The sequence below is a fragment of the Cucumis melo genome, chromosome 2 (assembly GCF_025177605.1).
Source record: "Cucumis melo cultivar AY chromosome 2, USDA_Cmelo_AY_1.0, whole genome shotgun sequence".
Lineage (NCBI taxonomy): Eukaryota > Viridiplantae > Streptophyta > Magnoliopsida > Cucurbitales > Cucurbitaceae > Cucumis > Cucumis melo.
This window is the reverse complement of record NC_066858.1, coordinates 15,228,689-15,298,414: the sequence shown is the minus strand read 5'-3', so window position 1 is coordinate 15,298,414 and position 69,726 is coordinate 15,228,689. Positions and strand designations below refer to the sequence as shown.

General features: G+C 31.8%; 3 protein-coding genes and 1 long non-coding RNA gene across 6 annotated transcripts; 3 read left to right on the top strand and 1 right to left on the bottom strand.

The window, feature by feature from the left end:
- The first annotated feature begins 19,204 nt into the window (after positions 1 to 19,204).
- LOC103487437 (methyl-CpG-binding domain-containing protein 11-like) lies at positions 19,205 to 21,461 on the top strand. Of its 2 annotated transcripts, none has more exons than XM_008445758.3 (3): positions 19,205 to 19,506; positions 19,586 to 19,672; positions 20,564 to 21,461. In XM_008445758.3, the coding sequence occupies exons 2-3, from the start codon at positions 19,589 to 19,591 to the stop codon at positions 21,131 to 21,133; spliced, it is 654 nt and encodes a 217-aa protein (XP_008443980.1). In that variant the 5' UTR covers positions 19,205 to 19,506; positions 19,586 to 19,588; the 3' UTR covers positions 21,134 to 21,461. The 2 variants fall into 2 exon arrangements, with proteins under 2 accessions (XP_008443980.1, XP_008443981.1); XM_008445759.3 differs by having other exon boundaries at positions 19,253 to 19,502.
- Positions 21,462 to 22,768: 1,307 nt separating this feature from the next.
- Positions 22,769 to 35,291, top strand: LOC103487435 (glucan endo-1,3-beta-glucosidase 14-like). 2 transcript variants are annotated; one of them, XM_017044317.2, is made up of 6 exons: positions 29,010 to 29,451; positions 30,697 to 33,273; positions 33,358 to 33,451; positions 33,526 to 34,238; positions 34,324 to 34,520; positions 35,127 to 35,291. In XM_017044317.2, the coding sequence occupies exons 2-4, from the start codon at positions 30,707 to 30,709 to the stop codon at positions 34,228 to 34,230; spliced, it is 3,366 nt and encodes a 1,121-aa protein (XP_016899806.2). In that variant the 5' UTR covers positions 29,010 to 29,451; positions 30,697 to 30,706; the 3' UTR covers positions 34,231 to 34,238; positions 34,324 to 34,520; positions 35,127 to 35,291. The 2 variants fall into 2 exon arrangements, with proteins under 2 accessions (XP_050937576.1, XP_016899806.2); XM_051081619.1 differs by lacking the exons at positions 30,697 to 33,273; positions 33,358 to 33,451; positions 33,526 to 34,238; positions 34,324 to 34,520 and adding exons at positions 22,769 to 23,376; positions 24,066 to 25,105; positions 27,017 to 28,352 and having other exon boundaries at positions 28,506 to 29,451.
- Positions 35,292 to 43,373: 8,082 nt separating this feature from the next.
- LOC127148238 (uncharacterized) lies at positions 43,374 to 43,882 on the bottom strand. The gene is made up of 2 exons (XR_007819089.1): positions 43,680 to 43,882; positions 43,374 to 43,572 (listed from the first exon to the last, which is right to left on the bottom strand). It is a non-coding gene; the product is annotated as an uncharacterized LOC127148238 (long non-coding RNA).
- An 8,250-nt stretch (positions 43,883 to 52,132) lies between these two features.
- LOC103487434 (umecyanin-like) lies at positions 52,133 to 53,428 on the top strand. Its single transcript, XM_008445755.2, has 2 exons — positions 52,133 to 52,358; positions 52,910 to 53,428. The coding sequence occupies exons 1-2, from the start codon at positions 52,184 to 52,186 to the stop codon at positions 53,305 to 53,307; spliced, it is 573 nt and encodes a 190-aa protein (XP_008443977.1). The 5' UTR covers positions 52,133 to 52,183; the 3' UTR covers positions 53,308 to 53,428.
- The last annotated feature ends 16,298 nt before the right edge of the window (positions 53,429 to 69,726 follow it).

Genomic DNA, 69,726 nt, shown 5'->3' with positions numbered 1-69,726 from the left:
GAATGTTTTGAAAACTAATGAAAAATAGTTTTTACTAGAAAAAAATAATTAAGCATAAACTTTAAATTCATAAAACCAAGTTAAATGAGTAGAATAGAGTATCAAGAATATGTCATTTTAGTTAAAATATTCAAGTGCATCTACGAGTATCTCTCATATCCAAGGGTTAATGAGTAAAATAGATTTAGAGCTTTTGATACTATAGCTTTAAATTTAAACGCTTTTCATTAACTATCGTACTTTATTGGGTTGTTTGACCTTCTCTCTAAACCTTTTTGTTTTTCTACCAACTTTATGTATTATTTTCTTATCATTAATGAAATGGGAATGATGATGGTGTTAAGAAAGTGTCCATCTAGTGGAGATGCTTAGATGCATCTAAAGTATCTTTTTAAAAAAACAGTAAAAAAAAAAAAAAAAAAAAAAAAAAAGACAAGAGATAAGGTATATATAACAACATATTTACTCAAGGAGGAGGATGGTCTTCAATCCAAACACTTGAAACTGGACTTCCATGCATGACAAGCCTCATATACAGTGAGCAACATAACTTCTATTATGTAAAACTAGCTAAATATTGAATCCACGAGCTTGGCCCTTGTCTCTAGTAATTTGAAATGTTATGACGAAATGCTTCAATCCTGATGGGTAATTTTCAGACATTCAATCAGTCTGTTCCACCCAAAAGAAATAGGCCACTACTTTACTGTGACTATAATTTCAACGGGTTTCACACATAATCATAAAACTTTAGAGCTTTTCACATCGAAATCATAGGCTCACAAAAGAGATTTCGGTAAAATGGGTCTATGGACCACCATTCACAAGTTAAATATGTACCACAGTTGATTCAATAAGAGTTGCTTCCTGAGGTTTCATCGATCAGAGCTTCCATATCATCTAGATTGTGAGTGAGTTTGTTGAATCTCTAAATTGTCAGACTAAGGATTGTTGTTTTATTTGGTGAATATATGTTATAAAGTTCCATGGATGTACCTAATAAAAAGAAGTAAATTGAATTTCAATTATTGTACGTTATTACTAATCATTTTTCTTTTTCTAGATTAAAAAATATAATGTAACAAAACATATTAATTTAATTTGTTGGGATATAATTAAATCAAGCAATTAACAACTTTTACTGTGTAACCGAGTGGTGAGGGTATGACTTAGGGTACGTAAGGGAAGAACTGAATCTCCAATTTCAATTCTCAATTTAATGCTTTCCCAAACTGTTCTATTTACTGTTTAATGTGTAACATCAAATTCATATCCAACCATATATTTATAATTCACAATATTAATTCTCACTGCCAACTTCTCTTTTATATGACATCATAATACAGAATTTGAGGTTTCATTGACTTGAAGGAAATTGAGAGAGTGTCGTATTTCCACCATTTTTATGAGTTCGACATTGACTCAGAACGTTCGTATAAGAAGTAAATCGACATCCTCATTTAAAAAGCATCAAACATATAAAATAAATAAATGAGACTATATATTTAATTTATTTGAGTTGGCTGAATTGTTTATTTTATAATTTTTTTTTTTGTTTCTTTTTTACATTTTATCAATATTTTTATTGACATTTTTTAAAAATTAAAATCTCTTCGTTTTTGTCGAAATTGACATTCTTCGAATGCGGGTTACACAAATTGTTAGTTTTTCTTTCCTATTTTTCCTGGACAACACATGGAGCAGAGAAATAGACCTATATAAAATGTACCTGAAGAAGATACTTCTTTTTGCTTGGAAGATACATTTTTATTCGTTAGGTTTTCAGTCGAAGTTAATTTTAAAATTAATTTGAAGACGGATTTAAAAATAATGAAACTTAATTAATTATAGTTTAGGCAATTCATTTAAAATACTAAAACTTACAAAAATTGAGTGAAAAATTAAGGTAAAACGTGAATTTTAAAACACATGAACTAAATAAAAATAAAACTCAAAAGAGTTGTGACAATGGATTAAATAGAAATTAAAAGTCGAATTTCACGTTTTCATGTTTGTGTTTAACTAGTTGTAGAATTTCTAAATTGAATTTTAATTTTGAACTATTTGTAGTTACCCTGAGGGGTTACTTGACAATAAATTATTATTAATTTATTTTAGGAACACGTTTACGTTTATGTTAAAAAAAATAATTATTGTTTTGGAATATTATGATATAATTTATTTTTTTAATAATAAACTATAGGTCAGAATCAGTTAGAATTCGAAACTTTGGTCTCTGTGGTTGGCGGAAAGAGTTAAAATCTAGGTCTCATGGTTTATAATTTTAGAATCTATCTCATATAGTTGGATAGAAGTTTCATAATAAGTAGTTTTTATGTATTGTATGAACTATTTAAGAGAATTTAACAAATTACAGAGACTATAATGGGAATGTTAAGGGGTGTTCGCCTAGTGGGAATACTTGGGTGCATCTACTAACCCGATTCGTATCTTTTTCAAAAAAACATATGAAGTTCAATCAAACCATAGGAACTCAATTCTAATTTTTAAAATCATATGAACTAACCTTTAAACTTTATCCAAATCATAAGGACCAAATTTGGAATTTAATCTAATTTAATTAGGAAAATTATTGTAAAAATTTCAGATTATATCAACTTTGAGTATTTATCATTGGTAGAACACTAAATTTAATTTTTGTCATATTTTATAAACATTTTGATATTCATTTTGCTATATTTAAAAATAACCTTTTAATTTATAATACATTTTCTAATACATATTTAGATTTTAAATAATCAAATTGAATTTATAACCTGACCTACGATATCTTTAAATATTATTATTTTTCTTTATTCAATATATTTTTCTACATTTTAAATTTCTTTTTTAGTGGTTCGAAGGACTTGTTTACATCCATATCCATCTGTACGAAGGAATATGAAACTCTCATATTATTCTATTATTAGAAGAATGACATTTTGGTGCCTCTCTTCCGCATAGTGGGAATCCTGAAATTTCTTTCACTTTATTTGATTTTAGTAAAAAGAGGTTTTCGCCTGCACTGATCGATCAACAGATCTTTCATCTGCCACTAGGCTGTCTCAATGAACAAGGTTCAAATAATATTGAATTATGCTTTCTCGCTAACTCACGAGCAAAGTCGCCTTTTTCTGCATCTTAATAAATGGATCTAATAGAATTGTCTTTAGCCAACTTGGCTAATTATATTTTCTTTAGAATTTATATTGTTTGGATAACAGAATCCGAAAATTGTTTTCAAAAATAGAATTCGAGTTGTCTACCCAAACATAATATATTAATTTCTTGAATTAAGTGTAAACCTAGAGGGATCATAATCCTCCCAAATTAAAAGACTTGATAGAGCATATCTTTTTACAACTCACCCAATCAACCATATATTTTATCACATGACACACTGTATTGTTCTAAATATGTGTTTTTCTACCTAAAATTTAGTATAACCTTTATCACACAAAGCTTTGTTTGAATTCAATGTTGAAGGAGCACATCTAATTTCTATAGAAATAATATAGTTAAAGAATATAATTGAGTTCCCAAACTATTTATTTAGTTATTACTATCATTATTTTTGGAGTTGAACAACAATGTATCAGAAAAAATGTGAAGACATCTAATCTCTCTTGATCCAAGACAGATACCTACACACACACACACACACATATATATATGTCATAATTAAGTGAAAAAAATGTATGACATACTTGAAAATGAAGTATCTTGATATGTCTTAATTGTCAAGTATTATTGTTATAAGATCATCAAATAGATTTAAAGCAGCTTTTCCAAGTGGATTGATGCTATTGAAACATAATTAAATGGACAACATAAACCACTCATTTAGGGATGTGAGTGATGGAAGTGGTGGGATCGATATATATAATCATGTACATATTTGCCACACACATTGAGAATATTCAAATGCCAAATTTGTTTAATTTTTTTTTAAAAAATTTCAACATAATAAATCTAGTATTTATTATCAATATATGTGAGAGGAATGTGTCAAATTAATTTAATTATTACCAATATATCAAATTTAAAAGTGCTTTCAATTGGGGTTGGATTATTAAATTAAAGTCCAAAGACAAAATATATTTTGTGAAAACTCAAGCATATATTTGGATGTTAATGGGAGAAGAAAGTCCATACATAGGGTAGGAGAGGAAAATGATAAAAAAGAAATACATCCACAAGCAATTAAAACAAGGGTTGGACTTGATTGAAGAAGACAAACAAAATTATTTGTCCAAACAAAAGAAATACAAACCAAAAGAGAGAGAGAGATAAGAGAGTTGATGAGTCCCTCGATCAAGGCTTTTGCCAATTTGAGGTAGGCCCATTTACATTCTACAAATGTCTCCTCCAATCAATACTAAAATTCTGTCTACATCTAACAATAATCTTTCTTTCCAAATTTAGTTTTCTTTTTAACACTCATCAATCAAACCATTGAGAAACATATAATTATATGTTTTGATCCACTAGAAATATTCGAACCGGGTACGTCTCAAGATGTATGTATGTATGTATGTATGTAAATAAAAAGTTTGATTATGAGAAAAGAAAGAAAATGAAAAGGTTAAGTCTTACATTATTAATTCCATTTGGAAGGTAAAGAGTTATGGTTTGGAAGGAGATGAGAATGGGGAGTTGGGGACCATAACCCCTTTTAAATACCTTACCACCAGCTATATATATATTAATGTTATCTATATCTCTCATTCAATATGATCTTCAAATATCATTTTTATATGTTACATATTTTAACCTACGACTTAAATTAAGGAACATATTAATTGATATTTCTGGAAAGGTTATAAAAAAAAATTCATAAAGTTTTTAGATTAATAAATAAATATATTAGGCTTTTTTTCATAATTTTATATTCACTTTGGGGACATTTATTGCTTTTGATGCGTTGTAGATTTTCTTTTGAAATAAATGAAATTTCAATCCGACCCTTATAATGTTTTCTTATTACAAATTCTCCCGCTGAATATATGTAAATTAAATATGAAAATACCAATACATGATGTATTGATTTATGGATGAAACTTTAGTATCATGGAAAGAAGAATACACTAATATGATAAAGGTTTTTTCCTTTGAGTTTTAATTCAACTAATTGGAAGAATATTATGTTGTTGATCAAAATGTTTAAATGTTTTGAATTTCTACCCCTGATTTTTTTACTATTTGAAGTCAAATAATAATAATAAATAAATAATATTTGAAGTCAAATAATAATAAATTTTTTTTTTACTAGTTGAAGTCAATTAAGTCAAATGGATGACCACATTTAATGAAACACATTGGATTTTTTTTTTCTCTAACAAGATACGGATAGGTCAGTAGGCGTATCCGATAAAGAAACACATTAGTAAATAACATTTTATATAAGACTAATAATTAAGTTTATAGCAATATTTTTAAAGAACAATAAACATAATAAAATCCGACTATGATAGACTCAAAATATCTATTGAACAAAGAACTCTTGTTAGCAATATAGTCTACTATTGATCATCGCTTCTGATAACTAAATTTAAATTTTGTTATATCTTAAACTTCTTTTGCATTTTGTTATAACTTCTAATATCTCGAGTTTGATTGTTATATTTGAAAAGATCCCAATTTAATTTTTTTAAAAAAAAATTAATAAATTTGAAAGGAGTATTTCCAAATATAGCATAAAACTAAAATATTTACAAAATATAATAAAATTTTATATTCTAACAATGATAAACATTGATAGACTTCTATGAGTATCTATTAATGTATTGATAGACATGTATTAATATTAATTATCAAATTTTGCTATTTTTTTAAAAATATTTTCAGCAGTTTTGTCATTTACAATAATTTTTATGGTTGAAAACTATTTTTATTTTAGTTGCTTTTAATACGAGTTTTTATATATATATAGTCTATACTATATATAAAAGGATTGAAGTGGAGAAATTTTTTAGCTCAATTTTATCCTTTAATTATAATTTTCTTTGTCTTATTTTAGTGCCAATTTTTTCATCACATAATTTTAATGTTTATGGTCATTTTCACATTCAACAAGATAAAAGTTACATTTCCTTGGTTTTTCATTTTCTTATTATAACTTTTCTTAAAATTTTAAAATTTTCTCTCCAATTAATTATGTCATTTAAATTTATCTAAATTCATTCACATTCCTCTCTATCTTTTAATGTTATGTCTCCTAACTATTCACATTCTCTTATCTCATATGAACTCTTCTGTATCTCTTTCAATCTTTCAAATTCTTCCTTTTCAAATCTTTGGACATAAATATCTCACTCTTTTTCTTCACTCATGTTCACGAATCACAACAAAATGTTAGGGGTGAAAAAGAAAAACAAATCAAACAAAATGCTAGGATGAAGAAGAAAAACAAATCAAATTATTTTTTTTGTACACTTTTATTTTTGTTTATTTTGTCTATTTTTTATATAGAAGTATGCTTGTGTATATTCTTTCATTTATAGGTTCCTTTTTAATATACAACAGAAGTTGGAGAAACTTGAATTACCAACTTCGTGGTTGACATGTAGATATGTTTACGCTCTTTATGTTTAAATTATGTAATATTGAGAATCTTTTTTAATGTAACCACGAGAATCTTACTCATGTTTTTTCTTCATTTAATTTTTTATTAAAACTATTATAAATTTTGAGATAATATATTATGATATTTCTAAATTTATTATTCATTTTTCACTCATTAGAATGTGTATATAAAAAGGATATAAATATGAAAATATTGAAATGACTTTTCTAATTTTATAAAGTTAAGTTAAAACTATAATTTTTTCGTATGTGATTTTTACGTGCACGCGTTGTTTACTGTTCTTTACTAGTTCATTTAAAGGAAAGAAGAAATCAATAAACGGAACAATTCACTAAAGCAAACAACCTCCTAAAATTTAGCAACAAAGCATATAAATAGAAAAGAAATAGTAAATAGTTATTAAATAACGAAATTGAAGAGATTAAAGTTTTTGTATAATATAAATCATTAATGTTAGATTTTTTGTTGGTAATAATTAGGAAGAATCCATCTTTATGTGCTATTCATTCATGTGCTCCATGTCTATTCTTGGATAAGAAGTATTAGCACATTAATTAGGCAGCTCAAGCAGCTACCCTATTTCTCTGTTTAAACCCACATGTTCATAATCAATTTCACATTATAAACCTTTTAAATGACCTGTACTTATCATATGAGCAAATCATTCATATTAATCTTTTCTTGCATATATATATGTATATTAATTAGGCAATCTAATTCCCCCACATTAAATTATAGATTAAACATTTAATCATGAGATATTTTTAGTGTATTTGTTAATCATTTTCCATAAAATGTTTTGTTATTGCTTTTTGAAAATTAACTTGACCAGCCAAATTAAAACACCCTCTCTCCATCAACATATACATACCTCCTTTTGTTTGGGGGTTGTTTTTTTCTTTAAGGAAAAAAAAAGTGGGAACTTAGATTTTCTTTGAACTATTTTTAAAAGTGATTTTTAAATAGAAATAAATTGTTTGAAATGACAAAACTACTTATCGATTGGTAGATGTTAGTAATTTATTACTATCTATTATTATCTACCACCTATCTATATAGTAAAATTTTGCTTTTTATTCGTAAAGTTTAAGTCAAGAGTTGAACTTTTCTTAAACAAATTAGTTTGTTCACAAAGAAATTATAAGTTATAGTTACACATAAATAATTGGGTAGAAATTAATACTACTTTATTCCATCTAACTCTCAAAATACTATTGACTAGTTAAAATCATTTTTATTTTAGCTCATGTTTTTTCGAGTTAGAATGATAGATCAAGTTCTTTTAAAAAAATTCAAGTTAATTACCGTTAAACTAAAATTCATTTTTTTAAATATGTACTCTTTTAGTATGGGCAAACATACATTAAATATTTACAAATATGCATGTCATATATACTACCAATTAAAATTTAATTGCAGGCATTATCATAAATATATAGACAACTCCATTATTACACATATCACCCAAGTAATCGAAAAATGTTACAATATCATAGTATAAATACAAATCACTAAGAATTCATGATCACATGTAAGGCTCTAGATCTAGAATTCATATTAAGATTGTTTGAAGAATCTAGGATGACCAAAACATTTTCTTCCATTCTCTCTCGCACCCCTAGCTACTTTATTGCTTATAGTCATAGAGTGAAGAATGTCCTTTCCTATAGACCAACACAAATCAATTTCAACACATTTTGTTTTTACCAATGCTTTTCAAACAATTTTTTTTTTAAATCACTTGATAAAATGATTAGACGTCAATGTCAAACTAGGACACGCCACATATATAACATATCATATATTAACGTAATTACTTTGATTTAGGAAGGAATTCCTTTAGGCAGGTGTCAATATAATTTTAAAAGAGTTAGAAGAACCAAGAAGGGGCGTGGATGGTTGGTCTTAAAAACAAATTGAAAAGTACCTAACATATGTTGAATATACAAGGGAGCAATTAGTAGGGAAACTTGATACTGCTTATCCCTCTCATGGCACCTTCTTCTCTCTTTTGAGCCTTCCTCTCTGAGCTTTTTACCCTTTTTTCTTCCTATGTTGTTCTTCCCTCCATCATATCCACATGCATATGTGTGCAAAGTTTGAAAGCCATGTGTCTAAGTTCATAGCATATATTGTTTAATTATATCATATAAAAACCCTAACTAGATTCTTCTAAAAAAAAAAAAATTACAGCCATACTTTGGATCAAGATATATCCCATCTCTTTTTAGTATAATTTAGAATTAAAACTATGCACTTTTTTTTAAAATATCAATATCATTTTATTTGGTCAATATTATATTTAGATGGCATTTTGTGGGGAGATGGAGGGAAGAAGGACTAAATAATTTCATTCGATGTTGTGTGACCTCTACATTATGATATATATTATTCTTATTAAATATATGGTATATGATCATGTTGGGTTACTTCTCCTTCATCTCTTTTCTCCTCTTGGTTTCATCCCATGTGCTTTTTTCTTTCCTTCTTCTAATGGAGGATGAGAGAGTCGTTTTTATCATACAAGTAAGTGGGTACCGTAGTAAGAGATTTTAACTGCTATATAAAATCTCTTAAGAACCGTTGTATTTTTATAATGGAGTGGAAAATAATTTAGTGTAGGGGAAACACATCTTCTTTATAGACGTCGCCATTGATGTGCCTCAATATATTCAGGAAGTTTTCAATTTCAATGGTTGAATTTAATTTAAAAGAATTTTCTATTATCCGATTGATAATTTTTTCAACTATCATTGATTCTTTTAATGCATTTTTTATCAGAAATCTAAAAATAAAAATTGAAACAAAGATTCAACCAAAACAAAGTTGTATTTAATGTTTTTCACACGGATTTGTTAGTGTGTATACCTCGAAATTAGATTCTAAAATAAACTAAATGTATCAGTAGTACTACATTTATAAACTCTAAACTAATTGTATTTACCAATTAAATCTTAGATTACTAAGCATAAACTATTGTTAATGTGAATATGAAATTATAAAATAATAATAAATTCTTTTTGGTTTATTCATATCTATAATTGGAAATTTTTTCCAATAAATGATATTGACTTCCAGAATATGAAGCAAACTGTGACAATATTCATGACCAATAAAAGTTTGATGCACAGACATTTGGTGAAAATATCGAGACTATCAAACAGTTAAGACATTTCTTTACTCGTCAAATATTTTTTATTTATTTTGAAAAAGATATAACGTAGGTTAGTAGATGCACGAGGATACTTTACTATGTTGACATTATTCTTAATACCCTCGTCATATTTTACTGCTCATTTACTGATGTATCAATAATAATAAGGGTACAAAAACAATCATACAAAGGGTTGAAAAAATAGGTCTAGAGGGAAGGCCAAAGCTAGTGTTGCAACTAATTAAGTTTAGAGATATTAATGAGGGGTTGTATTCTTTGAAAAGTTTGGATCCCTAAGTTCAACATATGTTCTCCCAAAGATTCAAATTATTATTGTTTCAATCCAAATTACTATATTGAGTCAAATGGTTAATTTAACTAAGCACCACAAAAAGCAATTAAGATTAGACTTTTTTCTTGGAGATTACTTACTCTTTTAGAAGCTTTAGGTCGAAAAGGAATATATGTATGCTTTTGTCCTAACCCACACGTCTAACTACATCTACACTAGACAATGTTAGGAACACTTTGAGGGCTCAAAGTTGTCAGGCCTCAGTCAGGATCTGATTTAATTGGTATATATTCATCGACTCTCATGATTAACCTAAATTCTAAAATGTCGTGATGCATGCTTCCATATGCCTTCCCTATAATACGCGTTATGAACTTAGGCTTTTTTATAGACTTTGATTCCTTACTTTGGCAACCAAAACATACACTGCGCCATTAAATATGATATCAAATGAACTAAAAAATTCAACAATTTGCATATATCCATACAAAGAGTAGTGTGGCATTGAATAATAAACTTTTGCATAAACTTTTCTTCTTCTTTTGGTTGTAATTAGTATAATTAGATTAGAAAGGGGTGGTTTGGTGGAGTTTTTGATGGAAGATAATAGTTAGGTTTCTAGATGGTTTTTCACTTTTGTTTATGTGATTTCTCGATATACACACAACAAAAATCACTTTTCTCTCAAACCCCAAAAAGATAAAAATTTAACCAAATATGAAGAAGCATCCACACCAGTACCTACCCCATTACCAAATAACCAAAACTGAAATTAAATTAAATTAAATTACATTAATAGACACCACAAACAAACAATAAATACTAAAATTTCAATGAATTAAAAACATCTTTATTCCTTTAACAATAATAAACGTATATTATATAAATAGTTCCCATAGAAACACTAAAACACAGAGTACTTCCTTTTCTTCCTTTTCTCTGAACTGCAGGAGAAAAATCCCCCTCTCCCTTCTTAAACATCAACTTTCAAGTTTGTAAATTGTCTTTTTCCTCTTCTTTTATTTATTTAATATTGTCAATCTGATTAGCTACTCATAACATAGCCCACATTCAAGTACAGCAGCTTTTCAAAAAAACACACAAGGACCTACCTCTAAACTCTATCTCTAAATCTAAACTCTCTAACCCTATTTCTCTTTGTACTTCAAATTATTATTTTAACATTTTTTAAGGTACTTTGAGTTGATAACTATAAATTATTGTTTATTATTATTAAACAACGCACCATCTTTTCTTTCTGAGTAGCCCACAAATTAAAACAGCTTTTTTTTTTCTTTTCTAGCAATTAATTCTGTCTAATTTTGTAATTATATATATATATATATATATATATTCCTTCTTTTTAGCTATGGGAAGGTCAGGGCAGGTCGGGCAAAGTCATATGACATTCTTTCTCTCTCGCATCTTCTGAGGAATAACTGTTGGAGATCAACATCATTTCATCTCTCTCTTATTTCTCACTCTTTCTCTCTCCTAGATCTTTAAAAACTATATTTTTACATTTTCTAACAAATTCAATCTCTGTTGTAAAACGTAATACTATATGATTAGTTTAATGTAATATTTCTTATACATGTAGATTCATGAAATGATTGAAAATCTAAATGTGTATTTATAAACTATACAAACGATATTATGTAATAGAAATTGACATACCTTCTTTAGATGAAAAGTTTTATGATAAGAATCAAATTCGTTTTAAATTGTGTACTATACGTCCATGACTAGAATGATTATTTATTAAAGTTCATAAGTTAAATAGTTATAAACTCGAAAGTAAAAATCTAAATTACTACTCGCTAGGGTTTAAGAACTAAATATTTACTTTCATGAAAGGTCTTAAGGACTAAAAAAACGTTTTTAACCTATCGATGTGTAATAATAGTTCTTACAAATATAACAATTAAACTCTAGTACAATCGAAAGAATTTGAATATACATCGTAAAATTTAATTCAACTCTCAAAATTTAGTATATAGACCACATATATCACATTTTTTAATACAAATCAAGAGAGATTCAAACCACAAATCTCTTGATCTTTAACACCTACATATGCCAAACGATGAGTTACGTTATAGACTATGATAAGTTCGGTTATAGTTGCAATAACAACTCTAATAGTGGTATCTATTGCAATTATTTATATTGAGTTTTTTTTTTTTTTTAAAAAAAAGATTTCTAAGGCCTAAATGATAGTAGCTGTCTTTATCCAATGCCCGAAGTGTAGGGTTGTAAAGCATTTCTACAACCTGGCCTTCCCTTTTCTTTCAATTTTCTTTCCCTCTTCCCTTTCTCCACAAACTCCTTATTCAAAACCCAAGTCTTTGGAGCTTCTTCTTCCTTTCATATATCTTTTTTTTAATTTACATCTTAGGGTTTATTATATATATATATATATATATATATATATATATATATATATCATACTTAAAGTGTTCTTTATTCCAACTATATACTTAACTTTACTCCTAACCTTATATTGAATAATAATGGAATATGTAAAACCTTCCCTTCTTCATCTTAATAACAAAATATATTTATCAATAATGACTAAAGTAAAATTCCAAAAGAGTATAAGGATTTTGACCACACATGAACACAAATCTCATTGATGTCTCAAAGAGCTTGGTTTTTTAAAGCATTTGGAATTACTTCATCAATACGTCAAGTTTGAAGCACTATCACCAAACAAAAAGGAAAAATTAAAACAGAAAAAAAAAAAAAATCTATCATATAGGAATCAATTTCTTCCCAAACCCAACCACGACCTTACTCTTAATCGCTATATCAAACCAAACCCAAAGATGGCTCTGCCAATTCACCAAAGTATCAAACTTTGCTTTCTTCATCATAAATTCAGCCATCTCCTTCCTTTAACCTAAACTTATCATAGTTTTCCACCATGTTCATCATGTGAAAACTAGACACGTAACGTTCTTCTTTTTTCGTATTCGTCGAGCTTTAAGATATTATGTTAGATTTATTGTCGATTGTGCGTGAGAATTTTTTGTTTTAGGTTATGATCGATATCGTTGATAAATCAAGTGCAGTACTACTGTCTAAGACAAGACGGTATCGGAATTTGTTCCCATCTTGTTGATGTCAATGGAATTGTCAATATCTCAATTCACGTAAGTATATACTATATATATATATATATATATATATATTAAAAGAATAAGAAAATCTATAAATGCAGTTAAAAACAATATGAACCAATACACAAACGACTATATTTTTCTAACACTTAAAATAACAAGTTAGCTTTCAAAAGCATGGGTTGTGTTTATATATTAATAAGAAAACCCAAGCATGTTTATTATTTTATGATGAGTACAACAAGGTTTCACATTGCATGTAAAAGTACAAAGTAAGAATTCGTTCGATGTATATATTTGCAATCACATGTGTGAAGATTCCCATATTTACTATTGGGCCCTCTTAGAGCCCGGTCAAGCCGGCCCATGATCCACAACTAGTGGATCGACTTTATTCAAAATGCGAAGATTAGAAATGCTATTATCCCTAAATTACTTAGAAAAGAAGAAAAGAGAGGAATTCAAATTCATGCATTAATATTTCATCTATGAATTAAACAATTTAATTGTTTCCTTCTATTAATATATTTATTCAATATCTAAAGTAATTTCCAATTGTCAATTCCTTTTCATTCTAAAGAAGTGTTGTGTTTTAGTTGATTCAAGTTCTTAAACTTCAACATAAAAATTTAGAAGTAGTTTTACATGCATATCTATATATACCTATTTTAAACAACCTCTCTATGTCAATTTATTTTTTGATTGCTATAAGAAAAGCAATGAGAATATTAACGGTTCACTTAATTAATTATTTATATGAGATTGAATATATAGCTAAAATAGTATAGTTAAAGTACTGATACATTCATCAAACTTAATAATCATTGGATGGAAACAAAAGAAAATATTTATATCGTTAAAAGTCAACCAAACAAGGTCAAAAAATCAACTTAGGGGTGAGTATGGTGGTCCAAAAAACCGAAACGAACGACCGAAACCGAACGAATCGAGATCGGGTAGGCGAAAAAGTACACTATGCGATCGGGTTTCAGTTCTGGAAATAAAAAAACTGAACTCACAGCGGTCAATTTGATTTTTATGGGCAGTCGGTTTGGGGCAGTTTAGTCGAAAAACCGATCCCGACCGCCCGATGCTCCCCCTAGTTCAACTACATAGCCAAAATACTTGATTGAATGGTCATTGGTTCGAAACATTTTTTTCCTTTGACATAAACCTTCCATTTTTTTAAACTCAAATATTTAATTTGGTTATCTTATTACACAAAATTAGTATTAAAAAAATAATTCTCATTTTAATTTTTCTCACACACAAATATATAAATAGTTTTTAATCTTTAATAAATTATTTTAGAAAGGTTATTTGTTTTCTTTTAGTTTATTAAAATAAATATTTCAATTCTCCTTATTTTCCTATATATTTGGATTTTTTTTATTATTTTTAAATTATTATTACTTACTTTAAGTAATACAAAAATGTGTATATCTAACAATATCACGATTTTTCAATTTTGGAAACAATAGGTTTCCAACATATTAAAAATAATTAATTAGTTTATTAGAAAAACATTAGAAATTTTTCATAAATATAACAATACACTAAAATATTTACCGTCTTGTATAACAAAATCAAAAAGTCCTTGAACTCGGCTATTTTTTAAATATTCTAGGTTTGTCCTTCCTTTCCATCTTTCTTGTATAATTTTTCTTTTCCTTTCTATCATCTTTTTCTCTTTCTTTTTATACAATTTTTTAATATTTTTTCAACACTATTTATTTGGCTAAAGATTTTTTTTTTCAAACTGTTTTTTTTCTTAAAAGAAATTATCGTCTTTCAAATAATCTTAAAAATATGACTACTAAATTTAAACGATCACGTACCAAAAATCTTGAAAAAAAATCGTTTAAATTTAGGTGTGCCAAATTTAAATGATGGTGTACCAAATAAACGATCGTATACCAAAAAATCTGAAAAATTCGTTTATAAAAAAATTTTGAAAAAAAATCGTTTATATTTGGCTAGCCAAATTTAAATGATCTAATATCCAATCTAATGTACCAAATATATTACGCGTTGGGTGTGAATTAATCATGAGTATTTTTCTAGTATTTTCCATTATGGATCTGTGAATTTTTTTCATTTTCAAAATTGTTTTATACGGTATAAATATTTTACCGATTTGTTATATTTTTGAAAAGACAAAAAAAAAAAAAAAAATTATATCCATTGAGCCTTAAATTTTTAATTTATTAAATAATAGAGAATATATTAATTTTAAAAACGTACAATATGACCTATTAGAAAAACTAAATTTATATATATATGATATAACAAATAAATTTGAACATTTTCAAATACATACAATAAGAGACTTATTGCATAAGATGGAACTTGAAATCATAAAACCCTATCAGACACATAATAAAAGAATGAAGGGCTATTGTATACCCATTTTAAAGTTTATGGAGTCCATTGAATAAATTACCAATCTTATATGGAAGGAATAAGAGACTTTATATATAGTCTTGTAAAGCTTTGAACACAATTGCAAAATAGCCGAAGTACAAATAAAGCATTCAATAAGTTGGATCTCAATCACACATTTTCAATCAATATATATTTTGAATGCAATTCTATTAATAACAGATATCATTCTTTAATTTGTCGTCATCTACAACTCATTCTTATTCATATTTCCAACCACGATAATTTTTAAATTCAATTATTATAATTTCAATATTTAATTTCTAACACTAAAATGTTAGAAGCTAACTAAAAACCACCAAAGCTTAAATGATTCTAATCCATATCACTCTTTTAATGAAAATGTGTGATTTCTTATGGGATCTTGCTCCACAGGGATTGAGATTAAATAAAGTAAGATCCACATAGTGATTTTACTTGCAAAACCACGAAATAAATTATGGATAAAACTGCCGGCAGTTCTCTATATAAGTATTCTACCACACAGAGTTAGAGCAACATACTTTCTTTTATAGTAAAGGAAGAACAAGCAACTCTTTGAATGAATATTTTCTATTTTATCTTTTTATTTGGGATAGTTTGATAAACATGAGTCTGCACTTATTTATTGCCCAAAGGAAACTTAGTATATAATGATAATTAAACCCCGAGAATTGATATGAATTTTGTACATCGACAAATATTTTATATGGTGTAATATCTTCTAAGACTTTATATTCATGTTTGTAACATCTCCTAATTTTATATTTTAAATGTGATTATTAAAATAAAAAGAAAAATTTATTGGATATTCTTTGGGCTTGGGATAATTCTAAAGAAAGTGGGTTTAAAAGGTGAGACATGAACTTCATCTGGGCTCTAATCCAAAAGCCCATATGCGAAGCCCATCATTGTAATGCCCCCTTTTCTCTAATCTAAAAGGATATTTACGCAAAATAATTCATTTACAAAAATGATGTACGTTTAGTTTAGTTAGTATAGTCGGGGGTGTTTGGGCGAATGATTGATTTATGAAAGTGTTAGTATTATGATAATCTTAGCATTATAATAGTCATAATGTTATGATAGTATGTATGTTGAGGGAAAGATTATGATAGATGGTGGTATGATAGTATGCGTTTGGAAATGATTATGATAGATAGTGTTATGATAGTATCCGTTTGAAAGAAGAATTATGATTGTAGTATTATGATATTATGTGTTTGAGAGAGGACTGAAGAATGAGTGGAATAGTGAAAAAGAGATAAACGAAGAATTATGATTTCCATAATACTTCCCTCGTTAAGTGGGTTTAACATAACCCACCTCACTTCCCCCATAATCTAGGGGCATAGATTTTTTTTTTTAATTACAAGTTGAGGTAGGAAATTCTAGATGTTAGTTGTTGAAGTAAATTTTTTGTTAGTCATAAACTTTTATTTGTTTCTTTGTCTTTTTTATCTAATAAATTTCTAGGGAATCAATTTGTTTAGTTGAAAATTAGTATCTTAATTTGTGTCTTCAGATTCATCTAGTTTAGCATATGTGGGTTTGGAAGAAAAATTCTATTTTTGAAATATGTTTTTGAATATTGTGATCTAAAAAGGGTGAAATTTTGAAAATAACATTTTTTACTTGTATTTATATTTAATTTTAAATTTTAAAATTTAAAATTGAAAAGTTATATTTACAAAAATAAGAACGTTAAAAATATAGGATTTGATGTCACACATGTCCAATTCAATTTTTGTAAGTAAAATATTTATTATGTAATTTATTCTTATAGTAAATGTAATATTATAAAATAATAGTTATACAATTTTTTTAAACTAAGACTTGTTCATAAATTAATTAGTTATAGTTTGTATTCAACTTACGTTTGAGTGGTAGCTACGCCTACAACTAGTTATATATATAATTTATAAATATAGCATCAAACATTTTCAAAATAATTGTTTTAATTGGAATTCAATTCTTTAAATGGCTCCAAAACACTTGTACAAAAACAAAAATACAATTTTATTCTGAATTTCTTGTTTTCATATTGTTGTTTCTAGATTCACTACAAAAAAAAGAAAAAACATTTGTTGGCACATTGAAGAAGCGTCGACAAAAGAATGGTCATGAGATTACCCTTTCGCCAAAAGTATATGTAAGCATTGAAAGATAATATCAATCTCATGATAATCTCATGACGATGTATAGGAGAAGGATCCTATATGTCAATGCCTTGAGTGATACGTTGGTAGAGACACTGCGTGAAATAAAAAGGTCCAATATTTGTCGACAAATAAAGAGTATGGGTTAATCGAAAGTGCAAGTGCGAATGTTGTAAGTAGGTGCCGGTAGAGGCCATTGGAAGAGAGGTGAATTGCAAACATTTTATATAGGTATCATGAGTTCACTTGATAAAACAAGCCCTAGTTGTGCATGCGAATTAAGCTCACCTCAATTTCCTCTCTTTTCCTTTAATTTCCTTCGCCATCATCATCCCATCTCTTGTCGTCGTTCCTCTTCTCATTTCCTTCTTCTTTTGATGGTTTCCTTCTTCTTCTGCCAATCAACATCTCATCTCCTTCTACTGTTCTTATTTTCATTTCCTTCTCCTCTCGTCAGTTTATTCTCCTTCTGTTGGTTAACATCCCATCTCTACTGTCACGACAAAACAAAGGAGAAAACTACCGATCACGACAAAAGCCACTGTCGTTCGCCTCCTTCCATCCATTTCATGTAAATTTTCACTGCACTTCAATCTCTCAATCTCTCAGAAAATTCACTATCGAAAAAATATACCTAATTGTTGAAGCTGGGACACATACATGGTTTTTCTAAATGATTTCTATATAGAAATGCAGGTTACATAAGAGTTCTCTTGAACATTATTGCCTTTCCTCTCTATGTTTTTTAAATAAAATAATTTTTTTCTTCTATTTTGTTAGGTGAATGCTTTGTTTCCCAAATTCTCTTTTCCTTGATTGAACTCATTTTTTCAAATTTTATTCAACTCATTTTTTCCAACTTTAATTTGTAGATGATGGTATAGATGGTTAGTGTACTCACAGATTTAATTAAACTATTTTATTAACCAATCTGTGTTTTACTATACCATGTCTAAATGATGCTCGTGAAGATGTATATATTAAATACAATTCTCTTGTTCTTCTCATAATTATATATAACCTCAACTTAAATAGGTAAATTGTCAAAAGATAGAGAAATTGATAAAATATTTTTATTTCATAAAAAATCAAATTTATTGAAATTTGTCTTTTAGTGATTTTTTACAGTAAATAGTTTTTTTTTTTCTATTTTTGAAAAATCTTAAAGACATTAATCTTTAACTGTTATAGTTTTCGTTATTCTTTTTTGGTTTATCGTTTTTTTTCTTCTTGTCGATCTATAATACAAAAAATTTTAAGTTTAATCAAAACCAAACATTTATAATTTTGTGATACGATACATTAATTGAACTAAGGGAAGAAGTTACTCAACACAATCGTCAATAAATAAATTTCCTAAAAGAAAAACACAACAAATGAAATTAAAAAAGAATAAAAAGCAATACGACGTCGGCTCAATCCATTTGATTATGAGACACGTGTCACTCAACCATCCTGCCGTCATGCTTCAAAGAACACAACAGAAAATCGAAACCCAAATATACAGCCGCTCTCTCTCTCTCTGTCCTTGTCTCGACGAGCACAGCAAGAGAAAGAAAAAAAATTGGGAACGGTAAAGAAAAATTTGTTGATCCATCCATCGAACACCTTAAATGGGTCCCAAATTCCGACCCCAAATCCTTCTTTTATTTCTCTTTAGGCGCCACAAAGTTCGCTATTTCTCATCAATTATCCACAACAGATAGCTTTTTGTTGAAACTGAGAGACGGCGAGAGCTCTGTCTTTTGCCTCCGCTTTTTCATCCTTAGTGGGTATCTCCCTTTCTCCCCTCTTCTTTTTCGCTGCTTTTTGATGAGCTTCTTGATTCTCATTTGATTTGGGAAGTTGCAGAACATGGCGAGCACACTGGAAAAACAGGGGTCTAAAGAGGATGTTCTGTTCTTGGAATTGCCTGCTCCTCCTGGTTGGAACAAAAAGGTCTCCCCTATTTCTTCTTTTTATCTTACATTTTTGTCTCTCCTTTGAGCTTCCCTTTGCCCATTTGTTGTGCTGTGAATTTTCTGATACTTCTGTGTTAGAATTTGAAGCTTGATTACATTTATATGGAGGTTAGGGCTAATGGGTATCCCTGGAATTAAGCAGAATTTTAGAAGACTTGTGCTTTGGGGCTTAGGGGTTTGGGTTTTTTTTTCTTTTTCTTTATAGATTCTATTGAATCTATCTTTTTGTTTAGTACTCATTAGTCAGTTATCTTTTTGGGTTTGTTGGAAAAAGTTGGTGTTGGTTGTCTCTTTTCTTTATCGTCATTCTTTCTTTTCCTTTTTGGAATGTCTTGAATCTCTTATCCTGTGCTCTGAGTGATCAAACACGAAGTCTCCTTGCCCGGTTATCAAGTTGGGGTTCAGGCTGATGCACTCTAAATTAATAGAGTTGGGGTGCAACGCTTTTAAGATGAAATTGTATTTGTGTTATTTACATTATGATTTTGGTCAAATCGTTTAGGATAGATTGGTATATGAACTCTCCAACTCTAGATGCATCTTTCTAGGAATAAACTGCTCTCTCCTTTCGCTCACAAACATAGCTAATAGCTAACATATTAGTGTATCACATAATTCACTGTGTTGATTATGTTCACGTCTTCTATTTATCTTTGATTGTCAATTTATTAACAATACTCGCCGTTTCTCTTAAATGGTTCTTTCTAGTTGGGAGACCTTATTAGTATTCAACGGTTTGGTTTTTAGGTTAATTTTAGTGAGATTGCCTTGGTAGGGTCAATTGTCAATCAAGATAATTTGATTGATGCTATTGAGTTTTCATTTAGTTGAGATAAAATGAGGTCAAAAAATCTTAGTTTATGTGCAGTTTCTGCCCAAGTTAGATGGAATCACTAAGAAAAATGAAATCATCTTCATAGCTCCTACAGGAGAGGAGATCCATAACAAAAGGCAGCTGGATCAGTATTTGAAATCACACCCAGGTAACCTAGCATCTTCTGAGTTTGATTGGGGTACTGGTGAAACACCTAGAAGATCAGCTAGAATTAGTGAGAAGGCAAAGGCAACTCCCCCCTCACCTCATATTGAACGGCCTAAGAAACGAACACGAAAACAAGCTCTTTTGAAGAAGTTTGAGGATAAAGAGACGGTTGTTGTCCCAGACGGTTTTGAGGAGGCAGGAGTTCATAAGGAAGATGAGACCAATGTCGATAGCGAGGTGAAAGAAATACAAGTGGAGGGAAAGTATGAAAATAGAAAACTAGAAGATGAGAAGCTGAAAGCTGAAACCACCCCCACCCCTGCTGAAATGGCTGAAGAGGGGCGGCAAAGTGATGATGACGAATGCAAGAAGCTTGCTAAAACGAAGCAGGGAAGTGAGGGTTCTGAAGATGCAAGAAAAGAAAATCAAAATTTGGAAGGAACAAAAGGGGAATAGAAGGTTCAACTTCAAAATGATGCTAAGGAATCCATTCCAGAAGAAATAACAACTGAAGTTCAAAGAAACAACCAAGACGAACTTAGTGTGCAGCAAAGAACATGATGAAAAGGTAAAAAAATTGACACAATTGGAAGTGGTGTGATAAGAGTCTGTGAAATTGATTTACATGTCTAGTTTGAACCGTTATCGGATTACCCGATTCATATGCTGAGACATATCTATGTAATTATCATTTATAGGATAGTCATTTGTATCTATCTGTATGTACCATCTTTGTATAAACCTATTAGTGTGCAACAATTTTATTGAAGTTGCTAACCTGAAATCCTCATCTCTCTCTTATCTTGAAGTGTTTTTATTTTCCTTAAAGCACTTCTTAAATTAGCTATCAAAAGTATGAAACATAACAAATGAAACTTTTTTCTCTAGAAAACCAGCCAGATGGCAGTTCAAAATCTTAAGGAATATTTTAAGAAAAGATAAACAAATTTGTTTGAATTAAAAACAATGATGAATGTTTTTCTTTTCTGTTGTTTTATTAATTGAAGGTGGATTAAGTAAGACAAGTTTAAAAAATTCAACAAAACTAATAATTGTTTTGGTCAAATGAATAAATAAAATAAAAAAAAATTTGAAGAAACATATCTTATCACAAACAAACAAGTCAAGGAGACACCTAAAGCTCTGATTAAGGACAACAAATTCATAATCAATTTTAAATATGAGGCTTAATTATTGTAGCTCTGATTAATGACAACAAAGGGGATTAAGGGAAAATGGTTGGCTGCAAATGAAGTTTTCCTTTTTATATTTCTTTTCCTCTTTTTTGAGTAACTTTCATTGACTAAACTAAAAAAAATATACCTTTTTAAGTTCAATTTTACAAACTTTTCTAAATTGCTTCTTTTTATTTCTATCTCTAAATTTAAAAATTATAATTAATAGGTTGTTGAACGTTTTAATTTTATAGGTTGATCTGAACTAAAATCTCTCACCTTTTTTTTTCGCTCGTTTTTCTTTTCTTTTTAGCAACGAAGATACTCCCTCGCCTCTATTTACCTCTAACAATAAAGGATGTTCCTCCTTCCTTTAACGGGTGACAATAGATAAATGGAGTATTTTTTTTCAAATCCCAAGTGAATAAATGTAAAGAGACAAGAGCCAAAAAGTGAGTAAGAACTATAACAAAGAGCTAAAAAGTGAGTAAGAAGTAGAATAAGAGCTAGAAAGTAAACTAAAAAGTAAGGTAGAACCTGCTGAAAAGTGACATAGAACTAAAACTAAATTGAGAAAAGGAAATAGTTTAATAATATTTGAGTGTTACGAAGGAAAAAATAGAAAACTTTATTTTGAAACCTTCCAAAAGAGAAAGAACTTGAGTAGAAAAGTTGGGCAAATTTCATTTTTAGAAAGATTAAGGTTATTGATAAAAAAGTTGACTAGATCAAAATCAATTTGATACAAAATGATTTATTAAACACAAAAATTAAAAGTTGAGATAAATAAAAATATGTCTTTGAATATGCATGAACAGTAATTCAAACCATTCATAGAAGATATTCAGATTTCCATTACAAATATCGCCAATCACCATGGTTGTAGAACCCAAAATTTCAGTACTTGCAGTCAGTAACGTTTATCATTGTTATGCATTGGAAATTTTAAGAGAGCCCAAAGGAAGATCATTCCACCCAAGAACAATTGTAAGTACTGTGCAGCCGTCACCATCCGATGTCAAAATGGAGGCAATCGCCAATGGTAAAGCTCATTCCAAAAGTTCCTAATTGGTCAACAAAGGCCACGGGGAATTATTTTAGCACCCAAAATACACCATTAATGCTCATAATGTCAATTCCATTCTATTCAACGCTCACCAAAGCGGATAGAACAAAAGACTTCACTTATAAACATCAATTAGCTGTGGAGGAAAGAAAGGGAGACATTCCATCACTACCCAGATCCCAAACTTTAAACCCAGAAACCAAAAACCCCATTTGACCTCCATTTTCAACTTCAATCCAAGATAGGTGGGGTGAATCTTTTTGCTTATGGCATGCCTGAGGAGGAGGAAGAAGAAGCGGAGCTTTGCAGTTTTTTAAATCACCCCTAATCGCAATTCTTATTTAAAGAAATTTACTCATTTCTTTAAGTTCTTCTGTTTGTCCCAGTGGAAATGATGATGGGCTCTTGCTTCTTTCAGCACTTGATTCCCTTATTGTTTGTTTTCTCTATTCCTCCTGGTATTTGCTTTTCTTTCCCTTCTCTTTCTGTTTCTTCTTCACCTTGTTTTAGATTGGGATTATGTTATGATCTTCTTTGTATTGACTGGTGGAGCTTATGACTTAACAATAAATATGTCTGAAATATTGATAGAGTAAATTTATCTTACTCTACTAGTTTTTGTTACTTGGTAGTGAGACCTGTCTTTCCAGTATGCTCAATTATGTGAAAAATGATTTTGTAGGAAGTGGATTGTTACATAAAGATGTTAGGATGTCTTCAATGGTTCTTGAGTAATTGATATTATTCATTAAAAAATTCCATCTTGTGATCCTACTTAGTATTTCTAGTTCGTGCCCTTTGGTTTTGATGCTCAAGTTTGCATTGTAGATCGAGTAGTCTTCCATGAGGATAAGAGTGAGAAAGTTCTATAGCTGAGGATTGAAGTGAATTCTACCTTTCCATGTTCATTAGAATTTTCTTCTGAATTTATATTCTCTTGGCCAATTTGATACAATTCTGCATTCTCTGAACGCCTGCTGGCTTGATAGTGATACTTGTTAACCCAACTCAATTCCTTTGGTTGGCTGCACAATATTTCTGTGGATTTACAATTTAATCTTGCATTTTGAAGTTACATTATTGTCTATCGTCTTGACCTATCTTAGAACAGAGTGATTAATGGAAATTATCTCCACCTTTACTGCAGCTTTGTTAACAGTAGAAGCATTCACTGGGACCTATGGAATAAACTATGGAAGAATTGCAAATAACATCCCTTCACCTGATAAAGTAGTTACTCTTCTTAGAGCTGCTAAAATAAAGAATGTTAGGATTTATGATGCCGATCACAGTGTTCTCAAGGCCTTCAGTGGGACTGGGCTAGAGATTGTTATTAGCATTCCAAATGAAAACTTGAAAGATATGAGTGCGAATGAAGATCATGCCATGAACTGGGTTAAACAAAATGTGCAGCCCTTCCTTCCAGACACCCTAATTTGTGGGATTGCTATAGGTAATGAAGTTTTGGGAGGGAGTGACTTTGAGTTATGGACAGTATTGTTGGGTGCAGCCAAAAATGTTTATAATGCTGTAAAGAAACTCGATTTAGATGGTCTAATTCAGATAACTACAGCACATTCCCAAGCCGTCTTTTCTAACTCGTTTCCTCCCTCATCTTGTAAATTCAGAGATAATGTTGCTCAGTATATGAAGCCTCTATTGCAATTCTTCTCACAGATTGGCTCTCCTTTCTGTTTAAACGCATACCCATTTCTAGCCTACATGAGTGACCCTGGAAATATTGATATTAATTATGCTCTTTTTCTATCAACAAAAGGGATTTATGATCCTAAAACTCACCTGCATTATGATAACATGCTTGATGCTCAGATCGATGCAGCTTATGCTGCATTGGAAGATGCTGGATATAAAGATATGGAAGTCATAGTTACAGAAACAGGATGGGCTTCACATGGAGATGACAATGAAAAAGCAGCTACTATAGATAATGCACGGACATACAATTATAACTTGCGGAAACGGCTTGCCAAGAAGAAAGGAACTCCTCTTAGACCAAAAAATGTGGTTAAGGCATATATCTTTGCATTGTTTAATGAGAATTTGAAGTGGGGACCTACTTCTGAGAGAAACTATGGACTTTTCAAACCTGATGGAAGCATTTCATATGATATTGGCTTCCAGGGACTTCAATCTTCATCTGCATGTTCACTACTTTCAACAATTAAGGTATGAAAGTTTGTTTCATTATGAGCCAAAGAGAATTTTCATTCTGCAATGACATTATTCAACATAGACACAGAAGTTTATCTACATTTGGCTTGTTAACAAACTAAACAACACAAACACTTTAGTTTGACTTGCATGTTTGTGTCTGACGCATATCAGACACACTGATATTTGTGTTAGACGTGTACTAGATACTTGTTAAGTTAGTATAATAGATGAGTTGGATGCTAGATGTACAAAGTCAAAATAGAATCATCATTTATTAAACGTGGAACATATACAAAATAGACATATATATGAAAAAATTAATAATTTGATAGCAAAATACATCAAACTAATTTTTATATAGAATGCTTAAACACATTATATGTGCTAATAGACATGTCCTTTCCATGGCCATATCCTAATTTTCTTTCTAAAAAGGACGTGTCAACATTTTCTTGTTGTGTTTTATTTGTATTCGAGCTTCTTAGTTGACAGCTCTCTGACCTGACCTTCTGATTGATTGTCTCTCGTGAAAGATAAATGATTAAAGGCTTTTATGGTTACTGAAGAGGGATTAAGATAATCTACTAAAATTAGTGACTTGATTAGATTGGAATATTTAGATGACGATCTTTCTTTTTTTCTCTCCCTTAGATAATTTCTCGAGTATATATGATTTTCTGTCTCCATTGTGAATGAGGGAAGATAAAAGCATAGAATCTGCATTCGTAACTGGAACCCAACATGTCCTGGAAGTACATTTTGACTTTTTAAAAGTTCATGATATAGAATTATTGGAGGCAAATAACAGGGAAGAAAGAATTATGGCATGTAAGAAATGGGTATTGACCCTTTTGCATATTGTCCGTTGCTTCTTCAATTACTACCATCCACAGTTCAATAATTTCTTTTTGCAGCACAAAAATTATCTCAACAACTAATATGCACATTTGATTGTAACAACGAAATGGTATGAATCTCACTTCACATACGACTTTTATTGTCCCAAATTCAATTCTTATTGGATTTGACATCTTAGCTTTGAAGAGAAGGAGAACCTAATAAACAACAGCGGATTTTTCTGGGAAAAAACATCCCATTGCTACTGCAGGAATAAACAGAAAATTAGTAGATAAGTTCAAATAAAGCAATAAAACTGGGAGGTAAGTGAAAAATTCCAAACCGGAGAAAAAACTCCATACTAGAAAAGTTCCACGATGACAAGAACATTTTATCAAAGCATTATACCACTCACACAAGTAAGCTAGTATACTAAGCTTTGAGTGTTTCAAATTTTGATGATTACAAACCACAGGCATATCTCCTTTTGTGTTTTGAGTCCATCACTTTCTTGAAATTTTCAAATGTGGGACAACTACTCTTCTAATATTTAGTCCAAACCCAATAAATGTTATAGGTGATCCAACTTTGTTGTATTCGAACAGTCTATATTCATCTAAGAAGCACAGATATGGGTACGAGGAATGGATACGACACAGACATGAACACAAAAACACGTCATAAAAATCTGGGGCACCAAGAACACGTATATTAAAAAACAAGTAAAGGGATTGATGCATTTATATGTGTAAAAAAACTTAGCTGATGTGTTTCACAATCAAAAGTCATTCTTATTGCCATTTGTGTGCCTTTTTAGTCTACTCAACAATTATTCTATACATGTCTAACACATTTGTTACACTAATGTGCGTCTAACACGGACAAACTAGCTCCTAAAGTGTCTGTGATTCTTAAATTTTCATACGGTTTTTGTTCTTGAAACTTCTGCATAATTAATATCACCAGAATATTTGATCGGAAATTGAGAATCTCTTGAATTTGGTTTTTTGAGAAAGATGAGTTTCTTTTGAGTAGAATACAAATCTCTGATGTGGTAAATATTCTTGCTTTTGTTCATTTATGCAGGAAAAGGGAGGTAGAGGTTGTTATGAGCATCAAATCTCAGTAGCAATAACATCTGCTTTAACAATGCTTCTATTCTTGCAATGATGGGTTAATATAAGTTTTGCCACTTTGAATTCCCAATCAAATGTCATTGATTGTCCTGGCCTACATTCAAAAGTTTCGCCAAACAGTATAAATTTTTCGGTTCAGGGAATATTCTTGTTTTCATGGATGTACACTAGAAAATTACTGATATATTTTTTTTTAATAAAAGATTAGTCACAATAAAATGTATATTGTGAATTATTAAAGAACAAATGCTATCATTAAACTTTTTATAGAGTATAAAGTTTAAATATATTTCAGCATCCTTCCATTGCTATTTCATGTTTCTCATCATCAACATATCTCTTCTATTTTAGTCTTCATATGTTCAATTTACAAACTCAACTCTATTTCTGCATACCATTTTTGTTTTTTTCTTTTATAAACTAAAAAGTGTTTATTTTATGGTTGATGGCGATTCTTTTTTATTTTCTTTTAAAAATTAACCATGTTAACCTCCCTGTGCTCTCTCAGATAGATGACAACAATTTTTCTTTTAGATTATAAATTTTGGAACCTTCTTGGTTGTGTTTACAAAATTGAGATCATCTCTGTAACTAAATTTTTTGGTAAAAAAACTAACACACATAGGAAAATTCTTCATCTTTGTTTGCTTATTGCTATATAATTTGACACACTTGGCTGGAGTCTTGTCCTTCAACAATCAAGAATACTCCCTCCAAATCTACCTTAACAAACTAAGCCTAATTGAAATCATGTGTGAAAGTTCTTGAATATCCTTAAATCATATCCTACATTATCAACCTCTTGATAATGGTCATCTAAAAAAATTTAGATATATATGTCTATGTACATAAATATATAAAAATGGAGATCACAAATCATATTAATTTTAATGGGCAGGGTTGCATTATCATGATATGTACTGACTTTTGAGGGGAGTTATCCTTTTGTGTTTTTAAATAGCAATCTGTTTTCGAATTTTAAAAAGAAATTTGCAAACACATATCCTTTCTCTTGTTCTCAGAGTCAACACCTACATTGTGTGTGCGTGTGTGTGTATATATATATATAGAATGCATTGAGGCCCTCATGAGCCATATTGTTTACGTTTTTCCAATGAGAATTGGGATAGTTTTTCTGGTGGCAGCGGTGGCGGCGACCACTGTGCTTCATACGGGAGAGGCGTTGGAGATCTTCATCGGAGGTACCAGTGGTTGGCTGCGTCCTAACGACCCCAACTGGTATTCCAATTGGGAGGATCTAAAGTTTACCGTCGGAGATGTCTTAGGTTTGATTTGTCTAACAAGTAGACACAAATAATAAATTCGAGTCTATCATTAGTAAAACATGATATTTTATTATATTTGGATGTATTCTAGCAAAACTTAACGTCGACAAGAAAGAAACTTTAGTTTAATGTTTGATTTTGTTATGGTTGCAGTATTCAACTTCCTGATGGATCACAATGTGGCCGGAGTGACAAAAGAAGGTTACGACAACTGTGACACCAACAATCTCAAATTCATAAACACGACATCTCCATTCTTGTTCACTATCAAGACTCTCGACGATCTCTTTTTCATCTGTACCGTCCCAGGCCACTGCTCCGCCGGTCAGAAAATTGCCATCACTAACATCCAACAATCGTCATCGACACCGAGCTCCCCTGATTCTCCAACTGTTGTTACTGCTCCACCGCCACCAAACTCTGTCGCCAGTATTATGGCCTCCATATTCACTGTTGCCTTCGTGTCCATGGCTGTCATGTTAATAATATATTAATTATAAGTCATGATTGATGTTTGGTATTAATTACATGATTGGCTTAATTAGCGCAAAAAGTTGACGAGGTTCTGTCAACGCCGCTAATTTATCTTTAATATCATTTTGGCGTTTGCTATATTCCATTTGAATCAAATTATTCAACTCTCAAGCCTTAAGAAAAGAATAGGAATAGTGGATGTTTCCAACATTGAGATCATCTCTCTAACTAATTTTTCTGGTAAAATAACCGAAATAACGTGTCGGCATGTAGGTGTATCTCACAGCGTCCTGTTGGTAAAGATATGCAGGAACTCCCGACGGGCGTCCTACATCGTCGGCAGTTCGTGTGCCATTTTAAAATTAGGGTTATATCTCCCGATTTTGCATCCTTAGGTACGCCCGTCGGATTACCCGGGAACTTCCGACACTTGTTTTAGTGCGTCGGAGTTTCCCTTTTAAAACCCACTTCCAAATACATATTTGGAAGAGAACCAAATACAAATCTGGAAGAGAAGAGAGCGAACAGAGAGACGAAGCGACGAGAAGAAAGGAAAAGTGAGTGAGACGCCGCCAGCCCGTGTCACCTCTGCCTCGTTCCACCGTGCCGCCACCGCCTTCTTCCGGTAACTCAAGAAAAGTACAGATTTGGTTGTTTCTTGTAGTGTTGCTTACGTTGGACAAAATTTAGAGGCCAAAAAGTATATTTTGATTGATTTTAGGTTGACACAGAGTTAGATGCTTTTTTGTTGAATGGTGAAACAGCTCAAATGAATTTGAATCTCTAACTTTTGTGGTCAATTAATTGATATTAAAGGGGTAAAAGTAAATTTAAAATTCCTCCCAAGATCAGCCTCCATCTTTTCTAATTTATTTAAGCTAGATTTAAATTTTGTTCTAAAATCTTAATTTGTTCTGTAAAATCGTTTGTGTTGTTCGAAGAAGTTTAACATTTGTTATATGGAGTTTAATAAGTATATATATTTATTACGTAGAGATGTGAAGAAATTGATTTTGTTAAGGTGGAAAATTGCAAGTTAATATAATTCAATAATTAAGACATTATATAAATTAATTGTAGTTGATGAAGTTCAATATGTACTACATATTTGTTGAACGACCCGAAACAAATAACTTAAGGAAAAAAAACAAAGGTAGTAATATATCATAAACTTGATTGATGTATAAAAAGGATTAAAAGTACAAGTATCATTATCTTTCAAACATTAAAATAGAACATTTGAAAGTTGTATGAGCCAAACTTTTGAAGTAGTTTCAAATCTTCGCTTGCATAAATTTATGTGTGTAGAAAATGCTTTTTTTTTTTTTTTTGCCAACTTTATATGGACACTTAGAAATCTTGCTCCAATCCTCCTAATTTGTATGATATGATGATTCTGGTCTATATGTAAAGTTTTACAAAGTCCATAGCTTTGTATAGACACTTAGAAATTTGGTTGAGTGAAGGAGCAGAGAAATTGAAGTGTTTAGATAAAATGTTGGATATGCAAGTTCATGCTTAGATAGAGACTAGAGAGCTTATCCTTTCTTTCTTTCTTCCTTCCTTCCTTCCTTTTTCTTTATTTTTTATTTTTATTTTTTTTTATTTTTATCTTTAATTTTGATTATTGAGAGTACTCCAAGTTTTTCATCAATAACAATACATATAGAATTGCACCAAGTCAAACATTTTAAAATGTATCATACCATACAATATAAGTGATATAAGTATTGGAGGGTTTGTACTATAGGAGCATTTATTAATGAAATACTGATATTTTATGTGTGATAATGATCAAGAGATCCATAGTTTAAATCCTTTACACTCCATTGTTGCTAACTTTCAATAATCAAACTTATTTATCTTTTAGGTCTTTGACGATGAACAAAGATTGGATCAAACTTCAAAATAAATTGTCGGTTGAGTATAGAGAGGGAGTGTCCCAATTTTTAGAGGTTGCAAAGCTTCATGTTAATGATTCTGGACGAACAAGATGTCCATGCAAGAAATGTATGAACTCAATGTGGGAGTCATTAGAGGGTGTGGAGCGACATCTATTAACAGTTGGAATATCCCCCTCGTATGTGAATTGGATATATCATGGAGAGCGAGTCAACTTGCCTAGAGGTTTAGAAAGAGTTGCAACTCATTTACATCATGATGATGAAGGAACTAGCAACCTTTTTGAACAGAATGAAATGTTGGATCTTCTTAATGATTTACAAGTTCCGATTGAAAATGAAGAAGAAACAGAAGAAGCTTTCGAGAATGAAATGCCCTTTGACGATGATCAACAAGATACAACAAGCTTGTTTGAGGATTTAATGAATGAAGCACGCAATGAACTATACCCTGGTTGTTCAAAATTTTCTTCCTTGAACTTTTTAGTTAAATTGATGCGTATCAAAGTTCTCAACGGTTGGAGTAACAAATCCTTTGACATGTTACTAAAAATGTTAAAAGCAGCGTTTCCAGCGGGTACCATTATACCTACTTCATTTTTCGAAGCTAAACGAAAATTGCATGATTTAGGCCTGGGATATGAGTCTATTCATGCGTGTAAGTACGATTGCATATTATATTGGAAGGAATTTGGAGATTTGCAACATTGCCCAATTTGTGGTGAGTCTCGATACAAAGTTAATGATGACAAAAGAAAAAAAATTCCGCACAAGGTATTGCATCACTTTCCATTAATACCGAGATTAAAACGACTGTTTGCATCCGAAGAAGGCGCTTTTGACATGAGATGGCATAAAAATAATCGAGTCGAAACAGATGATGTGCTAAGGCATCCAGCTGATGCAGAGGGTTGGAAGCATTTTGATCGTGAATTTCCTGAATTTGCTTCAGATTCACGGAATGTTCGTTTGGGATTAGCTTCAGGTGGGTTTAATCCGTTTGGGAATATGAGTACCTCCTACAGTATGTGGCCTGTGGTGATAATTCCTTATAATTTACCACCTTGGAAATGCATGAAAGAGTCTAATTTTTTCATGTCTTTGCTCATACCCGGTCCAAGATCTCCTGGTAAGGAAATTGATGTTTACCTACAACCGTTGATTGAGGAATTGAAACAATTATGGACTATTGGTGTGCGTACTTATGATTCTCTTACTGGTGAGTTCTTTCAATTATATGCAACCTTGTTGTGGACCTTTAATGATTTCCCTGCATATGGTGACTTATCCGGGTGGAGTATAAAAGGCTATCGGGCATGCCCCACATGCATGGAAGATAAATCGTCATTCAAGATAAGAGGGAAAATATCTTTCATGGGACACCGTCGTTTTCTTCCAAAAAACCACATTTGGCGTAAAAGTAAGCAACATGATGGAAAGGTAGAGTGTAGGTCTCCTCCAGTTGTAATAAACGGAGATGATATCTTACAACAATTAGATTCATTGAATTTTCCAGTTCTGAGTAAACACCCATTGAAGCAAGATAAAAAAAGAAAGCGAGCTCTCAATTGGACTAAGAGAAGTATCTTTTTTGAACTTCCTTACTGGTCCAGACTACTATTACGTCATAAACTGGATGTAATACATATTGAAAAAAATGTTTGTGACAACTTGGTTGGCACATTGTTGAATATTGAAGAAAAAACGAAAGATACCACAAATGCTCGATTAGACCTACAAGATTTGAAAATAAGAAAGGAATTACACTTAAGAGAAGTCGGTAACAGATTTGTAAAGCCACATGCAACATATACGTTGACTAATAGTGAGCGAATTGCGTTTTGCAAGTTTTTGAAGTCAGTTAAGTTTCCTGATGGATTCATTTCTAATATTTCACAATGTGTGAATGACAACGACGGGAAAATAGCAGGTCTTAAAACACACGATTGTCACGTTTTGCTACATCGACTTCTCCCTATTGGAGTTCGAGCATATCTACCGAAAAATGTGTCTATTGCTGTTACTGAATTGTGTGGATTCTTTCGTGACTTGTGTGCAAAAACGATGCGTATAAGTGATTTGAATCGATTACAATCAGATATCATAGTCATACTTTGTAAATTGGAGAGAATATTTCCACCTGCCTTCTTTGATGTAATAATACACCTTGCCGTTCACCTACCATATGAAACCAAAGTTGTTGGCCCGATTAGTTACAGTTCGATGTATCCCATTGAAAGAAGTTTACGAACGTTAAAACAATTTGTACGGAACAAAGCACGTCCTGAGGGATCTATTGCAGAAGCATATGTGATGAAAGAATTAAAGAATTTTTGTTATCTAAGTGGGATTGAAACACGATTCAATAGAGATGATCGAAATGATGATAACATTATGGATGATGAGGTATTTGGTGAATTTGAAGTGTTTAGGCAAAGCGTACAACCATTAGGGGCGTCAACTTTACGAACTCTATCACCGGAAGAAAAACAACAAGTACATTGGTACATCCTTAACAATTGTAAAGAAATAACAGATTATCGCAAGTACGTATTTCAAACTTTATATTTCACTCACTATTTTAAGTCTTTGTGATTGTCTTCATACAACCTTACAATTATCAACTTTAGGCAACACTTGAGGTTGATACGTCATCAAGCTCAAACCGCTTTAGACTTATATAGAAGACATGAACGAGCATTTCCTGATTGGTTTAGAGCTGAGGTATATATCGTATATAAATTTGAAAATTGATATATCTTATTTGAGGATTTATATTTATGTATATCAAATTTCAGGTTCTACAAATGCGTGAGAGAGAAAACCTTTTTGATGATTTATTCTCAGTTGCAATGGGACCTTCATCTAAGGTTCGCTCTTACAGTGGATGCATTGTTAATGGGGTACGATTTCACACGGTAGAGCATGATTCTCGACGTACTACACAAAACAATGGAGTCATGATAGTCAATAAAAACAGTGGCGATGGAAGTACTGACAATAATTTCTACGGCGTTGTAGATGAAGTGTTGGACTTTCAATATGTGTTTAGACGACGTGTTTGGGCATTCAAGTGTAGATGGTTTGACACAGATAACAAGAAAAGTAATAGGACACGAGTGGAATTAGGATGCAAATCAATCAACACGTCACATTTTTGGTTTGTTGATGAACTATTCATTCTTGCGGACGAGGCACAACAAGTATTTTATCTTGATGACCCAAAATATGGTACCAGTTGGAAAGTTATTCAAATGGTCCAAAATAAACATACATCAGATGTGCTTGAAGTGGAAGATGTTGAAAATGAACAGTTGGATGTTTTGGAAATTGTTGTTGGACATCATGTAGATGAACACATTGAGGATGACACTCTATGTAGAGTTGACGTTGATCCTACAATGGTGGAAAGATCAGTTGTTCAGCATCTTGTTGACAACTTCATAAACGATGATGATGAACAATTATCTCCTCAAAACAGATCAAGCGACGGTGAATCATGACACTTTAGGTTAGTTGACTCGTGACTTGAATGACACTTTTAAGTGAATTTCATAATTTTACATGAGTTAACACTAATACTTCTTTTTTCTTAGATGGCTCTGAATCCACTCGTAAGACACGTGACCACTCTCGAAATATTGAGTTGGAGAAATACACCCACAAACATGAAAAAATTTCAATCTTCATCACACATAGAATGTTAGAGATGCATGCCCGACAAATGGAAGAAATGAAAAAAAAAAAATGATTGAAGAAATGACATGAGCATAAAGAGGACCTTGAACTTAAGGTATGTATAAATTTCTAATTGTTTTTTTTTTTTTAATTTGAGGATAGATAGATTTATTTCAAATGATTGGTTCTGGCTATCTTGCAATTATGGTAACCTTTAGTTAATCCTATCTTTTGTATTCTGATGATTGGTTCTGGCTATCCTGCAATTATAGTAACTTTTAGTTAAACTTAGCTTTTGCATTCGAATGATTGGTTCTCAATATCCTGCAATTATGGTTATCTTTAGTTGGACTTAGTTTTTGCATCCTTAAATGTTGGGTTTTTATGGAGTAAAGTTTGATCATGGAGTAAAGTTTGAGGGAGGCCGGGGGGACTTAAACGGTACTTTGAAGATCTCAATGTCATTGTACCTTATGTGGACATGTCAAAGTTAGTTTTTATGCAAGGAGTAAAAGTATTCTATTGTTTTTTACAAAGAGTCAAAGTTGTTACATTGAGTTCTTATGGGGTAAGTTGATGTTGGAGTGAATTTGTTGAGTTGTTATAAAATGGTTGGTTGATCATGGATGTTAGTTTGATTATTGTTAGAATTTTGGTTGTTGGCACCTTTTTGGTTTATTTGAAGGTTAAACAATGTATTTTATATTCAATGTGATTATAGGTATGGACTTGTTCGAAGATGACGTCTACGATGAGAGATGATGTATTTTTTTATGTATTTATTGTTTGAAACGAACATTGTAAACAAACTTTTTCTTTTTTTAGGAAATATGTTCTAAATTTTGTCAATTGAACTTTGGTATATCAATGTAATTAATTTTGTGAACTTTTTGATTAAGGTTTTTATTCAACTTAGAAATCAAGTCTCCTATTCTTTTGCTGGACATAATTCTATTTGGTGGAAAAAGGTTTGAAATTGTCTCTCCCCTCGAAAATTAAATCTTTTTGTGAAGGGCTTTCATTGGTATTCTTCCTACAAAATTGAATCTTGCGAAGACAAAAATTCAAGTTGAGAGGTGGTGTTTGTGCTATGGGAGTAATGTTGAGTCTATTGTACATGCTCTTTTCTTGTGTAATCGTGCTCTCAAGATGTCAATAAATATCTTACTGTTGATGGGTTGCAGACTGGGGGCAATAGCTTAGGCTTGCGACTTTTCTGTGTGGATGCTGCGATAAGGTTACTGATTTGGACTTCCTCCTCTTTAGGATTTTCTTTTGGGCAATTTGGGATGACTGGGATAAGGATAGTGATTTGATACCTATTGCCCTTGTTGATTGCAAAATTAAATGGATTCTCCATTATATCAAAGAAATTGCTAGGAAAGGGGAAGTCTCAAATTGCTCGATTGGTCAGGTTGTTGTTGTTACTTTGTCGGAGCGAGGGTGGGAGATAAATGGTTTGGCTAGGCTTTGGTGGAGGTTGCTGGAGTATAGGTGCTTTAAAATAAATGTTGATATTGTCTGTTCCCTTTTCAAAGATTGGTCTCAGTATGAGGTTGATTGTAAGAAATCATGATATTGAAAAAACTAACCATAGAAAATGAATATACAACGCAATCATAGTCTAGAATCACACATTTTCACTTTCTTGAATTGCTTTGTTATTTTAATAACACTATATAGGCCAATTAAATTTTTTGGCCACCTAAAATTGATGTGTGTACATAATTATGGATGTGGTGGAAGATGGAGAGAGGGACACAGACACAGGAATTAAACCATATAGGGAGAAATTATTAAATTAATTTAATATTATGATTTTTCTTTTTCAAAAGCTTGTTGTATATATATATATATATATATATATATATATATTTATTATTATATTCTTGTAATTGTTGTTTACCTAATAAATTTATGGTGTACAGTCAACTCATAGAGGTATATTAATTGATCATTTTCTAATTTTCTTAAATTAATAAAAAAAATACTTTTATAATTTATTTTATTCCTTTCATTATTCTCCTTTGATAAATCTTTGTTTGGAGGTGTTTCCTTCTTAACAACTCTTTAAACGAACTCATTAATCTTTTGAAAATAAGAATGAAAATCCACCTTAAAAAAAAAATAAAATGTTTTTAAATTATTCTCTTCCAAGATGTTTGATATGCGAAAAAAAAAATCGAAGAAATAAGCAAGATAGAGATATGAACAACATAATTAGGGAAACATTGAGTTATGAGGAGAGGATTTAAAAGATATTTAGGGAGATTATTAATATTAATTTAATTTGATTATTATTATTATTATTAATATTAATTTAGTTGTTGACAGAAGAAATTAGTGGCCTCAACTAATATATATATATATATATATATATATATATATATATATATATATATAAGGTATATTACTGTATTCTTTTTCTTTTCTTTTATTATTTTCTAAGACAATAAGGGGCTGTTTGGGGTTAGGGTTTGGGCTGTGGGGTTGGGTTAGCCCAACCCTAACCCCCGTTTGGGCCCAAAGTTAAGGAAACCCTAGTGTTAGGGTTTCCTTAACACGATTTCATTTTCCTTCGAACGCCGATAACGCGTTTTCGTGAATCCGGTTTCCTCCTTCAGCGCAATCCGTCTTCGATTCATTCTCAAACCGATTTCATTTCGTCCTTCAGCGCAATCCGTCTTCGATTTTTCGTTGAAATCGATTTCATCTTCTTCTCAACATCAAATTCCTCGAAAAAATTCATCCTCAAACCGATTTCATTTCGTCCTTCAGCGCAATCCGTTTTCGATTTTTCGTTGAAATCGATTTCATCTTCTTCTCAACATCAAAGTCCTCCATATTTTTCCTTTTTCTTTGTTTCTGTAATTTCCCGCATGGAAACCACGAACCGTTTCGTCTTCTACCTCATGTCTTCTAGGGTTTCTGTACATTTTACTAATGTCCGGTCGATTTTTGTTTTCTTCCTTTCATCCTCTAATACACTCGTTCCGAAAGGGTTTCTCCCTCAATTTTTGTATGGTTTCTGTTCGTAATATTTTGTCCGGTCCATTAGGGTTTTTTCCGTGGAAATCCTTTAATCCATTCGATGGTTTCGTCTTCTCCCTCGATTAAACCATTATGCCCTTGCGTTTTCGCGATGAAACCGGATTTCGTGACGCCGAATCTCTCTCTAAATCTCTCTCATCCGTCTCTCTCACTCCGAAAGGGCTTCTGTGTTCGTTGAAGCCGACGAATTCGTTGGCTCCGAACACGATTTCCTTTTTGGAATCGTGGCTTTTGGCTCCTTGAAACCTTCTTGCCGCCGTGGTGTTCTGTATGCTCTCGGGTCCTTCGATTGGCAATAGGACAGATTCTTCACGTACCCATTGGAGCTTGGTAGGGAGGTTTGGAGTTCTCAATCCACTTTTTTTTAAAGCCGATGATGAGTAATATTTTTTGCTGAATTGTTCTCTATTGTTTACCAATTTCTTATGTGTTCTGTATTGTTACCTATGTCTTATGTAATACTCTTACAATTGTTCTCTGTTGTTCTGTATTGTTTACCTCTATTGTTGTAATACTCTTACAATTGTTCTCTGTTGTTCTGTATTGTTTACCTCTATTGTTGTAATACTCTTACAATTGTTCTCTGTTGTTCTGTATTGTTTACCTCTATTGTTGTAATACTCTTACAATTGTTCTCTGTTGTTCTGTATTGTTTACCTCTATTGTTGTAATACTCTTACAATTGTTCTCTGTTGTTCTGTATTGTTTACCTCTATTGTTGTAATACTCTTACAATTGTTCTCTGTTGTTCTGTATTGTTTACCTCTATTGTTGTAATACTCTTACAATTGTTGAGTTCATGATGAGTTGAAATTTCTGTACAATTGTTGTTTTTTGTTTACAATTGTTTTAGTATTAGCTCTCTGTATATGTATTCTTTCTATGGATTTTTAGTCTATGGATTTTTATGCTCTCTATTGTTCTGTATATGGATGTTTAGTATATGGATTCTTTCTATCTATTGTTCTGTATATGCTCTCTGTTGTCTCTTCCATGTATTTTTAGTCTATGGATTTGACTTCACATTTCCTTACTAAATTAATTTCACTCTTCTATTCTATTTAATTGTTCTGTTACAAAATATATTTTAATCTTCTCTGTATTCTTTCTGCCCAGTGTTGTCTCTTCTTCCTTTCTGTCCAGTGTTGTCTCTTCTTCCTTTCTGTCCAGTGTTGTCTCTTCCATGTTTTTGTAGGGTATGCTTCTGTTATAGGTTTTAGTATATAGGCTTTGACTATGCTATGCTTTATGTCAGTTGGTCTTTATATTTTTGTTGACCTCCCTCTAAGTCCTATCAACTTGCCCCATATTTCCCCTATATATTGGCACCTTTCCTCTTTTCATTCACTGCATTCTTCTTCCTCTTTGTATCATCTCTGTGCTTTTAAGTTACATTCTGTAAGTTCTCTTCTTCTTTACTGTTACCATGTGTCTTTTGTACCCTCTATGTGCTTGTAACTTATCACATCTATGTGCTTTTTGCTATATGTTTTCTATACATTTCTGTCCTTTATTTATTTTCCTATAACTATGATGGAATTCCATTCATTTTTTTGGAATGGAATCAAAACTCTGAGGCTACTAAATTAAAATGAATCTTGTTTTTACGGTTTCCCGATTCAATCTTCATTCCGAGTTAAATTTATCGTCCTAAAAAGGTATGTATATTTAATTTTTTTTTCATACGTTTTCTATTGTGTTTTAATTAGAAATAATAATCATATTCTTTTCTTATGTAGGACGTTGCGACGAAGGAGTTCGAAATTATTTGAAGAGGTACTCTTGTAATAGCCGTTTGTAGGCTTTGATAATGTATTTTTTTTTTTCGTTTATTTCCGGTTTTGTATAATTTTATAATAAACATTTTGTATATAGAACATTCGGTTAATTTGTTACATAATGTATCCTTTTAATTTTCTGTTTTTTAACAATTTTTTTTTCTATATAGTAATAAAGTTTGTACAAATGTGTTTGACGCTTTCTAAATTTAGTACACACGTTCCAACGTTTAATCACATTTTTTTTCGTAATTTATTCCAAACCGTTTTAAACATAAATTATAACTTTTATTTTTCTACCAACAAATAATTACAAAGTGTAATAAAAACTATTGTATAAAATTATGTTTTATGCAAAATTAATTTGGATAATTCCTATAAAATTTAAAAAAAAAAAAAAAGAAGCATGAATTTACTTGAAACATTATTATATTTATAGTTTGTCTTAAATTTATTTCAAATTGTACTTTTCAAATTCGAATTTTGTTCTAGTTTGATTTTTAAATTTTGGATTCATTCTATTCGTTTTTTTTTTTTACTAAAAATGATATTTATTAATTAATTTAAATTAGTTACAATGAAATAGTTATTTTGATGGACAATAATATTATAGAGATGGAAAGTGAGAATTTAATGGAAATTCATACTTAAAAATATAGAAGCCTTGAAATCTAATCTCATAGAATAAAAAACTAGAAAAAAAATGGTTATTCTTGATAGTACTTAAGATCAAATTGGAAGTATTCAAATGGTATTTAAGTTAAAAGTTAATTATGATTAGGATGGTTTGTTGTATAGGTGGATTTAGTCAGATGTGGAAAAATAGGAGAAATGGAAAAAGAATAGGTGCATTTGGAGATATTTAATGCTCTAAGTTTGAAAAATGGAGACTCCCATGATAATGAATAGGGGTAGTAATTACAGATTCATATATATATATTAAAGTTAGTATTGACTTTGATGTAAATTGTGTAGTGCAAAATTTCATTTGTATTTTTAAAATACTTATTTTACAACTAAAATAGATTGTAAAAATGGTTGAAATAACCTTCTTTATTGTTTGGATTTCAATTGTTCAAATAATCTAATTTTTTTGTTCTATGTTTATAGTTTTACTAAATAGGGATATTACTAAGTCTACATATTTTTTTACAATATATCGATATTGTACTAATTTTAAATAGTACATCTTTTTAGGGAACTGTACATACATTGTAATGGATGAACAAACACTTATTGGAGTTCTAACTGCATTCACGTTGGCCCAACGTCAGATTTTACTAACGTTGGAGCTATTAATGAACAACAATAAGCGTCTCCCACATACACCGCCCGATACACGCCATAGAATTAGGGAGCTTGCTTACTTTCGCATGATACACGAGTCAGATCTTGTGTGTCGGCAAAGCACGCGGATGGATAGGCGAACATTCGCAATTCTATGCCATTTACTTAGAAATGTCGCTGGTCTTTCTTCAACTGAAATTGTCGATGTTGAGGAAATGGTAGCAATGTTCTTGCACGTCCTCGCTCATGACGTGAAGAACCGCGTCATACAACGAGAATTTGTACGCTCCGGTGAGACAGTATCGCGACATTTCAACATCGTATTGTTGGCTGTTCTTCGACTGTACGAGGAGTTGATAAAAAGACCTGTTCCGGTAACAAGTAACTGCAATGATCAACGTTGGAAGTGTTTCGAGGTGGGCATCCTACAAGTTCACTATAATTGACCTTTAGGTACATCGCAGTTAATTCATTGTGTTCCTTTGAACCTGCAGAACTGCCTTGGCGCGTTAGACGGGACGTACATAAAGGTGAACGTCCCCGCAGGAGATCGGCCTACTTTCAGAACGCGTAAGGGGGAAATTGCCACAAACGTTCTTGGGGTCTGTGACACGAAAGGGGATTTCGTTTATGTCCTCGCCGGTTGGGAAGGATCTGCAGCAGACTCGCGGATCCTACGTGATGCGATTTCACGAGAAAATGGACTACAAGTGCCAAAGGGTATATCATGTTTATAATAAAACACCGTCGCTTCTTACTTACCTATCTAAAGTTCATAAACAAACCATTTAATAACAGGATATTATTATCTGTGCGATGCTGGATATCCAAACGCGGAGGGGTTTCTCGCCCCGTACAGAGGCCAGCGGTACCATTTGCAAGAGTGGCGTGGTGCTGCAAATGCGCCAACAAATGCAAAGGAGTACTTCAACATGAAGCACACCTCCGCAAGGAATGTTATTGAGCGCGCGTTCGGTGTTCTAAAGGGTCGTTGGGCCATTCTTCGTGGAAAGTCGTATTATCCCCTGCAAGTCCAGTGTCGCACCATTCTAGCATGTGCGTTGCTTCACAATTTGATCAACAGGGAAATGACATATTGCGACGACGTTGAGGACGAGGACGAGGGGGACTCCACGTACGCAACGACCACCGCTTCAGAAGACATTCAGTACATTGAGACAACAAACGAGTGGTCTCAGTGGCGCGACAACCTAGCCGCATCGATGTTCACCGATTGGCAGTTCCGTAACGCTTAGCTAAGACATATTTAGATAACAAGTTTTTTATGACTTCGTCGCAATTCTATCGTCTCTAACATGTACTGTAAAAACTAATATGGGCTGTTGCATATGTATTGTACGCGTGCCATAATTTGTATCATGCCTATTTTACTTTGGAGTTTAATGGTGAAATTACTTATGTACTGCATGTATTTTTTCTAATTTCTGATTCTCAGTATGTCAACCTCAAATCGTGCACCGAGACATGTTTGGACGAGGGAGGAGGAGGGGACTCTTGTCGAATGTTTAATGGAGCTAGTGTCAATGGGGGGCTGGAAATCAGATAATGGTACATTTCGCCCAGGATACCTTGCGCAGTTGGTACGCATGATGGCAGAGAAACTACCTGGATGTCAGGTACGAGCAACAACTGTAATTGATTGTAGGATCAAGACACTTAAGCGAACGTTCCAGGCCATTGCCGAAATGCGGGGCCCAGCGTGCAGTGGCTTTGGGTGGAACGATGAAGAGAAATGCATTGTTGCGGAGAAGGAATTATTCGATAATTGGGTTAGGGTATGGAATATAATTTAAACGTCACACAACGTTAACAATTTACATTTAGTAAACAATTTTTAAATTAGTACTCATACGTCATATTTTTTTTCTGCCCGCAGTCGCATCCTGCAGCGAAAGGACTCCTGAACAAACCATTCCCGTATTACGACGAGCTTACATATGTATTTGGTCGGGATAGGGCGACCGGTCGGTTCGCTGAGACATTTGCGGACGTGGGGTCTAACGAGCCAGGTGGCGGATATGACAGATTTGATATGGGGGATGGAAACGAGGACTTCCCGCCCGTGTACAGCCAGGGAGTTGACATCTCGCAGGACGATGTACGTGCATCCCGACCTTCTCGCGCTTCAGATGGTAGGACCGGATCAAGTGGATCGAAGAGGAAGAGGGGAAGTCAGCGAGACTTCGAGCTTGAAGCGATACATGTGGCGCTCGAGCAAACAAACGAGCAACTCAGGGAGATTGCGCAGTGGCCAGCACGCAACCTTGCAAATGACAACCACGTGCGCACGGAATTTTTCCGCATATTGCGTGAGATGCCAGAACTTACGAGTTTGGATAGGGCGTTATTGCAAAGGCATCTTTTGTCTCGTATGGACGACCTCCGGGGTTTCGTACTCATGCCTGAGGATGAAAGGGAGGGCTTCTGTAGAGTCCTCCTACGAGACATAGAGAGATAGTTTCTGTTTGTAGTGACCTGTGTTGCTTATTATTTCGTTACGTATTTTTCTGTATCATGTATTCGATGGTTTATGCATTTTGTATTGTCAAGAACTTCTTTTGTTCATTCCTAATGTTTATTTTAAATGAAAGAAACTAGTCAGAATTTTCGAAAAGCGTTATAACGGCTATTTATATAGGTTTAAAATTGGATGACTTCGCTATCGGCCATTCGAAATATTGAATAATTTTTTTATCTTTATAAGAAATTAATTGTAATAAATTTATCACAATATGTTCAGAAATTAATTTTAATTTGGCCAACTGTATATATTAATTTAATAACATTACACATACAACAAATAAAATAGGAGAATAATACGGATTCGAGGATTTCGTAAAAAAATATGCAATAATTTTTTTATGATATTTACAATTGAATTTAAAAATATTATACAACATAAAAAATTAATTAACCCACCCCATTTAACAATTTTCCCAAATAAAATTTATCACAAAATCCACATAAACCTACCCACTTAACCCTTCCCCCAAACACATTTTATCATAAAATTCCCATAAAACTACCCACCTAACCCTTACCCCAAACACATTTTATCATAAAATCCCCATTAAACTACCCACCTAACCCTTCCCCCAAACACATCTTATCATAAAATCCCCATTAATCCACCCCACCTAACCCTTCCCCCAAACACATTTTATCATAAAATCCCCATTAACTCTTCCCACCTAACCCTTCCCCCAAACACATATTATCATAAAACTACCTTTTTAAACCCTTCCCCCAAACAAGGGTTATGATAAAACTAGGTTTAACTTAACACTAGTTTTATCTTAACACTAACCCTTCCCTAAATCAACCCTTCCCCCAAACGCACCCTAAGTATTTCTTCTATTTTATTTATTTTCAAAGAACTACTTCCAAAAAGGAATGGTTTACGCTTCCTAAATTAATCTTTCTTGTGGTTGGGAGAATTCTCCCTAGACTATCTTTAGCAAAATTTTCTAAACTATCACAAATGAACATAATTGTTTGGGGAATTCGTGGAAATGACAAATATAAGAATGGAAATTAGAAAAATAGCAAACTGTTATTCTTTTTTTTTTTTTTTTTTTATTTATGTTTAAACTAATTGCCTGAAATAGTTTCCCACTTTTTTTTGTCCGAAATTACCCCTCATGAGAACTGCCCAAATTCAAATACAATATATTTAAAGAGATCGAAAAATCAAATAAAATATCACATATCCGATTACAGTGTATTTATGAACACACCCATTCATGATAATTATTAACTAAATCAAAAAATTATTATATTCTTTCAAAGATTCCTAAACATATTCAATTGGTTTCAATATTTCTTAATTATTTCGATTTTTACCTTCAATAATTATATATTCAAACTTTAGCTACTAATGCAATGAATATGTCTTAAAATTTTAATGCATTGAATACTTCCTAAGATAATGATAAAGATGATGCAATAATTAACTATTAACAAAAACATCAAAAAAGTAACAGAAAATCATTTAAAAAATTCAAAATTCAAATCTCAAGTAAAATTCAAATTCAAATTCCAACTATTCCCTAAAATTATGGCAAATATAACGGAAATACTTAAGTTTAGAATCAAATCTCAACACTCCATAAAATCATGCCAAATAAAATGTGATCTATCTTTAATTTTGCCAACCAACCGGAATTAAGGGAAACGAAAATAGAAGATTCACCGGAAGACAATCAACCGGAATGAAGGGGAACAAAAATTTGTACTAAAAGAAGAAGGTGGAAAGTGACGGTGCGGGTGGAAAACAAATATGGGTGGAAAGCCATTTGAAAATTTGAAGAATGTTAGAACCGGAGAAAATTTGAAGAAAATTTTGAGAACTCGGTATTTTTTGTCGATACATGCAGAAAACAGAAGAAAAATCCAAAGGTTGAAGAAGGAACAGAAGCATAAAACGAAACAACTCACCTATACTTTGGGTGGTGCAAACCGATTAAAAAAGGAAGGGCGTGCAGACGGTGGAAAAGCGACGAAAGAGAAACCGACTGTGGAAAAGGTACGGAAGAGAAAGCAACGGTGGAAAAACGGAAGAGAAAGCTACGGTGGAAAAGCGACGATGGAAATGTGTCGGAAAGCCTTTAAAAAACAGAAGAACAAATGCGCCGGAAAGTCTTTACAAAATATGGTTTATTTTTTTTTGGAGGGAAAATTAGAAAATTGAAGGGAGTGCATAGTATGTATTAATTACAGAGTATTTGTGGTTTTTCTTCCTATTGTAGTTAGAAGTCTATATTATAAAGTAGGTACATTTAAGACATAGTTATCTCATTTATTATGTGAAAATTAACTATTTTGCTATTTTAACAATTTAAAAATAAATTTGCCATTTATCTAAAGTAAACCTTAGATTTTGCTATTCTTCTTATCGCCCTTAATTCCTTTATAGAGTTTTCATGTAGGCCTTGGGCTTGATGACCAAGACCTAGGATGACCTGTAAACCTTACCCTTCGGCCTAACCATATGAATTTAAGCCTTATTTAACATTTGGGCTACATTAAGCCTATTTTTGGACTCAATTAGACTTTAGTCCAAATAATAACATTAAATGAAGGGGTAGTTGCAAATATAACAATTATATTTAAAATAATTAAGTATATAGCAATATTTTAAAAAATTGCAAATATAGCAAAATATGTCAAAATCTATTAATAATAGGAGTATATCACTGATAGATCATGTAACAAATGTTAGTTTATCATCGATAAACCATAAGAGTATCAACGATAGAAGTTTATCATTAAAAAACTTTGCTATATTTGCAATTTTTTAAAATTATTGCTACATGCTTAATAATTATTTTAAAATTGCTATCTATTGTTATTACCCTTAATATAATCAAATTTGATCCAATGATTATGATGAAAGCACTTGGCGTTGTTGGGATTAGACAATTCATGTTTTCAATTTCAATTTGAGATACATATCATCTTTTAATTTGTCCGAAATTTAACTAATTAAATTTTATCATTAATTTAAGAAATGACGTGGCAATTTGTGATTGGTAAAAAATTTATCGTTTTTAATCCTTTTTTTTTTCTAGATAATCTAATTAAATGGTCTCAATGTACAAAATTTTCAATGCTAACACATGTTTTGCATTTATAAAATAACATGATATACGATGGTCCTCACATTATAATTATTGAAACCCAACTACCATCTCGACCAAAGAAACTTCTAGGAATTTACATTAAAAATTCTAAAGTCATATAACCACAAATTTAAGTTATTCCAATAAGAAACTTGACTATTCACCATTGATTCAAAGCATGTATAAGTTATTATTAAAAGTCAAATTTGACTATGCATATCTTAAATGGTTATGTATGACTAAATCTTATTGTTAAAATATATACTATATCAACTAAAAAAAGAAAAGATTTAAATCCCACACTCCCACTTCCTTGTAGTTAACTACAAGGCCAAAATTATATATATAAAAAAATATCACTAAAATTTTTTCGTGAAGTCTTCCAAAAATGAATTTAAAAAAATGGTGTTTTGTGTAAAAAAATATCGGATCAGCTTTTAAAAGTTTAAAAAATACTTTTAAACGTAAGAAAGAGTTAAGAAATTAAACATTCTTAGGGGCCGTTTGGAGGAAGGGTTGGGTTATGGGAATTAGGATTATGATAAGATGTGTTTGGGAGAAAAGTTATGAAGGAAGTGTTATGATAACATGTGTTTGGAGGAAGGGTTACGAAGGAAGTGTTATGAAAATGTTGTGATAAAATGTGTTTGAGAGAAAAGGTTATGATAATATTATAATAAGATGTGTTTGGGGGAAGAGTTATGTGTTATGAAATTTGTTTTTTTTTTTTAATATATATATATATATATATATATATATATATATTTAATTCATATTATAAATCCAATACACAAATTTCATATATTAACTTACCAAATTGTCATAGTTTTCGTAGAACAATTTGCCTTAATATCTTTAAATACGACGTTCATTTTTAATCTTTTTCAAGTAATCGTTACGTGCGAATAATTTTTTTTTGTTTTTAAAATTCGTATTCTAAATCCAATACACGAATTTTGTACATTTAATTTACCAAATCCTCCTAATTTTCATAAAACAATTTGCCTTAATTTATTTAACTACAATGTTCATTTTCAACCTTTTTAAGTATACATTACGTTTCAATAAATTGATTTTTATGAATATGACACACACGCAACCCGTAAACATGTAAATAAGTGCAAATAACAATTCGAAATACGAAATATTGAAAACGAAAAATAACAATCAATGCCTTTTACCAGCTATAGTTTTGTTTTCTAGTGAAAATTACAATAAATCTAGTTTTAGGTTTCTCTTCAATTTATTTTAGTCTACTTTTAAAATATTAAATTTAATTTTTATTTTTTTAACGGTGATTTATATACTTTCAAAATATTTATTTCAATCATTTTGCAACAATTATTGGGTAAAAAATTCATGATCCTCTATAACAAAATATTTGTTATGTTAATTTAACCAAGCTTAATTTAATAATCAAAATAACATTATGAAAAATATAGACAAACCACGCCTCTAAATACTAGGATTGTTGAAATTACCACTAATTGTTAATTTAATCAAATAGTCCTTATAATTTTTTAATTGTTGTAATAAATTTATGGTAGTTTGTTAAAATGTTACCATTTTTTTATTGAATTGACTTACGTTAGATATTTAAGCTAATTAACAAAATATATTGAGGTTGAGATTGATATTAAAATTTTAATTTCACAAGAAATTAAAATTTTAATAATGTAATTGTACCAAATTCATAACTTAAAAATAAACTATGATTTTAAAATAAAAAGATTAAAATTAACAAAATTCATAAATATAAAAATTATAAATGAAAAAAAATGGATTAAGGAAGAGTTAAAGAAGAGTTAAGGAAAAGTTGAAGAAAGGTTAAGAAGTGTTGAAGAAGGATTTAGGAAAAGTTGAATAAGGGTTAAGAAGTGTTGAAGAAGAGTTGAGGAAGGGTTAAGGGATTAAAACTAGAGTTACATAACCCTCCCCCAAACGAGGGTTGAATTACATAACCCTAACCCCCATAACTCAACCCTTTCCCCAAACGGCCCCCTAATGTTATATGAGCAGAAACCACTTAATATTGTTCTATCCCCCTGTTCTCCATCTTTTTCTCTCCAGCTCCCTTATGTGATATGCCCTTTTTTCCATTTTTGTTAACCATGTTGACACTTTTTTATCTAAAATAAATGAATAAATACAATTGCATATTTTAATCAAGCCTATATGAACTATGATTAAAATATATATAATAAAAAAATACCAAATGATTTTAGGTTAAAATTCTATGTTGGTCCCTAAACTTTTGAAAGAAGCTTACTTTGGTATTAGCGCAGCGGTTAAAATTCCATTAACTATTGAATGATAATGTGTCTTTTATATTTGAATTATTAGGCTCTAAATCCATCATATTAGTTAAATTCATAAATAATAAAAACATAATCTACGCACTTGAGGACTTGAGTGAAATACATCTAAAATTAAAAATAAATTGGTTTTTTTTTCTCTCCAAAACTTAAATCTTTCATATCCTTCCTTTGGCTCCCAATCCTATATTTATTTATTTATTTTTAAATTAAAATTTTGAAGCAAATAAGAACAACGACATTGAGTAGACTAAAAAACTAAAATAGAACAGACATATCAGTATTAACATCTATGATAAGCTAAAATAAACTAGAAAAATAAAGTAATTACAACAAAGGCATAAAATGAACTCTTAAAACAATAGATAATAGTCACGTAATGAATCACAAATGAAGAAAATAAAAGAAGAAGAGAAAAGAATTGGGAGTAAGAGAAAAAACACTTCAATAAATCGCAAAGTATCCAAAATTTGAAGTACTAAAAAATTTGTATGTGGATGAATCACAACCAGACACATATGAGTTGAGAAAGTGAAGTGGAATGTAATGCGCTAACGATCAAAATAATCTTGAAGTTAAAGTGACTTTTAAATTTTTTTAATACAACGTCAATTTAATATCTAGCCTTTAATTAAAAATTAAAGTCTTAGATTATTAAAAGTGATCATCTTACTTGAGAGTCTAATCACTTTGATATAGAAGTCATCTCATCATTCTATTAAAGAGTTAAACAAAATCTTAACGACATAGATCAAAATATGCTCTTTTAAAAAATTTAGACACTAATTAATACAGTTGTTTTTAAAAGTTCAGGACCAAAATTGAACGAGATAAAAAGTTTAGAAACCAAAATAATATTTTAACCATGATTTAAAATTATTTGACTACTTACAGTAATTTTATTATGTTTCAATGGGAGATTTTGATTTTGAAAGTTTATAAAATTTGATATTTTAACTTAAAGTTTTTATTTTAATTTTGGTTGGTAATAAGAATTGGAAAATTAAAAGAAATAGGAGAGTAGTTAAATGAAAAATTGTTTATTTCCAACTTAAAAATTCAAACAAATTGACCTTAAAAGCATTTTTTTAACCTTATTTTATTTTATTTTTAAAGTCATTCTTATCACGAGAATTTAAGAGTTTTTTTTCTATTTAAATACCGATAAAGGTATTTTTAAAACAAAATTTTTAATTGTTTTCTTCCAAAACTAACGACAATAATATTTTTAAACCTTTCTTAAAGTTTAAAAATAATTTTGAACTTTTAAGTTTGAGTGGTATTTTTATTCAAATTGTAAAGTTCAAAACATTTTTTTTTTATAATTTAGTCTTCATAAAAGGATTATTTTATAATATAGCAAAATGAACTAAATTATTTACTAAAATATTACAAAATATCACAATCTATCTATAATAGACCGTTGTAAATATTTTCAAAGTTTTTGTTATTTAAAATAATTTTCTTAATATAAACTACTTGAGTTTTTTCAAAACTAAGAAATAAAAATAACAAACTATTTACATTCTATAGAACAAAAACAAAATTTATTACATCTAATTTTTCTATAAAAGGTAAATATTTTGTTAAATATTCTATTTTTTATAATTATTTTCCTAATAAAATTTACTTCACATTCCAAAAAATCTAGCTAGCTAAGAACAATAATAGTTTAATATATAGAATATATTCACATGTATTTTTGTAAAATAATTTCAACTAGTCTAGATATATCGTAACTAGAGAAGTCGAACTTCTCATTTTACTTAGTAAACTTAAAATCATCAAAATATACCATAACTTGGAAACGTATTATCTACGATATTAAATATTTATAACCTAAGTTTTCGTTATTAAATGTCTTTGGACGACCAAATATTTTCTTGACGAAGACCTAAAGTTGTCGTTGTCATTTATATATAAATGGTAGCAATCAACCTGATTATTATGTGCATAATTAAATGTTAAATAGTTCTTAAGAGAAAATAATAACTAACATAAATATTGTTGAACATATAAAATGGACACATTGAGACGGCAAGAGAGACTTGTTCAAAAAAAAAAAAAAAAACTATTTATATGTCAATTTATTATTATTATTTATTTATTTTTGAAAAATATAGACTTAGGGTATTTGTTCTTTTATTTTTTTTTAATGAACTACTTATTGTTGTTACAATATATTTAGTAGGATATATATATATATATATATATATATATATATATATATATATATATATATATATATATATATATATATATATATATATGTATATATATATATGTATATGTATAGATATATGTATATGTATATGTATATATATATGTATATGTATATATATATGTATATGTATGTATATATATATGTATATGTATGTATATATATATGTATATGTATGTATATATATATGTATATGTATGTATATATATATGTATGTATGTATATATTAAATGCGAGACATTGATGATCCCGTTAATATATAGATATGAATTTTTTGTTATATCTTCTAAATATTTTAGTTCATTATATTATCGTTGAAAGTAACTCGAAAATAAACACAACTAATCATTGTTATATTGATTAATTAAATTGTGTAGGTATCAAACTATCAACAAGCAAGTATAGTTTAACGGCAATTGCACTAAAAAACTATCAACCATGTTGAGAACTTAAGAAACCTAAATTCATATTTGTTTTAGTATATAGATTATTGGAGGGGAGAGGATTTAAACAACAAACTCTTTGGCTCAACGTAAAGAAACTTTGATCGGCAAATATACATTTGGATTGAACTAAGACTATAACTAGTTTTATTAATAGCTAAAACGAAGATATATACTTTTATTTTATTCGTTATCAAAGAAAATTTCTCGTGTTTGTCTTTTTTTAATTTCAATTGACCAAGTAATTATGAATTATTCTATTTGGGAGTTAGACGAGCTTCATTTTTTATTTTTATTTTTACTATTACTAATATTATTTACTAATAATTTTTTGAAATGAGAGATTTATTTTATTGACTACTGTAGTATGGTCCAACAATCTCATAAATAATGCATGAGAAGCAAATTGAACTTCAGAGCCTTCTCCTTCGCCTTAAAGGATGATGCAGAAGAAGCTTTTCCTATAAAAGTTTTTCCTACTTCTTTTAATTATTCCAACAGAGTATGTATTATATAAATATTGAAAGAGAGAACAACGTACATCCAGTAGCACTCTTGCCATATTTATAACTAAGAAGTAATGAGTTAAGGATATTGTCTACTTTAAGTATACATCATCATTTGTCTTTAATGTGTAACTTTATTTTTAGGTATCACCTAAAAAAATCTTGCATGGTAACGAAGATAATTTTCACATTTATATTTACATGATAATTTCTCTCTTAACTAACGTAAAACTTTGTTTGCACTCCTAAAAAGATATATCTATTCGTACATAAAAATAACTAGAATGGAGACTAATACATATTTAATCATAATTATAATAGCTAGTAGGTTGAATTTCACAAGTATGACTTTTTAATTATAAATGTTTTTTTCTTAAAAAATTGCAATATACGTGTGTTCTCAAGTTTAAAAAAGAAAAGAAAGAATTGTAAACACATCTTTTCTCTTGTTCTCAAACCCAACATTACATTATATATATAGAATCCCTATCAAGGCCCTTAGGAGCTTATATTGTTTACATTTTAAACATAAACAATGAGAAATGTTGGGATAGTTTATGTGGTGGCCCTTGTGGCGATCACCGTGCTTCAAGCAGCGGAGGCGGTGGTGATTCCGGTCGGTGGTGACAGTGGTTGGATACGGCCTCCTAATCCTAACTTCTATTCCTCTTGGGCCGCGGGTTTAAATTTTATCGTCGGAGATATTTTAGGTTTGGTTCCATAATATAGATATACTTACTTTTCTGTTTAATTCTTCGTTTTCATCGCTAAGATGTGTCTAATTCCATTGATACAATAGGCTTGTTATCGACTTTGAAATAAAAAATTCGATTCTATTTGAAAAAAAGTTGACAATGAAAATGAAAAGTCTTCAAGGTTCAACTAATTAGAAATATATCATTTTCATCTTTACTACAATTTTGCTTTTTACCTATATATTTGCGAGGTCTCTGTCACTCACACGTATACTGTAATAAAAAGATACAAAATGTTAGATAATATTAAACTGATTAGTACAACGTACACTCATTTAACAATATAGGCCTTATTATCATTTAAAGGGCTTATTATCATTTAAAGGGTTTATTATATTATACTTGAAGTTTCAAATACTAGAACTAAAACAAATATCCTCAAAGTTTCTTCAAAATAACACTCAAGTAAAAATTGTTTATAATAATTAATTTTGACAGTTAAAAAAATAAAAAATAGTAACTCGAGGTCAAGTTTTGAATTGTTACTGTTTTTGTTTCGGTTGCAGTGTTCAATTTTGCGACGGGAGGTCACGACGTGGCCGGAGTGACAAAAGACGGTTACGACAACTGCAACACAAACAATCCTATATTCTTAAACACCACATCCCCTTTCTCTTTCACCCTCGATAAACTTGAGGATTTCTTTTTCATCTGCACCATCCCCGGCCACTGCTCTGCCGGCCAGAAATTGGCCATCACCAACCTCCAACAATCACCGCCACCTACCTCCCCCAATTCTCCCCCCGTTTCCGGCAACGAGCCACCACCAACTCCTCCTGCCTCCCCTAATTCTCCACCCGTTTCGAGTGAAATGCCACCGCCACCAAACTCAGCCACCAGTATTATGGCCTCTATATTCACTGTTGCCTTCGTCTCCATCGCTGTCAGCTTCATAATATATTAATCACTCATCGTTTTCTTTCTTTGTTTTAGTAATTATTAATGCTTGGCTTATTACATAAAAGTTGACGGGGTTTTGTCAACGGCGCTATTTTCATTATTGTATTGAGATTTTTATTTCTTTTTAATTTTGTTATAGTTTTGCTTTTGGTTTATGTGAAAAATTATTGGATGAGATTGTTAGGTATAAAGTAGGGTGATAGTTCTTACATAATTATTAGATACACGGACGTAAGAAAAAAAAAACTTAAGTACTTTAAACTTGTATTCAATGTTTATTAAAAGGCCATCCTGGTGCATAACATGCAAGTTTCAAGACATCTTTAATTACATTTTAGAAATTATAAAAAAGAATTAATTGGAGTTTTAAAAGATATGTAACAAATATGATCTAAACATAAATTTCAAAATAAAAAATCCAATAATGAAAATAATTTTGTTCCATGAAGAATTTGATTTTTTGTACTGTTTATGATAATATACTCTTTTTTTTTTAATACAAATGGAAGGTAGAGGATTCTAATATGTGACTTATTGATCTCTAATACTTATAAATGGCGGTTAAACTAGGTTCTTGTCGGCTACAATATTGTGTATTAATAAATCATAAAGCTAATCATAGTTAGTATCTATATAAATTTTGGCTCGAACATAACTTATTATTACCTAATTTCTGAACATTTAGTTAACTTTTTATAATAATAATAATAATTTATTTATTTTTCAATTAATTATATAATATATTTTAATTTTAAAAAGTAATCAAGTTTATAACTTAGAACATTATTGTTTACAAATATTTTTCTCCTTTTTAATCCTTTTAAATTTTAAAATTTAAAATTTGAAATCTAGATACATTAAAAACGTGTCTAAGTTATAGAATCGATAACAACTACCACACCCTTTTCCAAGAGATGTGACGACAATAGACCTCTAACCAAGTATGTAATCACCTCTCAAAATTAGAAGAATAAAAAATATAAGACTAGTAAAACTCATAAATATATCTTTATTATCAAAACTTATAATGCTCATTAAACCAATATTATAAAATATATATGTATACCACATTGATAAAAAAATTTCAACCATTTACAATCACTACAACAAGTCGAGCTATTCCTGATGCATAAAAACATCGAAATAGGCTTCAAATATGTTGGGAACTCAACGAAATAGGCTTCAAATATGTTGGGAAACTTATTCCCGACGTGTTACCAATACTGCGTCAAGAGTGTATGTCTCTCGACACGTCTTCATTTCTGACGTTATCAGGATGTCGAAAACATATACCATCCTCGACATCTTTATTTCAGAAGTTATCAGGATGTCGAAAGATATCATCCGTGACGTCGTCTCGATTCTCGACATCTCTGGTGCGTCAGGAAATAGTTTAAATATATATCTTTTTAATTATTTTTTTCGAAATATTCTTTATTCAATTGTAGTATTCGTTTTCAATTCTAATACGATTTATTTAATAGTAAATTACAAAAAATAAACAATAAATTAGTAAACAATTATATAAAATATCAAATTAAAAATCAATTTCGTATGTTTATGGTTTCAAAAGGTACATAATACACCGACTAAAAAAATAGTAAATATTAAAAAAAATACATAGAAATCCAAAAACTACGTACGTCTCTTAACAAGCCGCGTACGCCATTCTATACTGACAGGACCTACAATGATACAAAAGTGCCTAAATTTACACTATAAAAAATCGGGGGTTCCCGACGCACAAAATGGTATCGGAAGACGAAACGTCGGGATAAACTGCTATTCCCAATGTCGTGTTTCATACGTTGGGACACGACAAAAATATTATTTTAATATCATCTTTTCCCCACGTGTCATGAAGAACGTCAGGAAAAAAGAAGCCATTTTCGACAGTTCTCAACGGACGTCGAAAATAGAAATATAGTTCTCGATGAGTTGCACGGGACGTCGGGATAAACTCTAACATTTATTATGTGTAAGAGCAAGATCTTCGTCGTTCCATGCATGGCGTCGGAAAAAGAAATATAGTTCTCAATTGGTTACATGGGACGTGGGGAGAAACTCGAACAATAATTACGTGTCAGAGCAAGATCTCCGACGCTCAATACATGGCATCAGAAAAGATTTACCTACTTCCGAGGCTATTAATGATTCGTCGGGCTGTATCTAACTATTTCCGACGAATAGCTAACGGCGTCGAGAGTTATCATATATATTTCGTTTCAGTTCTCTAAAAGACAAAATTGAAATTTCGAAGAGAAAGAGAGGAGAAAAAGAAGGAGGAGAGGAGAAGACGTCTATCGCGCCCGCCATGCCTTGCCCTTGCCGTCGTCTGCCTCGCTGCTGCCGTTGTTCTTCAATTTTTGGTAAGTTTCAAACTAATTAGATTTTAGGTTTTAGTTTCAAACCAATGATAAATCTTCTATTTTTTGGTCAAGTTTACGTTTCGACCAGTAAATGTTTAAGATAAATATTTAGCTTGCACAAGTTGTAAGTACACTAGAACCATCATCTTAATGAAGATAAAACTAATAATTTTGATAGATCAACAACTTATAACCTCCATTTATTGGCATAATTATTGGATGTTTGTTTGAATTTTGGAGGTTTTATAGCCTTAACTTAATAATTATATTCATTTAATTTAAATTAGGTTATCAATATAAACTAATTTGGAATGAGCAGTAGATGTATTAATTAAAAATAGTGGTGGCAAATAACCGCATAGTCCAACAATAATGTTTTATTAGGTCACAAATAGACATTAGCCATTCATTCAACCGAAAAGAAAAGAAAAATTAAGAATGAAGAAAATGGGATTGTCCACAAGCACAAACCTGAATATTGGAAATGAAAATCTAGACATTGAGTGTGAAAAACAGTGAAATAGTCAACAACTAAGTTGATAGATAGATGACATGCACGATCAACTATAGTGTAGGTTCAACAATAAGCACATATATAGTAGATAGAGTATAAACACAAAGGTTTGTTAACCCAGTTTGATTTTATTACTAACGGATATACATCATAAGCAATCACTTATGATTAACAGTACAGAGTTTACAAATGATCTTTACTTTATACAGAACTACTCTTGTTAGAAAGCCCACAGACTGAGTATAATTAAGTCTGTGATTGTTCTAAACAAACCCAAAATCTCCCCCTTAACCACTACTTCTTGATTAAGTAAGTTAATGATGAATATCTCCCTCCTAATCCGTGATCTCATCAATCATCTGATTAGGGTTCTGTACATTTGACTTTACTGTACACGATCTTCATGCGGATTGAGAGTTACATATATTCGACAATCAATTTTAATACAATTTTATGGTTTGAATCATTCCAAGGTACACTTACGTGCAGCACTGTACTTCTGCCTTCACCTGCATTATGGGATGATTTCTGCAACAACCAACCTGTTTAGCAAAAATTCAACCATCCTTATATTCTATTTTTCGCAACATACGCGCTATAAATTTCAACAACCAATATTCCGTAAATACCTGAATAAGCAAGATACAAATATCATTTCTATGCAAGTTGTTATCAAACACGGTCTGCTACCTAAACTGCACGTGTGACATCTTCTGTACACATAAGCAACAAATACTACAGGCCCACATAATTCTAACAAACTCCTCTTTGCGACTGGGAGGTATTTGTTCCAACATGTAACAGATCAAAAAAGCCAAACAAACACCCATTCCACATACGTAACTGTACATAAGCAACAAATCACAACTGCTAAATAAATACCGATTCCACATAAGCAACTGAGATTAAGTAACAAATCACAACAGCTAAATAAACATCCAATCCACATAACAACTGTATAGCTGTCAACCATCAGACACGCTAATGAAACCATCAATTCATCATTCATTACCAGATGCATCATTCATAAAAAAATATTCAGGTGGCAGAGAGACATACAAAAATTTGAGTAGAAAAATAGTAGTAGAAAAAGTTATGAAACTGTAATTGATATAGTTACACGAAAACATCCATAGAAATGCAAACACAACACTCCCCATTTGCATGGGAACAAATGAAGCTCACGGATTAGCAGAGTCCTGAGAGGCGGTCAATCGAGCCCGAAAAGCATGTAGAATAGAATCCATGGTTGTGCGTCACCAGTCAATGCTATAATGGCTCCCTGAAGTTCCGCGACAGACACAGTTAGTGCCCATGACTCGTTGGAGAGCAACTGCATCACACAAAGAGCTAAATTTCGAGGGAGATGCAGGTCATCATCTAGAATAGGTAACTTTGCCCCCGAGGATCCCGCACCCTTACGAGGAGGACAAAACTGTGTAGGGAGGTCTGATACATGAGCTCCTTGAAAAGTCTTGTAGCTAAGAGAAATAGTGCGAGGAGCTGGTCCAGCGACATCATCATCAGCAAGTTAGTTCGGATGTTAAGATAATAGAAAGCCAGTATCAATCTAGGGAAACAGATTGGAATGTTAATCCCATAGGTGTCCACATGGCGAAGAATTTGTTGGAAAATGAACTCCCTCACATCCACAGAATAACCAGTGCCAGTCTGATATATAAGTTGCACAAGAGTTGTGGAAATGGTTGCCAGGTGTGTAGACGGGTATCAATTTACAATTCCAATATTGTGGAGGATTAATACTTCATGCTTAGTTTAGAAATTGGAAACTGGCCATCAGTAGGCCAAAACCTAACTAACCCTCAAGATAGTTCCAAAGCAAGTTGCTTAGGAGTTGGCTGACAATAAGTTGAGTTAGTAGTAGAAGACACATTCATGAATTGATTAAGTAGAAGAGGAGAAACTGGAATACACTTACTGCGCACATGAACCTTTCGAAAATCAGAAGTGTCAGGCTCATTCTGTATATCACATATTTCCAGTGAAACACACACTTCTCAGAGTGAAAAGAGATCCCATCGATAGGGATGAAAGGTACGTTGGAAGGCAGTTTTCGACGATCAACCTTAGTAGAGATGACTCGCTGCCCCTGTGACGGAGGGCGAAACCCATGATGGACTGGAGCAGGTGGAGGAATATTGCTGTTACTTATATTTTGATTAGCAGCCATAGAAAATGGCACAACTGAAGCCCTTGCATTTCGATCAAATTAAGGGGAGGACGTTGGGAATGACTTGAAGATACTAAAGGACAACGAATGGGACTACCCATATGGGCAGGTTGAGTGCTAAACTCCATGAATAGATCATTAATGACTTCATCTACAGACGTTGTCGTGGTATGCGATTATCCATACCCGAACAACGAGATTCTAAAGCACTATCAGAGTCTTGCATGTCCTTATCAGAATCAAAAAGTTATCAATACACTATCTCTGAAGAAGACAAATTGGGCGGCCTATCTCTCTTGGATGATTCCCCCACACAGGTCTGAGGAGCCTTCCCTTTCCCAAACTTCTGGCGCATAACATTTACAAGCGCAACATCATTGTCAGAATCAAACTCAACCACCACATGTTCGATTGGTTCAACTGGAGTCTTTGACTTCGCTTTCGGTAGCGACACCTTTCCCCTTTCATACTTGGAGGTACTGAACGAGGCAAGTCCTATGGAGCATTCTGTTCTGAAACTGGACAATCACAGTGTAGAATAGAGGACGCAGTGGAAGACGAGTCACTGATCTCATGAAGTCGCTGGAGTTGTCTTAAAGGGTTATGGGTAGTAACCATCTTGATTCTTGGACCTTTCGACCGAGATAGGGGAACAGAGTTGGAAGTTGGATTCATTGTAGTTGAAGGAGTGCGGTAAATCTTGTTTCTTGTAAACACCATGGATACAACCTTAGAGATTATATGACTGCACGAAGAGCGACGATTTGAAGGAGGCGGGTGATCCGAGTGCGGGAGAGGAAGAATCAAAATTAAATTGAGTCATTTCGATCACCTTCACCTGACTGTTATAAATTTTGAAAATAGTCCTGTGGGCCCACTTGCTAAGAATGTCAAGCCCACCTAAAGTTAGTTGCTACACACTCCTAACCCTCCATGAAGATTTTCAAATAGAGAGACATCTAAAAGCTTAATTAGGATATCAGCCAACTGAATAGAGCTTCATACATGTTCCAACTAGATGACCTTCGTATTAGTCAACTCTCTAATAAAAAGATATCTAATGTCGATATGTTTCATCCTGCTGTGTTGAGCAGGATTTTTGGAGATGTTAATCGCACTCATGTTATCATAGTATAAGATCATAGTATCTTGAAGAATGTCATACTCGGTCAACATTTGTTTCATCCATAATAATTGAGTACCGCCACTGCTTGCCGCTATATACTCTGCTTCAACTGTGAAGAGAAATGTACAGTCATGTTTCTTACTAAACCACGCTATTAAACTATTTCCCAAAAAGAAAAATCCACCTGAGGTACTCTTCCTGTCGTCAGTACATCCAACCCAGTCAACATCACAGTAACCAACTAATACTGCTGTAGTGGTCAAAAGAATACCAAATCCCGAAATCAATTGTGCCTAAAACATACTTTAAGATTCATTTGGCACATCGCAAATGAGATTCCCTAGGATCAGCTTGATAGCGAGCACAAACACCAACGACATAGGCTATATCTGGATGACTTGCAATGAGATACAATAGACTACCAATAATACTACGATAGAGGCTTTCATCCACTTTTTTCCATCATCATCTTTAGAAATCTTAATTTGTGTGGCAGCAGGGGTACACTTCGCCTTGGCACCCTTAAGATCAAACTTTTTAATCAAATTTCGAGCATATTTTTCTTGTGAAATAAATATACCTGTTTCATGTTGCTGAATCTAAAATCCCAGAAAGAATGATAATTTACCCATCATACTCATCTCGAACTCAGTCTTCATCTCATCAACACAGGTCAAGATCAAGGAATCTGGATATCCACCAAACACTATGTCATCTACATATACTTACGCCACCAGAAACTCATCACGTCGTTTCTTAATAAGCATTGTCTTATCCGAACCTCCTCTAGCAAATCTCTGTTCTATAAGAAATACAGATAGGCGGTTATACCAGGCACGGGAGCCTGTTTGAGACCTTACAGGGTCTTCTTCAGTTTATATACATAATTTGGATAGACAGGATCTTCAAAGCCTTTAGGTTGTGCAACATAGACTTCCTCTATAATAAACCTGTTGAGGAACACACTCTTTACATCCATCTGATAAAGGATAATTCGACGAAAACATACAAGACCTAGTAACAACCGAATAGATTTCAGTCGTGCTATCGGGCAAGGCTTCACCAAAGTCAACTCCTTCAATCTGAGAATATCCTTGAGCTACCAATCGTGTTTTATTTCAAGTAACATTCCCTTTCTCGTCAGTCTTGTTTTTGAAGATTCACTTTGTCCTAATGACATTAAATTGCCAGAACGTTAAGTAAGTTCTCAGACTTGATTCCTTTCAAACTAATGAAATTCCTCTTGCATACCTTTAATCCATTGATTGTCCTACAGAGCTTCTCGAATGTTACTAGGTTCAATTGTTGACATAAAACACACATTGACTATCATCTTTGAATAATCTGGTTTAGTTTTCTTCCTCGTCACAATGCCTCCGTCAATTTCACCAATCACATTGCTCACTGGGTGATTCTTCTTCACATGTGCTGAAGGTGCCAACAGTTTAGTATTTGCAAGATTGTTATTGCGACTTTAGAAGGGTCTACAGGTAAACATCTCTTAGAAGTATGAGGATTTGTGTCATGAGTCTGGTCTGACATATCAACAGAATTCATGTCTGGGGAGCCCTGCACTTTATCAAATTTAACACTTATAGATGTCTCTGAATTGTTTGTAGGACCTTCTGAATATAGTACCCCTTCATCATTGGATACACACTGTGAAGTAGGATTCTCAGTATTGAGAATACGAACATTGATGGATTCTATCATAGTCCGTATTCTTTTGTTGTATACTCTATATGCCTTACTGTGAACAGAGTAGCCAAGAAAAATACCTTCATCTGATTTAGATTCTCATTTCTGATGATACTCTATATCATTTAAAATGTAGCACTTGGAACCAAACACATGGAAGTATTTAATATTTGGTTTTCTTCCCTTCCATAATTGTAGTTCGTGATTGCAGTCCCAGGGCAGAGAGCAATACGATTGTGTATATGACATGTCGTATTAACAGCTTCTGCCCAAAAATGGATAGGTAAAGACTTTGCATGGACCATAACTCTTGCCGTCTCTTGCAGTGTTCGATTCTTCCTTTCAGCTACACCATTTTGTTGTGGAGTCATAGGAGCCGAGAACTCATGAAATATTCCTTCTGATTGACAAAAATCAATGAAGTACTAGTTTTCAAATTCTTTCCCATGATCAGCTCTGATTCTATACACATTCTAGTCCATTTATCGTTGAAGCTATAAGCACAGTGTTTGAAACGTCTTGAAAGTTTCTAATTTGTCTCTGATAAACCGCACCCACATGTATCGAGAGTACCCATCCACAATTACAAGCACATACTATTTTCCTCTGAGTATATATACTTGCATGGGTCCCATCAAATCTAAATGCAATAACTCAAGAACGTGTTTTGAAAACCCCTGATCGTTTAATTTGTGTGAAGTTTTTGTCTGTTTTTCTGTAGGGCACTCTGAGCAGAATAACTCGTTACACTTTTTCAACATGGGTAATGCAAGTACAGCTTCTGTGTTTTGTGTCTTATGTATCTTGGACATGCTAACATGACGAGTCGTTTATGCCACAACATTGTTTCAACATAGCGAGCTAAATTGAATTTTAGTTCCTTACTTGGTTTGTCCTAATGATAACAGTTATATGCCAACCTGGTTCCTGACATAATCATTTGTTGTTCACCATCCACAACTTCACATTTTCTTTGGAGAATTTTACTGAATGTCCCTAGTCATACAATTGACTAATGCTAATCAGATTTGCGGATAGCCTTTCAACCAGTCTGACATTCTTTAACTTCAAGGCCTCGAGTAGATCAATGTTGCCTTTTTCGATCACATTGCCTTTGACTCTATCTCCGAAGGTTACTCGACCCGTCCTGCACTCAATTAAGTCAATGAACAAAAGAGAGTTACCTGTCATATATCTCGAGCACCCAATGTCAAAATACCAGTTATTTGAGTTGGTAGAGAGAACTGTATGAAAGCTACGCAACACTTAACACTTCCTTCTGCTGCAAAAAACAACAAAGTGCATGCAACAACGGAAGAAAAGATCATGTTCTACTCTATATGCATTTAAACGATTTAGAAATTAACATGCAACTTCTAAACGAAAGACATAAACGATGAGTGAAAAAGGTAAACGATGAGCTTACCTTTGTAGTTCTCAACTTCTTCTTTTGCTCCAAAGCTTCTTCTCTACCTGAAGATCACGAGCAAAGGACAACCACTAAGTTGACCTACTAATCTCAGGACTAAGAACTAAGTTGTGAGACTCGTTTCTATGAAGAAAAACTTAGAGAGATGGAAGGAAGAAGGTGTATCGTTTAGAGATTTTTATATGAGAATCATCATCTCTTCTCATTATGAAATGAGAAGTTTAAATAGAAAAATTACATGCAAAATGCATGCAATTTATTTCATATAATCTCAACACCTAATTAATCCATTAACTATTAATGGAATTAGTGTCTTCTGCCACATTTCCCACTAACATTTAGTAGTAAATATATTAGTCAAAGGACAATTTGGTCATTTTGACCAATTTAAGTCAAGTCAAACTTTGACTTTTCTTAGTCAAGAGTCAACTTTTTGACTTTTTGCTATTTTATCCATTTTGACTAATTTCAACATCCCGAGTATGAATCCACATTCATTTTCCTAAAATTCAAATCAAATTTGAATATAAAGTTTCAAGTTTATAATTACCGAATTATATCATATATACTTGTCGGTTTCTCTCTTTTTACCTAATTCGAACAATTCGAATTTTTCCAACATATTGTTCTTAGTTGAATCCATATGAGCTAGTAGGGGAACCCAATGGACCTATAGATCATGGGCCCCAACGATTTGAGATTAACTAGCTAAACTCTTTTAGACCAAGCTTTATCAACATCCGTTAACTAAAAAGTCATTCCACTAAAAACTCTTAGTTGCACTCCCCTCACTATAGATATAATTCTGTCCACCTGATATAACAATGATGAGTAAGTTGATCCTTCACATGTTGTTCATAATCTTGGCTGGTCAAAATATCGATTTACTCCCGAGATTATATCTTGCTCCTTAAGACCCACTGATCCACTATTGAACAATTGGTTTCAAGGTTCAACCTATAAACCTGAATCCTTTTTAGGCCAATGAGAAGGTGGGCCCCTTGTTCAAGACTTGGATTCAGTCCTTAAGGGAACAACCTATCTACTATCCAAGAAGTGGGTAAGAGTGAATTTCGTCTTGCACCCTATGTCCCTAGCTATCCACTCGGTCTTATCCCTGAAATGGGAGGCTTATTGGGTCAGCGACAATGAACTGCCCTCACCTATGCAGATTTAAAGATACTACCGAATGAACAGAAGTTCATAGTTAGCTCAGAATTAAGATCAAGTTACCTAAGCCATGATAATTGAAATAGTCAGTTTATAGTTTACGGTGTTATAACTAAAAGTGACTATTTCGGGGTTCCAGTCTTATGAAAACCATTTACATAGGATGCCCCCACTCCCATGTCTCTACATGAACGATTTAGGATTACATCGTTTGTACTAACTAAGGAGCGGGCCGCATCCATAGTGTTTTTCGAGAATAAGGCGCCTAACCTTATTCATACACTATAGACTATTTGGGCTAATAACTCGAACTTAATCCATGTTTATGTCTCTACATAAAGTTCAAGTGTAAGGATAAACTAAGTAAAATAACCTCGGGACCTTAATTTATTGGTTTTAAGATTATAGCATTCAATAATAAACTTTATTGAATCAAATAACAAAGCACAAGTTTTAGGACATAAATTCCAACACCTTCGACTCTCCACACAAACTTATCTAAAGTTTGATGACCAAAGGTTCTCTTTCTATCCTGTCGAGGTGATCTACTTCTTCGATGTAGTTTATAACACTAAGGTCTGATGTGTCCAGCTTTCTCATAGTAGCGACATACTCTCTTTTGTGTTAGCCTGTTGGGGTTGATGCTCTAAATCTTGTGGCCTTGTAGTTTGTAATTGTATATATCATACAAACGTTTATTTATCTAATAAAATAAAGTGTTTTATTTTATTTGACATTTAATTGCATTAACCCACAAAACCAATAAACTAACATTCAAGGTTATCTTCTGTAACCTAAACATGTATGTGGAGACATACAAGTGGATCATGTTTAAGTGATAACCTAAATGGTCTGTAGTAAATGGATAAGGCTGGATACCTTATCCTAGTGACATTACGAATACGGCCTACTTTGTAGTTGTTACAATTGTTCTAAAGTGCTACAAATGATTTGATCTTAATCATTCATGTCAAGATATTAGAGAGGAGCTATTCTATACAAAGAGTTTGTATAAGATCAGACCATGAAATGAATAGTCTCTCTTATTAACACCGTTACTAGTTGAGACTACATTTCACGCAGATGACCATAGGTGTCTTGACCTGAATCCTGAGTGAGTTGTGAACTCCTGCCTATGAAGGCAGTCCTTTGATTTGCATGGGTGAGAGTGGCCTATGTCGCCGACTCAATATGCCTACCATTTTGGGGATTCGTTTGATTAGGGAGCTGGGAACACAACTACACAAGAAGGAATTCACTCATTCTTTATAGATAGAGTAAGTAGAAAAAGTGCTCTCTTAAGGGCTAATTCCAAGGCTTGAACAATGTGACGCCACACCCTCTCTTGGCCTGAGAGGAGTTCAGTTATTGTTCATTAGAGGAATCAGTGGTACTTAAGGAGTTAGATGTAATTATAGGGACAAAACGGTATTTTTTGGCCTAGCTGTCCTTACGAGCAATTTGTGAAGGGTCATTGCACCGTTGATTGATTATATCTAATGGACACAAAAATATATCTACAGTAAAAAGAGTGCAACTATTAGACTTTAGTGGAATGACTAATAGTTAACGAATAGATATTAGTTTAATTAAAGAGTTTATTTAATTAATCCCATTTCATTGGAGCTTCAATCTGTAGCTTCATAAGGTCCCCTTGTTAGCTCAATAAGGATAAATGAGAATCAAATTTATTTTGGTTTAATTTGAATTGTTTAAATTGATTATAGGGAATAAATTGTATATGATACAATTAATATAATGTATTTGATACATTATAATATAAAGATTTTATGAGAGAAGTTAATATTTGAATATGATTCAAATAATAATAATAATAATAATAATATGAATAAAATTCATAAATAAACTATATGTTAAAATTAATATGGATTCGATTCATATTAGAACTATAGATCATATAAGAGATCTAAACCATTGGTTATATTATATATGATATAATACAAAGTTTATATTATATGAGATATAATATAGATTAAGTTTATATTTATTTTATTTTATTTTATTTTAATTGATATAGTTTTTTAAATAAATAGAATATCTCCCATTCTACGTGGGAAAGAGAGAGGAAGTTATTTTGATAACTTCCCCCTCCATATCAATGGTTAAGATTTTTTCTTAAAAAGAAAGAGGAAGATTCATTAAAAAGCTCTCTCTGTTTTTTTTAATTAATCGATCTCTCTGCATTCCAAAAAAATAGCGAATTCTCTCAAATTTCCCTCACCAAAATTATAAAAGCCCACAACTCTCTGTGATTCTTTACCTAGAGATTAACAAGGAAGACTTCGTGGTGTTCTTGAAAGCATGGAAGAAGAGTTCTTTAAGGTTCTACAAAAGTTAGCTTCTTTACACATTTTTCTCAATAGAAGCATGCTTAGGTTTTTTGTTTTTCTTTGAATTTGTTGGTTTTAAAAATTGAATTTCACTTGCACGACATACGCTTTCGTTTTGGAAATTTCATTCCTTCATGGCCAACTATTTATCTTTTGAGTTCGATAATTTGATGATTCTCCCACATCCTTCAGATACTTTTGATCAGTAGCCCAAGCAAACACTGGAGCCTTCCCTTTAGATGATGATCATTCATTGTCATAACCAAGACCTTCACGGTTGCTTCTCTGCTTTCCCATATTTAAGACATCTTCGAGGCTTTGAGTCCCTGGAGTTAATAGTCGAACTAATTTCATGAGGTTTTCATATTCTCCTCGTACTTTTCTGAATTCACCCTTGAGGTCAATTATAGTAGTCATCAATTAATGATTGTCGTTAAATAGTGTTAAGAATCTTTCTCGGTGTTATTCCAATAATTTTTTTATCTTCCTTCCATAAGTACAATAATTCTTCAAAGTTAGAAGGGGGTATAAGTAAAGGTATCTGATCTTCTTCTACACCTTCTCTCTCTAACTCTTCAGATGACTTTGGCTCTATGACTGCTTGAAGTAGTAATTCATCATTATTTGATAGTTTCAAGTTTTCTTTAGTTTCACAACTGATTAACGCTCTGCCATAGTCTTCATTCTCACTGTCTGATGACGTGTCTTCATCTGATAGGGTGATTTGAGAATCTTCTTCTTTTTCTTCAAGTAGGTGGGACATTCTGCTTAGAAGTGTCCATATCCCTCACAGTCATAACACCTCATAGACTTATCCTTGTATGTTATGCTTCGTTCTTAATCACGCCTTCTAGAGGTTAAGTCCACATTTGTTGAGCTTGAACTAGAAGAGTTTAAACTAGCACCATCACAATTAGTTTATGAGTCATATCCTTCAGCTTTCTTGTAAAAATTATTCTTGAACTTGGTAAACCGTCTGTACAACAATGCAACTGCTTCAGCGAGATTTTCATTTTCAGGAACTTTCAGACTTTGTTTAGAGTTATCCTCACATACACATTGAAATGAGATTCCATTTTTCTTTTCCTGACCTTAATCTTCAAAAGAAAGTTCAGACACGTAACGATCCAAACAACTCATCTAACTTCATAGTGGTTATGTCATTAGCTTCTTCAATAGCCGTCATTTTCATGCTAAACCTAGAAGGGAGGGACCTTAGAACTTTCTGCACCATCTTGGATTTAGCGATTTTCTCGCCAAGGGTGAACGATTCATTAGCCAGATCCAGCACCCGAACGTTGAATTTTGCTATAGTTTCATCATCGTTCATCTTGAGTGCTTCAAATCGTGAAGTTAGGATTTGAAGTCTTGATACTTTGACTTTAGAGGTTCCTTCATAAGCAACTTCTAAAATATTCCAGGCTTCCTTCGCTGAGGTACATGTATTGATAAGTTTGAAGACATTCCAGTCCACACCATTAAAAAGCGCATTTAGAGCCCTTGTGTTTTCGAGAGACTCTTCATCTTCTTCCTTTGTCTAGGTGATCTCAGGTTTCAGAGTAGTTTTTCCAGCAGCATCTTTAATGGAGGGTGGCTCCCATCAAGTCAGTACTGATTTCCAACATCTGTTATCCATTGAATTAAGAAACGCAATCATCCTTGCTTTCCAATAGGCGTAGTTTGCTTCATCTAGCATATGAGATCTAGTTGTTGATGTTCCTTCACAAACAGAATCGATTGCAAAAACCGCTCTAATACCAATTGAAAAACAGTGAAATAGTCAACAACTAAGTCGATAGATAGGTGACACGCACATGATCAACTATAGTAGGTTTAACAATAAGCACATATAGTAGATACAGTATAAACACAGAGGTTTATTAACCCAATTCGATAACACTGCATCTACGTCTAGGTCGTACTTGACCCAAGATATGAGATTTTATTACTAGTAGATATACATCATAAGCAATCACTTATACAGAGTTTAAAAATGATCCTTACTCTATATAGAACTACTTTTGTTAGAAAAGCCCACAGACTGGGTATAATTAAGTCTATGATTGTTCTAAATCAACCCAAAATCTCCCCCTTAATCACTACTTCTTGATTAAGTAAGTTAATGATGAAGATCTCCCCCTTGATCCATTATCTCACCAATCATCTGATTAAGGTTCTGTACATTTGACTTTTCTATACACGATCTTCATGCATATTGTTACATATATACGACAATCAATTTCAATACAATTTCATGGTTTGAATCATTCTCAGGTACACTTACGTGCAGCGCTGTACTTCTGCCTTCACCTGCATTATGGGTCGATTTCTGCAACAACCAACCTGTTCAGCAAAAATTCAACCATCCTTATATATTCTGATTTTTGCAACACACGCTCTATAAATCTTAACAATCAATATTTCGTAAATACCTGAATAAGCAAGATACGAATCTCATTTCTATGCAAGTTGTTATCAAACATGGTATGCTACCTAAACTGCGCATGTGACATCTTCTGTACACATAAGCAACAAATACTACGGGCCCACATAATCCTAATAAAGTGTAATTCAATTATTGTAAGTGTTGATGGGTGTTTATCCATTTATTAAGCATATCACGAGTAAACTTGTGTCATCAAATGGTTGTTCTATTCTATGTATATTAGTGCTTTTGAATGCATATTGATGGTTGTTTTGTTGTATGTATGTTGATGCTTTTGAATGTATATTGATGGTTGTTCTGTTATTTCCTACAAATGTTTGTTCTGTTGCATGTATATTGCATCTATTTTTTATATCAAATTTGTTGTTTATTTCAGCATTATGTGCAATGAAAGAACTCAAACAAAGAAAGGAAAGTTGAACATTATTTTAGCTAGTTTGATCATAGAGACGTTGACAACATGTATAAAGAGAGTAGTTAGACATTATTACGAGCCGCGTCTGAAGAAATACAAGCTTGCTTGAAACAGAAAGAACCCTAACTCTAGCAGTTCAGAAAATTGATTCGGAAGAGAGGAGCAAAAAATGACAAGATCGAGAATAAAACAGGTAGGTCATAAAAAGTTCTTTACTTGCATATTAGGTAATCATTGACGGGAAACTTGGCAACATCTAAACATTGGGTCACTCCCTCTCTATACTCAATGGAAAACTTATTCCTAAGTTTCATCCAACCATTATCCATCGTTAAAGCCCCTAAAACATAAATAGGTTTGGTTAGAAGTATATTTCTCCTTTAACACCCTAAACTTACTCCCCTGAATAAACAATAGCAATCTCCCAAACTTTTCACTAAAGCTAAATTTAAACTATACAGGCTACCATAACTATAGGATAGTCACCACAAACAACTTCAATCTTTTCAACCTACCCACCCTTTCCAACCATGCTACTTTACAAGCTACCTACCACATCTTCAAACCCTCAGAAATACTAACAAATTCAAAACTAAGTTGGCACAAAAAAAGCTACCATAACTGTAGGATAGCCATAATAAATCAACAACAAATGATTTCAAAACTACTAAGAAATAAATAACTAAATTTGAACTAAAGGCTACCATAACTACA

What these genes read in the sequence shown, in the direction of transcription:
- LOC103487437 (XM_008445758.3), top strand. Translation starts at nt 19,589, where the DNA reads ATGGCGAGCACACTGGAAAAACAGGGGTCTAAAGAGGATGTTCTGTTC. An exon ending in CTCCTGGTTGGAACAAAAAG is followed by an intron (nt 19,673 to 20,563) that starts GTCTCCCCTATT and finishes GTTTATGTGCAG; the next exon opens with TTTCTGCCCAAGTTAGATGG.
- LOC103487435 (XM_017044317.2), top strand. Translation starts at nt 30,707, where the DNA reads ATGAACAAAGATTGGATCAAACTTCAAAATAAATTGTCGGTTGAGTAT. An exon ending in GAAATAACAGATTATCGCAA is followed by an intron (nt 33,274 to 33,357) that starts GTACGTATTTCA and finishes TATCAACTTTAG; the next exon opens with GCAACACTTGAGGTTGATAC. An exon ending in CTGATTGGTTTAGAGCTGAG is followed by an intron (nt 33,452 to 33,525) that starts GTATATATCGTA and finishes ATCAAATTTCAG; the next exon opens with GTTCTACAAATGCGTGAGAG.
- LOC103487434 (XM_008445755.2), top strand. Translation starts at nt 52,184, where the DNA reads ATGAGAAATGTTGGGATAGTTTATGTGGTGGCCCTTGTGGCGATCACC. An exon ending in TATCGTCGGAGATATTTTAG is followed by an intron (nt 52,359 to 52,909) that starts GTTTGGTTCCAT and finishes TTTCGGTTGCAG; the next exon opens with TGTTCAATTTTGCGACGGGA.